Raw genomic sequence first — 70,734 nt, forward strand, 5'->3', positions numbered from 1 at the left:
AACTTACTTCCACAAGTGGGCTCTGGGGACCTACCCTGTGGGCTGCTGTCTTTCCCAATGCCTGGGAAACGATTGTACTAAATGCTTTCTGAATAAGGCCAAGCTTTGTCTCCAAAAACTTAAACTTGCCAGGAGTGGGCACACACCCTTAATCCCAGTGCTGAGGAAAACAGGCAGGCAGGCAGACCTCTGAATTCTAGGCTAGATGCATACAAACATATGTACCTGCAGAAGTCAGAGAACAGCATGTGGGAGAGTCAGTTTTCTCCTTCTACCATGCAGGTATATGGGTCTCAGGGACTACACTCAAGTCATCCAGTTATGTGGCAATCACCTTTATGCTCTGCACCACTGCAGCTTCTGGTTTCATATTTTTGCTGATAGCTCATATTATCCAATTGATAGACCCTGCCTCAAACCAGGTGGAATGAGAGGGTCTGTCTCTAAGGTGGCCCTCTGATTTCCACGTCATTTCCTGTGCTCACAGACACAAACATGAACACACACATACACAACTTAAAAAACAATATTGTTCAGTTTTAGAGCAATCAGCTAGCATGCAGGAGAGCTTAGGTTCTGTAAAAATGTTATGTTAGAATCCAGCCTGACAGGCACCCTACTAGGACATTGTGAGTGCCCAGCTGGCAGACCTGGTGGTGCCCAAGCCTTTCACATGGGAAGTGAATCTACATGACAGGAGTGCGACATCTTGCCCCATGCCCACCTCAAGCTGTTGCTATTGGCTCCCTGTTCATGGTAATAGCTTTTTTTTTAGCCTAGAATTCAGAGGTCTGCCTGCCTGCCTGTTTTCCTCAGCACTGGGATTAAGGGTGTGTGCCCACTCCTGGCAAGTTTTAAGTTTTTGGAGACAAAGCTTGGCCTTATTCAGAAAGGAGTTAGTACAATTGTCTCTCAAACACTGGGAAAAACAGCAGCACTGCCATTTTTTTGCTCAATTCAGCAATAGGATCTTGCCAAGGCCCTCCTGGGGGAACTAGAGCAACACAGCTTCTAATGGAAGGTATCACTAAAGTGCCCACAGAAGCCAGACAGGCAAGTGGGCAAAGGGGGTGTCTGGGAAAAGTGGCCAGTCTTGACTTTTTCCCCCCAGGAAAAGCCACACACCTGCACTGTGTGGCCACTCTTTTTACATGTTGTAAATCCATTTTTTTTTCTCCTAAATGAAGACTGAGCAGACACTTCTGCAGGGCCGACTTGGCCTTGGTTTGCCGCTTTGCTAACACTTCTAAACAGCCACCCCCACCTCTGACTAAAAAATTAGTTTTCTCTATTTGGGGCTCTGGGCCACACAACTCAGGACAAGCCAGGCAACCTTGCATCGCGGAGCGGACGTCTGGTGTTTCTTACATGTCACAGTGTATAGGAATCATCTGAAGGTCTTGTTTGATCGGCAGGTCATGCCTGGGAAGTTTCTTTCCTTTGGGGTTAGTGGAGAAGAAGCTGAGGCTGATGTAAGCTAACTTGTAATCTTGAACCCACGCCCCTTCTTTGCCTTTCTAAGGAATTCCTAAGTGCTGCAGATGCTGCTAGTCCCCTCCCTGGGTTGTTCAGGGGAAGGGTTGAGCTACATCACAGGGGCTGGGAGCAGCTAGTGCCACAGAGGAGGTCGATCCATTGCGCTGTGAAGGTGCATCTGCCTGCCAGGCGTGCTCAGTTTGGGGTTTATTTAGGCTAGCCAGGGATAGGGCGGTCGACCGCGGAGGCGGTGCACTCTCAAGCTATCCCTTGGCCTGGAGTTTCAGTTCTAGAAGGCCGGGTGGAGGAGGTGTTAGATCTTAACAGTTAGGAGAGCCCCTAGAGAAGGCGCAGGTGAACCACATGAGCACGCCCAAACCGAGGAGCAGAAAGCAGGACCGAATCCTGTTCTCCTTGGGAATCTCTACGTAGTTCATTCGTTTCTGGTTTCCCAGGCGATCCCAAGTGCACGCAGTCCTCCAGTCCCTGCCCATTAAATTTTTCGCCCGCAAGATCTGAGTTTAAAGGCGGCTGCGCCGTAGAGCACTCCCATGGTGCCGCGCGCTGGGCGGGTTTGTATTTTAAATCCCCGCGGCCAATCAGCAACGCGCAGGTCCTAGTAACGTTCCCAGCGCCGCGTTTGAATTCGGGGGAGGAGCGGAGCAGAGCAAGACCCTCTGCACCGACCCTGCTAGGTCCGTGGAGCAACTTCGGCGTCATGAATGCAGCGGCCAAAGCTGGAAAGCTGGCTCGAGCACCAGCCGACCTCGGGAAAGGTGGGGTCCCGGGAGATGCAGCTCCCGGTGCCCCAGTGGCCGCCCCACTGGCGAAAGAGATTCCGGAGGTCCTAGTGGACCCACGCAGCCGGCGGCAGTATGTACGGGGGCGCTTTCTGGGTAAAGGAGGCTTCGCCAAATGCTTCGAGATCTCAGACGCAGACACAAAAGAGGTGTTCGCAGGCAAGATCGTGCCTAAGTCTTTGCTGCTCAAGCCCCACCAGAAGGAGAAGATGTCTATGGAGATCTCCATTCACCGCAGCCTCGCACACCAACATGTCGTAGGCTTCCATGGCTTTTTCGAGGACAGCGACTTTGTGTTTGTGGTTTTGGAGCTCTGTCGAAGGAGGGTGAGTGTTTCAGTCGCAGTGCTGGGGCTCCCACATATGGAGCTTGCTGGCAAAGGGGCACCGAGGTTTTGGAGTGGCCTGGAGGAGTGTTTGGGTTTCAAGCTTTTTTATGGAAAGGCTTCTAGCGAGAGTACTTGGCACTCCGAACTGCTGAGGCCGGGGTTCTGGGGAAGCCGAGACCGGGCCCTGTTGCTATTAGGGAAGGAGCTCCTAGACGCAAGGCTGCGAGTGGTACAGTAAAGTGGCTAAGGAAGGCTCCCAGGCTTGGGGTGGCACGGACCTCTAACTTCCGGAGTGGGGCAGGGTCGGGGGAGGGGGCGGCTGTTTGGAGTCAGATATTAGAACGTTCAGAAAAGGGAGAGGATCTCCTGCCAGGAGGAAGCCCTGGGATGGGGAATCGAGAGTGGGGTTGAGAGAAGACTCTGGATAAGGGTCCGGTGAATGATAGTGACCAGTGTATGGCAGAACTATCAGAAACCTGTTAAGACTCCACTCCAAGAGACTAGTCCTAGCCACATTCAGCTGGCCACCCTTCTTGGGCTTCGGTGACCTCTTTCTCCCTCCTCAGTCCCTCCTGGAGCTGCACAAGAGGAGGAAGGCACTGACCGAGCCTGAGGCCCGCTACTACCTTCGGCAGATAGTCCTGGGCTGCCAGTACCTGCACAGCAATCAAGTCATTCACAGGGACCTCAAGCTGGGCAACCTCTTCCTGAACGAAGATCTGGAGGTGAAAATAGGTGAGATGTTGGGCCTGCGGGTGAAGGCCAGGAGGTGGCAAGGAGGGGAAGGCTGGGAAATAGAGGTGCTGCCCTCTGGAAAGCCCTCAAGTTAGGAAATGGAAAATGTGTTTGAGGGGGGCACACTTTGCTTGCCTTTTCTAGATCCATTGATTTTTGTGCTTCAGCTCCATCGTTTTGAACTTGGGGGTCCCTCCCCCAAATGCTTCTTTATCCCCTAGCACTGAGCCAGCCCTTCAGCCAATCTCCTTTTTAAGCAGGAGGTCCGGACATAAGCTATGGAGCATGGCAGGCAGCGTTCCTCAGCTGGCTCTTTACTAAGCTGAGAAACCTGTCTTCTTGAGTCTGATTTGCCAGGCCCTATATCCCTGTCACTTCCTCATACACCTACCCAGCAGGAGTCACAAAGATCGTTTATTTGATAACCCAGTGCATCAAATTCCGCCATCCTGTGCGTTTTAAATTTTACTTAATTTATGTGAGGGATGGAGACAGGGTAGTTAGTTCTCTCCACTCTGTGGGATTGACACAGGTCATCATCAGTCCTGGCGGTAAGCCCCTTTACCTCCTGAGCCATCTTACCACCTTAACCCTGCTATCTAAAGAGGGGTGTAAAGGGCAGTGGGAGGCCAGCTAGGGCCAGTACTGTGGGAGGGCTCAGTGACCGTGGGGTCTGAAGCCACTAATTCTCAGTGCTCAGGCTTGAAACAGCTGTCCGCAACCACATACAGCCCGGGCTTAGCAGCTGAGCACCCTCTCTTCTTCCCTCTGTCCCAGGGGATTTTGGTTTGGCAACCAAAGTGGAATATGAAGGGGAACGAAAGAAGACCTTGTGTGGCACTCCTAACTACATAGCTCCTGAGGTGCTGAGCAAGAAGGGACACAGTTTTGAGGTGGATGTGTGGTCCATCGGGTGCATCATGTAAGTTGGCAATGGACTTGGGCTACTGGGCCTCAGCAGGGCTTTCTGAGGCATCTCACCCAGTTGACCTTACCAAGTGGATCTTTCTACCTTATATATAGAAAGGCTGTTTTAGAGGGCAGGCTGCCCCACATGAAACTCTGTTTTTCATGTCAGTCTGGTGTAGGCTGTGGGATTCCTGTAACTTGGACCTGTTGGTCCAGGGAAGGGACCAAAAAGTCCCTACACCTTTCTTCCTGCCCCTTGCTGCTTACTAAAAGCATGCACAGAGCCAAACCATCAACACCTGAGGTCTTGTTAGGCATTCAGAATCTCAGATCTGAACCTGAGTTTAACACAATCCCTGCCTGACTTTCCATGAAGTTCTGCTGAAAGGAGAATTAGGCCAGCAGAAAGGCTGGAGGTAGGCAGAACCCCCACCTTGGTGGCCTGTGGTAGACAGCAGTGGCCTCTGGGGCCCTCAGAGAGTCCTTGTCACTGCAGGTCAGAGCCAGGCAATCCCTGGCCCCTTGGTGGTATCCAGGTGTTGTCACTTGCATGCTTCTGAGGGCTTGCCCAGCCTTTAGTTGCTGTATCGCTGGGCAGATTTGGGAGAGCATCCCCATCTATTCCCGGTCTGTGAATCCAGCACAGCTCCCCTCTGGTCCAGAGACAACATTTGCATTTGGATTTTCCTTGGAGTTTGAACAAAATTCCTCTTTGTACTCCCAGGTATACCTTGCTAGTGGGCAAGCCGCCCTTTGAGACCTCATGCCTAAAAGAGACCTACCTCCGGATCAAGAAAAATGAATACAGTATTCCCAAGGTGATGACTACACTTAATGTTTTCATTTATGTTCTCTCCAAAAGCTATTCAGTGAGCCCAGCTACATCCTGGGGTCAGAGACAAGTCAGTCCTACCTCTCGTACAGCCACGGTGTAGGTCTGATGCACTGCAGGTTGAGCTTGCACATCAGATTCTCCTGCTCTGCCTCCCAAGAGCTGAGATTACAGGCATGCGCCACTATGCCGGCTTTATGGTGTATTGGCAAGCACTCGACCAGAGCCCCATTCCCAGCCCATGTCTTTAGACTCTTCCTGAAGGGGATATAAAGCACAGGGAGAAAAGGAGGGAGAAGGGCAGACATGCTTACACCTGGAACATGGACCATCTCCATCCAGTTATGCTGTGCCTAAAAAAGGAGGTGGCCTTACTCTCATGAACCAGGCTTCCCATCTGCAAAATGGGGGTTTCCCTGAGGGCTTCCCAATGACAAAATAACATCCCTTTTCATGTTCAATGGCATAAATCCATTTGAAGAGATTGCTCATTTCTGGGGATTAGGTTCGCGTGGGGACACTTGGCCCCTTTCAAGTCAGTGTCCTTGACTTGTACTTAGAGTAGATATGTCACAGAAGGTCAGCTCACTGCAGACAAAGTGGACTGCTATGGTATAGGTCCTGATTTTATTACTGAGGCCATGTGTATTTTCAGACGGGACACTCCTGTTTCCTTCATCTACAAGTGAGGCCTAATAGTGGAGATCCACACACCTGTAGTCCTGGGACTTGGAAGGCTGAAACAGGAGGATTGCAAAGTTCCAGGATAGCCTTAGCTATATAGTATACCCTTTCCGAATTTTATAGGTCTGCCTTGGTAGGTCCCAGAAAGCCCAGGTTATTTGTTATAGCTGGAATCAAGGGGATGGAACTAGGCAGGTCCTGGGACCTGGGCGCCCCTCTTGTAGATAACTAAATGTCCTTTGAAAGGGCAAAGGTGGGGGTTATCCCAGGTTAATCTTGAGTGCCAAGTAGCAAAAAATGATCCTTCTCATCATTATTGCTAAAGCTGGCTGGAGGACTTGGTGGAACTCAGGGCCACTGAGCTATGGTATGTTACAGACAGGAGTAGCTGCATGCTGCCTGGGGTCCCTGTCTCATCTCTCTGGCTCTGCCTCTTCATTCCAGCACATCAACCCAGTGGCCGCCTCCCTCATCCAGAAGATGCTTCAGACAGACCCCACTGCCCGCCCCACCATTCACGAGCTGCTCAATGACGAGTTCTTCACTTCTGGCTACATCCCCGCCCGTCTCCCTGTTACCTGCCTCACCATCCCGCCAAGGTTTTCAATAGCTCCCAGCAGCCTGGACCCCAGCAGCAGGAAGCCTCTCACAGTCCTCAATAAAGGTAAAGTCTGGGCAGAAGAGAGCCCAGGTTTCCAGGGTACATTTCAGGGTGCGTGTGTCTTACTGCCACAACCTCCATAGTTAGGTCCTATCTTTGAGTCTGGTCCCCAGTTTTGCCCTGTGGCCTTGGCAGGAAGAAGTGACTGAATCAACCCATTGGGCCCAAGAAGGAAAAAAATGACCTGAACACTAAGCTCAGGAAATTAAGAGTAAAGATCTCTCTTGCATGGTTTGAGGAGAAAGCTGGAAGTTTTTTGGTGCATACATGGACCAAGCCACGGTACCCGTCCTTGGTCCTCACTTGGAGCACACCCAATGCTGGTCATCTTGTGTACCAGTTGTTCTTTGTGTTTTGTTTTTCAAGAGAAGTCTTTCTGTCACCCAGGCTGCTCCAAAATCAGTCCTCCTGCCTAGGGTCCTGCTGAGTACAGGATTACAGGTTTGTATCAGCACATCTCTCTTTGGAAGAGTCGATACAGCCAACTCCAGGAGTCTGCCATTTTACTCTTGCACTAAAGTAGTCTTTTTTTCAAAGCTTTAGCATCCCTTGCCCCTGCTTAGATAGCTTTTTGTTTCTAGAGCTCTTTAGAGATCAGAGTTTTTCTGATTCATGTTTTCATATTAGTGTATCATTGTCCACACTTATAAAAAGGCAGCGGGATGAATGCTCTCCCAGTCTGCTCACATTCTGTTGATGCATCATCAGCCCTACATGATTCTCTCTCTAACTGCTTGAGAGCAAGCTTTCCTAGCTGGTAATGCACCTGTGCGCTGTGACAGACACCAGCATCAGCTTCAGGACTGTGAGCATTAACTTCATATTGTCTTAACAGTTCCTTTTTCTTTTCTTTTTGTTTTTTGTTTGTTTGGGTTCTTTTTTTTTTTTGAGACAAGATTTCACTATATATCCCAGCTGGCCTCCCAACTCAAGAGATCCACCTGCCTCTGCCTTCCAAGTGCTAAGAACAAAGGTGTGAGCCACCTTGCCTGGCAGCAGTATTTGCCTTCTTTGTGTTTTTACTGTCCCTCCCTCCATCCTTCTTTTTTGAAACAGATTCTCACCAAGCTGACTTAGGTTTAAAATCCCCCTGCCTCGCCCTCCACAGTGCTGGGCTTACAGGACTGTAACACTGCATTTATCATATTCCTCTTCCTCCTCTTTTTCCTCCTCCTCCTCTTCTTCTTCTTTTTCCTTCTCTTCTTCCTCCTTTTCCTTCTCCTCCTCCTCCTCATCATGTAGTCTTATTTGTCCTTAATATATTTCATTAAGAGCTGTGGTCTTTGGGAGGTAGCTTGTACAGCTTTGTTCTCTGTGTGGATTTAGTATAAAATTCTCAGTTCATCTGTTTCAGTTAGATTTCCGTTTTTAGGCAAATGGCTTAGGATGGCTTAGTTTCATTTCTGGTGTTGTTCAGGCACCTTGAACTCCTCCCACAAGTGCTGGGATTTCAGTTGAGTGCTTCACACCTGACTCAATGTCCTGGTTTATTTTTGAATAACTTTAGAGTTATACAAAAGTTTTAAAAACAGAATAAAGCTTAATTCCTGTGTACCCTTCACCCAGCTTCTTCCATGGTCAGCATCTCTCTTAAGAATAGCATAGTTACCAAAACTGAAGTGTTAGCTACAAAGTAATCCTGGCAACAGCCCCCAGAGCCCACACCGATCAACCAGACTCATCATTACACCTCCAGAATGCAAGTCAGTACCTGACGTGGCAGTTAGTGACCTTGGCTCCTAATCTCCTCCAGCCTGTGACAGTCACTGGGTTTTCCTTATGTCTTGTGACCTTGACACTTTTAGACGGTACTGATGAGTTGATTTCCTACTGGGTTTGATGCTTCCTTGGGATTTCGTAGAGGTCCTGCATTCTGAGCAAGAGTGCTACAGAGGGCTTCCTGTTCTCAGTGTGTCAGGGAGACAAGGCTGTCTCTGCTGCAGACATTGTTTCCTTGGTAATTAATAAGAACCTTGAAGGAAGATGTTTGAAACTGTTGGGCCCACCAGTTTTGGTGGTAACAATTATTACTGTAATTTTTATTTTTTTCCTTTTTAAGATAGTGCCTCATGGGGCCCAGACTACTTGGGTCTCAGAGTAGCCAAGGATGACTATGAACTTCTGCTCCTTCTGCCTGTATGTCCTGAGTGCTAGGATTACAGTCAAAGATGGGCCACCATGCCTAGTTTATGAGCAGTTGAGAGTCTAATTCGTGATAGATAAGCCCTCTATTAATCAAGTTTGTACTGAGCCCAGCCCCCTTTTCCTGTAGTGCTGGACCTGTGGATTTCTATGTTACTTGGTGGTGGTTAGAATACTGCTATTTTATTTTATTTTATTTTATTTTATTTTATTTTATTTTATTTTATTTTTTCGAGACAGGGTTTCTCTGTGTAGCCCTGGCTATCCTGGAACTCACTCTGTAGACCAGGCTGGCCTCGAACTCAGAAATCCGCCTGCCTCTGCCTCCCAAGTGCTGGGATTAAAGGCGTGCGCCACCACCGCCCGGCATACTGCTATTTTATAAGTAGTGTTAAAAGAAACTGTTTTATAGATATTTTTCAAGCTCTCCCAAAGGTAGAGAATTGTGTTATCTATCCCTGGGTTATTTATTCCTCCTTTATTTTCAATAACTAAATTTGGACAGGTTTGATTTTACACATTCTATTCTATAAACACTCATTTTTGCTAGGTTTTGTTTTTTAACTGTGTATGGGTGTTTTGCATATATGGATGTCTGTGTTCCACATGCATGTTTGGTTACCCCAGAGGCCAGAAGATGGTATTGGATTCCCAGGAACTGGAGTTACACATGATTGTGAGCCACCATGTGGGTTCTGGGAACCAACCCCGGGGCTTCCTCAAAAGTAGCAAGTGCTTTTAACTGCAGAGCCATCTCTCCAGCCCCTTTTTGGCTAGTTTTAAAATTAGATCTTGAATATTTTATTTCATATTTAAGTTCTTAATGTAGCATGGTGGTTTATTTTTTAATTGAGTTTTTAAGAAAAAAAAATGCTGTTTCACAGGAGAACTAGCACATGCTGGTTTGGGGAAACAAACCAGTCAAGTGTAAACTTGCCCCTGGCCACCATAGCCCAACTTAATGCTTCAGTGTTCATCTTATTAGACTTGGGCCGTGGGTAAGCACACAAAGCAAAGGGCTACAGTGAAAAGCTGCTGAGGCTTTGTTTAAAGGATCCTTCCTGGGATACACCGTTTGACCTGTCCTTCTTCTACCTTCCCAGATGCTCACAGTGCCCTTCACTCTGAATTGGTACAGCTTTGAGTCACTGGTGCCTTCAGGTTGCCTCCCTGAGTGACAGCAGCTGCTGTCCCAGAAAGCCAGGCTGTCGGGTCAGAGACCTGAAGCTTGGCGTCCTCTCAGTATGCACCACATACCTGTCACTCAAACTGGTGCTGACTGTGTCCCCTCATTGGTGATAGAGTGCTCTGGGAAGAGGGCTAGCTGTGGTGGCAGCTCTGAGCTCCTTCCCCTAGTTTTGTGTCGGCCCAGTGACCGTGTTATCTTCTCAGGCATGGAGAACCCCTTACCTGACCGTCCTCGGGAGAAAGAGGAACCAGTGGTTCGGGAGATAAATGAGGCCATCGAGTGCCACCTTGGTGACTTGCTACAGCAGCTAACCAGTGTCAACGCCTCCAAGCCCTCAGAGCGTGGGATGGTGCGGCAAGGTGAATACTACAGGGGTCCACACATGGAGGGGAGGGGGGCAGGACATCTCAGCCAGCAGAGCACTTGTAAGGGCCCAGGCCCACATGACCTTTGCTTTGCCCATTTCTTATAGATCATATTCCAGGTGAGTTAGCCTGACACCCACAGTCCCACTTAGTGTTCTGTCTACCTACTTCTGCACCATCTCATCCTGTAGGTGGCTGGTAGGCCATCTCTGCATAGCTACCCAAACTGCTCAGCGAATTAATCCCTCCAGAGACTCAGATCAGCTTCAGCCTTCGGGCTGTCCTGATACCTGCTGCAGTGACTTCCAAACCTGACTTAATTCTCTATAGCATTTCTTCCCAGACATTCATGTCTTTGCAGCAGGGACTTGTTCTAGCATTGTAGACATGGGTTGTCGGGTCAGCTGTCTCTCCTTGCTTTAATCTGGGGCACTAGGCTTTCTACCATCCCCAGTGCAGATGATAGAGTGGCCTGGAGGCTTTGATCATTCTTCATCCCTGTGATTGGAACAGCGGCTCTTCCAGAAGCCTTCGGTTTTCTTTTCCTGTCCGCACCTACCACAGCTCATTGGACAGAGCAGGCCTAGAGTAAAGAGCCTCGTTCATGTAATGAAGTGGGCCTTGGCATCCTGGGCTGCAGTTTTCCATCTGAGTGTCAGGCTTGTGCTGCCAGGCTCCTCCTCAGGCTTCATGGGGTGCCTAGTGTACTCCCCTGGGGAGGGCTGCATGAGAGGAGAGGGGAAGGGGCTGACCTAACCAGTGTGCTTCTGTTTCTATCCCAGAGGAAGCTGAGGATCCTGCTTGTATCCCTATCTTCTGGGTCAGCAAGTGGGTGGACTATTCAGACAAGTATGGCCTTGGTAGGTGTCCCAGAATGTGGATGGGCATGGGATGGGTGGCTGTGGTAGCCTTTGAGAGAGGGGAGCGGGGGAGGATTTCAGGCCTTCTGCACAATAGGCAAGTATTGCACTCTTGAGTTATTGCAGGGCCTTTGCCTGCCTCCTCCTGCCTTTCTGAGATAGCCCTCCACTTGCCACCAGGGTATCAGTTGTGTGACAACAGTGTAGGGGTGCTCTTTAATGACTCAACACGCCTCATCCTCTACAATGACGGGGACAGCCTGCAGTACATAGAGCGTGATGGCACAGAGTCCTACCTCACCATGAGCTCCCACCCCAACTCCTTGATGAAGAAGGTAAGTCCCAGCTGTCAAGGGGTAGCATGGCAGGGTATGGGGCTGCCTCAGGGTCAGGCCCTCATTTTGGAATCCCTCCCCTCCAACTTTTCAAACTAGATCACTCTCCTCAACTATTTCCGTAACTACATGAGTGAACATCTGCTGAAGGCAGGGGCTAACATCACACCCCGGGAAGGCGACGAGCTGGCCCGCCTGCCCTACCTGCGAACGTGGTTCCGCACACGCAGCGCCATCATCCTGCACCTCAGCAATGGCACTGTGCAGATTAATTTCTTCCAGGTGTGCTGGGGCAGGGTGCTGTACTTGGGGTGGCAGTGCTGTCTCTTTCAGTGGGGCTCCTTCCTTCCCTTTGCCCTCACCTTGGGCACCAGTTGAGCTCTTCACTCATTTTCTCCTTCCCTCCTAGGACCACACCAAACTTATCCTGTGCCCCCTAATGGCAGCGGTGACCTACATCAATGAGAAGAGGGACTTCCGGACATACCGCCTGAGCCTCTTGGAGGAATACGGCTGCTGCAAGGAGCTGGCTAGCCGCCTCCGCTATGCTCGCACCATGGTAGACAAGCTGTTGAGCTCGCGCTCTGCCAGCAACCGCCTCAAGGCCTCTTAGGTCTCTGTCCTTTGGACTGGTGCCCCTTCACTCTGCTAGCTCTGGGCCTGCACTGCTGTGCTCCTGGGGCTGCTGTTCAGTGCCCCTGGCCCTCGGGGCTGGGCAGGGAGCAGTGCCCCTTTTGAAGGGGTTGTTGTGTAAGTTATTTGTACATGTTTGGGTGTGGGTTTATATCCGCTTCTCTGTCCTCAGCCCACCATATGAATTATATAAATATTTCTATTAAATTTGGACTGCTTTTTCCTTAGCTTTATATGTATATTAAATATATGTACATCTTTCTCTCTTTTTGGTCCTATATTTCTTGAGGGTCCCCTGCTCCCAGAAGTTTTCTGTTCTAACAGCCTCAGCCCCTTAAACTGCTGCCCATCTTTTCTGACACTCCTGAGGCCAGGTTGAGCCACAGGCTTAACTTCTTGGTCCGCCTTTGGGGCCTCTGGATGTCTCAACTCTTTGTGGCATCTGGCAGGACCTCCTGCCTTCCAAAGCTGGTGGATAGTAGGGCAGGAAGAGGCTCTCAGAAGCACAGGTCCTCATGGCACGGTGAGTGTGGAGCAACAGCCTCGGGAAGCGGTGTGTGAAGTACTGGATGAAGCCAGCAGGAAGTTGGCCTAGTGTCTGGCGCACCTCAGCTGGGAGCTCCCTGTAGTGGTGCTTCTGGGGATGGGCAGGACAAGGATCCTGACTTAGCTGTGGCAGACCATCCCTGATCTCGCACCTCAGCTGGGAGCTCCCTGTAGTGGTGCTTCTGGGGATGGGCAGGACAAGGATCCCGACTTAGCTGTGGCAGACCATCCCTGATCTATGTCCCACCCAGGCTCTAGAACATACCTTGTTCCTCATGGCCCGGAGCAGGTCTCTCACTGACGTCCCTTTGTATGACCGGAACCTTTTCAGATCTGCGGGCAGAGAGATGAGCTGCAGAGGTGTTCCCACTGGGACCCTGCCCTTCAGACTCACCCAAGTGAGGCCTCTACCTTCCTGCAGAGGTGCTGAGATATGCTTGTACCAGTTTTCCCGGACCACTTTGTAGCTTCCTGCTTCCAGCGCCATCACGAGAGGTCCCTGTTCTGGTTCCTTTTCCAACCAGTCACTGACATCCTAGGACCCCACAGAGTGCCTGAGCCTTGTGGTCATTATCAGAGAGACCTTAAGGCCAGGACTGTGTCAGGTGGCTAATGTTGGAGTAGCAAAATGTCTTGGGATGACAGGGGCTATTGCTTCCTGGATAGTATGGCTTCCCTATGCCCTACCTCAATGCCCCCACCCACCTTGAAGGAAGAGTTGTTGCTTCTGTCCTACAGGTAGCCTGTAGCTCAGGTGTAACCCTTGCCCAGGGTCACATATGAAAGGATTATCTATATTGACGTCACAGCATGAATGACTGCAGATGAGAGTGGACAGTATTTCCATATAGGGACAGTTAGAGCAAATGCACAGATCTCATGGGCCGAGGTGACAAGGCTCTGTTTTCCCTTAGCCACTCTGATTTCCCTTTTTCTTGTTCAGGACCTGTGATGGTTTGAATGAGAGTGGCCTCCACAGGGTTTGGGTGTCTGGTGCCCAGTTAGTGGAAATGTTTGGGAAGAATTAGGTGTGGTCTTATTAGAATACATGTGTCACTAGGTGGGGGCTTAGAGGTTTCAAAAGCCCACACCAGGCCCAATGTTCCTTTTTTGGCCTGCAACTATGGATCAGATGTGAGTTCATAGCTCCTACTGTAGCACCTATCATGCCTGCCTTCCACCACAACACCAAGATAATAATCTGAAACTGTAAGCAAGTCCCCAATGAAATGTTCCCTTTATAAGAGTTGCCTTGGTCATGGTGTCTCCTCACAGCAATAGAACAGTAACTAAGATAGGACTCAAACTTAAAAGTTTTGGGAGGCCCCTTCCCAAGACCATCTGACCTGGAAGAACTGGAGCTCCTTAGCTCTGCTCCAAAAGAGGGGGTGGGCCAGTACCCATCTTGCCGAGGGTCGATCCTGGGGAAGCAGGCTCAGCATGGCTTTCACTAAGTCCAATGCCACAACCTTGTCTGGAGGGCAGAAGAGAGAATGGGTTATTTTATATATGTCCTCAGTCTCATGCCTCCTTGCTCTCTCTCATCTTTGCTGCTCCTGTCTGACTCTCACTCACCATGGGTCTCTTCCTGCAGCTGAGCCAGACAGGGATCCCCTGAGAGGATGTTGGCCTGGCGGTAGAGACTCTCTCCAAAGGGGTGGCTGCCACCCGAAAGCACGTAATAGAACACGCAGCCCGCAGAGAAGATATCCACAGCGCTGGTCTGGGGGCCAGAGAGTGGGCGTGAGAAGGAGGAAGCAGGCCTTGCTAAAATCCCTCTGGACCTGTAGAGCAGTGGGGAGCGGGGGGTCAGGGGTTGTTGATACCAGGACTCAAGAGATGGTTTCTTTGCCCCTACTGAACTTTTGGTCCTGTTTTTCCTTCTTGTGAACAGATACAGGTAGTGAAACTGAGTGAGGTTGACCAGAGTAACCTGACCACCACTGATTGTCACCAGGAGAGCTGAATTTTTTTCCAAGTGCATTTGGTAATTCAAGGTGTGTGTGGGAGGGGGGGGGCTGTATTTCCCCAATGTTAAAAATACTTAGTTTACACTGGTATTGGTCCTACATAAGTGATTAGGTCAGAACAGGTAAGAGCCAGCATCTTTTTTCTATGTAGCTTGAACTCAAGGTCCTCCTGCCTCAGCTTTGCATAAACTAGTTTAAGCTGGGTCACTTTTTTTTTTTTTTTTTCTTTTTTTTGAGACAGGGTTTCTCTGTATAGCCTTGGCTGTCCTGGAACTCACTCTGTAGACCAGGCTGGCCTTGAACTCAGAAATCCGCCTGCTTCTGCCTCCCAAGTGCTAGAATTAAAGGTGTGCACCACCACTGCCCACCTTACCTGGTTTAGAAAATGTTTAACTTGGCCGGGCAGTGGTGGCGCGCGCCTTTAATCCCAGCACTTGGGAGGCAGAGGCAGGCGGATTTCTGAGTTCAAGGCCAGCCTGGTCTACAGAGTGAGTTCCAGGACAGCCAGGGCTACACAGAGAAACCCTGTCTTGAAAAACCAAAGCCAACCAACCAAACAAACAAACAAGCAAACCCCAAAAAACCAGGTATGATATTTGTAATCACAGGAGGCTGAAGTGGGAAAGTTGAGAGTTCAAGGCTGGTCTAGGTTAGGTAGCTAGACCCAGTGTCAACAAGGTCATTTTTTGGTCATGGTTTTTCAACTTGGGTGGTTGTGATGGTTTGAATAGGTTTGGCCCTTTTAGACTCATATGTTTGAATGCTTAGCCCATGGGGAGTGGCACTGTTAGGAAGTGTGGTCTCATTGAAGTAGGTGTGTCACTCAGGGGGTTGGCTTTGAGGTCTCTAAGGCTCAGGCCTTCGCCCAGTGTGGAACCAGACCATCCTCTTGGCTGCCTTTGGATCAATATGTAGAACTCTTGGCTCCTCCAGCGCCATGTCTGTCTGCACTCTACCATGCTTCCCACCATGATGATAATGGACCGAACCTCTGAAACTATAAGCAGTCCCAGTTAAATGTTTCTAAGAGTTACCTTGGTCATGATGCTCTTCACACTAATGGAAACCCTAAGACAGTGGTACTGACATGTAACTGTGAGGAGCGGATGGTCCCCTGTGTACTGTGGCATGTTTAGCAGCATCCCTGGCCTTGCAGAATGTCAGAGGTGATTTCTTCCCAAGGCAAGCCAGCCAAAACGTCTTCAGACATTGCCTAGCTACAGAACAGACCCTAATGGAGACTGCCTTGGGGAAGAGGGAGTAGATTATCCCCTGGGATCTCTTTCAGAGAAGAAGTAGGACACAGAGGAAGCCTTGTGACTAGTGGGCAGACTCACTGGGCTGTTTGGGGGCAGCTGCAGGAGTTCTGGTGCCATCCAGCCTTCTGTGCCAGGAATACCAGAATGGAGACTGAAGCTACAATGGCCGGCAGGTATTTTCTTGCAGAGCCCGAAGTCAGAGATGACCACTCTCCCTTGGCCCTGGCTGTCAGGCCCAGCCATGAGAATGTTGCCTGGCTTGAGGTCACGGTGTACTACACACAGGAAGGGAATAGAGAGAGTGAGTGACGGCCAATGGGGAGGAGGCTAAGCAGGGGGCTAAGGACTGGAAGCAATACAGAGTACCTATGTGTAAGGAATGTAGGTGGGCCAGGCCAGACATCATCTGCTGCAGCACTGTGGTGGGCTCCAGGCCCCAGCGGTCTAGGTCTGGACTCTCCACATACTAAGATAAGGGAGGGACAAAATGTCACTCTCCAGCCCAAGGCCTCCCCCTCCCTACCTCCTTGTGCTCCCATCTCACCTCTTGCAAGGAGGCCTGGCAGAGCTCCAAGGCAATATAGTGGAACTGGGGACCACGCTCAGTGCAGAAGTAGCGGAGCACATTGGGGTGCCGGTCAGACTCCTGCAGCAGCTGCACCTCTCGCCGAACCAAGCTGAAGCACTCTCGGAGAAGCCTCTTCACAGCTACTGCACGTCCCTCAAACTGTCCTCTGAGAGGTGGCCCAGGGGTGGGGGTGGGGGTTTAGAGAGAGCAGATAAGGAAAAGACTTGGCACTTATCCCCACATCTGGGAGTCTGGAAGGATGTTTGTCCTTCCGGATGGTTGTTGTCAAAAGGGCTGCAAATGACAAGAGCTGTGACTTGGGGTCCACCTGCCACTCACCGGAAAACAAAAGTTCCTCCTGCCCCACGGCCCAGCACATCCTTGGGGTTGAAGGAAATCTTCCCCACCACAGTGGGCTCTCCAGCTACAGGGAAAGAAGATATTGTCCTCTTAGTGATCTCTGCCCACAGTCATTTTTCCTGCCTGCCTCTGCCAGCTCTAGTCCAGACCCACCTGCCATCTTGACCATTCTTTAGACTTCCAACCCTTCTGTGCTGGGTGTGCTGCAGTGGCTGGTGCTGCCATTGGTGTGGCTAGGCAAGTGCCTCAGGGATGACAGTAATGGCATCTCTATCAGTGTGAGGGCCAAGTAGATACATGGAGGAAGGAGCAGGTGATAATGGCTGTGTGACTCTGCTTTGAGCACCTTCTGCTCCCTGATGTTTTCCTCTTTTCTCTCTACAGTCTCCTCTAACACTTGTAACACTTCTTTTCATTGACATTGAATTGCTTTAAATAAAAAGATGAATTCAAGTAGACAGAAGTGTGATGAGAGTGAGCACAGGAATAGTGAATAAAGGCGATGTTGGCTTTTTTAGTCCACGCCTACAGTACAGCACAGTCTTGGTGTGCAATTAAGATGGGTAAGGTTGAGACTAGGGAGATGCCTCGGTCAATAAAATGCCTGCTTTGCTATGAGAACTGAGTTAGAGCCTAGTATACATGTAAGAAGCTGGGCATAATAATCCCAGCACTGAGGAGGCTGAGAGAGGTTGATGCATGCATGCATGCATGCATGCGCACGCGCATGTATACACACGCACACGCACACACACACACACACTAGCAAGAACAGCTCTGGAAAAATACAGAGTCTTGTCTGCAGAAAGACAACCAGATGCTACTGGCAGGTGCACACACACACACTAGCAAGAATAGACCTGGGAAAATAGAGTCTTGTCTGCAGAAAGACAAGTGGACTCCACTCCAGAGTCTTGTGGTCCAGGGAAATGGGTTTTGGGATACAATGGAATGATTATTTACTTGGACTTGTAGAGTGAAAAATTATAAAATGGTCTTTATAATTTTATATTTATAAAATATATACAGGCTTTTTCTTTACCCCTAGACCTGAGCAAAAGAATGCAGGTTCCAGAAAGCAGAACTGAATGTAAGATTTCAGGCCTTCACTTCCCCCGGGATACATTCTGGGAGGAGGACATTATCCCTGAGTCAGAGGAACATTCCTCAAGCCTCAGGGAAGAGAACCCACCTGTGGGTGGGGAAGGCCTAAAGCAGGAAGACACATTCTTGACCACAAAAAAAGATGCAAGTCATTTAGGTGGGGCTGGGAAGCTAGTAACCAGGATGACAGGACTAGTGACAAAGCAAGACTACATTTTGAGAATACAGTGTTTTCCACATGACCCTGATTCACCTTGGTTGCGTTCCTCTGTGCAAAGGCAACTCTTTAAAAGCTAGCTGACCACAGTTCTATCTACAACCAGAGACCCTGAAAATAGCAATAAAATTATAACAAAAAGACACTCAAGGAGACTGTCCCTTATTGATTGATCCCACCATCTGTGGTTTCTGACAAGTCAACTTTGAAATTAAATCATATTCACCTTTCCTTTTTCTCTACCTTTGACTCCCCAATTTTGATGACTCAAGTTTACCTTCAGGGTCATGGGCTGGCTGTGTTGGCTCTGAGGGGTTTTGAAATCTCTGGTCCTTCAGGATGTCCCTTGAAGGCTGTGTCTGAGCATCCTGTGAGAGGTCAGGAGGGCCTGAAGGTGCTGAAAGACTCTGTTGCTGCTGTAACATATGGGTTTTAGTGACTACCAGCCTTCCCCTGATGGACCCCACACCTTGCTAGAGCTGGGTTCACAATAGAGCTTGGACTCACAGAGCACAGGAGCAGGGGCTCCTAGGAGGAAGGCAGAGTCTGCTGGAGTCAGGTAAGCGAGAAGCAGAGTTCTCTCTAGGAAGACTCTAAAATGAACAATGTCAGAATGTTGGACTTACCTGCCTCATCAGGTAGAGGACCCAGGCTCCCAGGAGGACGGCAGTGAAGCTAGCTGCTAGCAGGTCTTGAGATCCCAGCCCTGGATAAGAGTCTGAAGCTTTCTCTTCAGGATGTAGTTCTGAATCCTCCCTCCTCAGGTTTAGGAGCTAGGAACAAATCAGGTTTCATTTGTGGTGAAAGCTCCCTCCTGTGTGAACCCCCCATATCTTCATCAGTGGGGCCAGGGCAGGGCTTAGCTGATGGGATAGGGAGGGGTTGTATGATGGGCTACTTGGTGCTGTCTGTGGTTCTGAAACATTATGGCACTCAGGAAAGTTAATCAAACCTAACTGAAGACCAGTATTTTTGAATGTCATTAAAATTCACATGTTTGAGGCTTGAAACTATGAGGTTTATCTCTAGAGATTAGGAATTTGGTGTGACTGGAGCAAACTCCCAGGTAATTTGAAAATTATTGCTTCTTCTAACCTTGAGCTACTTACTAGTGCTTCTCCAATCTCTCCCAGGAGAGCAGGGCTTTATAGTTTTTCTGTTTTCAATTTCTCACTGTGATGAATATTTTACAATGTTTACACTGAAGAGTACGGGAAAAGAATCTGGGAAGTATGCTTTGTGATTTATGAAGCCAATATCATTTTGACATTTTAAACATGCCTAGTAGTAGCAGCAACAAAATGCTTTCTGGTAACTTCCATGAGATTGACTAGGGAAGAGGTACAGGCTGCATGCGTGTCTTCTCAATCCACCCACAGCCCCTGCCATCCCAGTACTGACCTCAAAGAAGAGAGCTGGAGTATGAAGGTCCTCTGAGCCTCTTGTCTCAGCAGAATCTTTACCTGGGGTGGGATGAACCCTCAGCATGGTGGTGTGCAGGACTGGGGGAGTTTCATGGTATCCTAAGTGTCAGAATAAAAGCCAGAGTGTTGAGGGTGTGTATTTAAATCCAGAAATTGGTTTTATGAGTCTTTTATCTTCATCTACTTCAAGTTTAAATCAGGGGACCTCACCAATGAGTAGCCACTGGCTGGGGAGGGCAATGCTGCCTGAGGGGTATCTGACAGCAGTGCTGGGTGAGCCCTCTCGCTCCCCTGAGACTTGAAGTGTCACCTCATCTGTTGTGGGGCCATCCATGGGTGCCAGAGTCAGTCCACGGGGCTATAGCAGAAGATGGAGAGCCACATGTACAAGATGCTCCTTTCCTGCTCTAGCCCTCCTGCAGCCCACTCACAGATCCCCTTCTCACCACGAGGGCCACCCCAGCATGGACCAGTGCTTTAGAGACATAGAAACCAGCTTCTTCTCTCCCCACATACAGTGTCATCCTAGAGGGAGGGGAAAGAGAAGGCTGAGTAATGCTGGTGGGTAGCTTCAGCATTGATTTCCTGTGTCCTTTGTATTTTCTTCCATACTGACTCTAGAGTTGACCATGTTACTTGCTTTAGTCAATGAGACACATATAATACATAGACTAGAATGATTCTTGAGCATTGGGTGTTGCCCTTCAGTACTGTTATGTGAAGCCCTGAGACTACCGGGTAAGGAAGCCTACTCTCCCACAGAAAGACCTTATGGCATATAAATGAAACATTTTATTTGACACCTCCTCAGCCAAATGGCCCACCAACTACTGAATAGGTAAGTGATACTGTCCTGGATCATTGCCTCCACCAAGTCACTGGATGATTTCAGAGAAACAGACAGACAATGACAAAACAACAAAACAAAACAAAACAAAACAAAACAAAACAAAACCATACCTGGATGACCCACAGAATCGTGAAAAATAGCAAGTATCTATTGCTTCTAAGCTACAAGAGTTGTAACAGTTTGTTTTGTAGAAAAACTAACTGGTATAAAATCTATAACAACGTTTTCTCAAAGTATGCCTCACTTTTTTTTTTAAAGATGGGGGGGTTCTTATTATGTAGCCCAGGCTAGCCTCAAATTCATGATGCTCTGCCAGCAACATACCGAGAGTATAGATATGCACCACCACATCTGGTCCAGACCTCAATAAGAACTCAGTTTTCACCAAGTGGTGGTGCACACCTTTAATCTTAGAACTTGAGAGGCAGAAGCAGGCAAATCTCTGAGAGTTTGAGGCCAGCCTGGTCTATCAAGTGAGTTACAGGACACCTAGGGATGTTACACAGAAAAACCATGTCTCAAAATAAAAATCCAGAAAGAAAGAAAGAAAGAAAGAAAGAAAGAAAGAAAGAAAGAAAGAAAGAAAGAAACTCATTTTTCTAAATTGGAACTCATCACCTCTCTCTTCATCTTTTGCTTCTTTCTCTCTTTTAGTGGTTTGAACTACTGAAAATGACAACAGCCATGAACTTCTGGAAGCCTTTGCCTCTTTGCTTACAGACTGAACTGTAACCATCCTGGTCCTCCTGATCTCCAGTCTTCATCCTTCTCCATCCCCCTCTACTTAGTACCCTGAGCTTTGCTGCCTATGGCATCATCTTATTTCAATACGTTTTATTTTCTACATGTAGGGGTGTTTTGCCTGCATGTATGTCCGTATACTCCACACATGCATGGTGCTCACAGAGGTCAGAAAGAGGGCATCGGGTCACTTGGAACTGGAGTTACAGAGGGTTGTGAGGCATATGAGTGCTGGGAATTGAACCTGGGTCCTTTGGAAGAGCAGCCAATACCCTTTAGTACTGTGCTGCCTCTCCAGCACCTCTCTCTCTCTCTCTCTCTCTCTCTCTCTCTCTCTCTCTCTCTCTCTGTGTGTGTGTGTGTGTGTGTGTGTGTGTGTGTGTGTGTGTAGGGATGAAGGGGAGGCAGCTCTAGCTCGTCTCAAACTCACAGATATCTGCCTGCCACTGGCTCCAGGGGGCTGGGATTAAAGGTGTCCAGCACCATGCCCAGCCCCACAGTACCATCTTTTTTCTAAATTCATTCTGAGGTATTCAGGAGGTCTCTTTACCCTTATTTCACTGTGTTGTGGTTGCCTTTTATATGTCTGCTCCCACACTAGACTCCGAGTTTCCAGTTGGCAGGAACACTGACTCTGCTGAACTCTCAGAGCCTAGTAAATGACTGGCATATAATAAATGGCCAGCTAGCTTTTGTGGAGCAAATGGAACACATGGGCAATCCCTGACTTTTCTACTCTGTGTCTTGGAATGGCGTAAGAAAGGGTAGCACTTAAAGTATTGAACAATCAGTTCGGTATAGCATCTTTAGACCAAAACAGGATGGGACCCAGAGGACCCTCCCAGAACTGAATCACTGCTAAATGTTGACTATCCAGGAGTCCTAGGAACACTTTCTTGACACCTAATTCAGCTGTATTGGTGGGTCATTATGATTGGCTATTCCACTGGGGCTGTGACACCTCCAGAAACTCCTTCCCTGGGTTCTATAGATGGACACTTACAAAAGCTGGGTGTCTAAGGAAGAGAACTGGGTGGCTCTGTCCTGGGAGCTGGAGGCAGGAAGACGGATGTGGCCCCAGCGGAGGACAAGGAAATGTAGGGTGTCCCGAGCCAGTGTAAGATGAGGCAGCTGGCGCAGACCATCTTGATGCCATGTGTAGATCCCTGTCACAGGCACTCCCAGGTCCTGTGTCCACAGCACAATTCCACTTCCTGGATCCACAGTGAGAAGCAGGCCCATCCCACAGGATGTCAGGTGGCTCATGTCTACCGAGAAAGACAGCTGGGGAGATGTCAGAGAGATCTCATGGGACACATCAGAAAGCAGCTGGGTTGGGAGCTTATTCATGTGTGCAAAGGTCATGGAGGGTACTGGGACACAGGAAGATCAACTGGAGTTTGTTTCAAACAGAAAGGGATTGGTTGGGGCCCTCCAAAGTTAACTCATATGTTTGTCTAGGTCATTTAAGATGGGAGGTCATTTGAGAGAGGGATTTTAGGATACAGGTTGTCAATCACAGACATGGTCAGATTGATGTTCATTAAGGTGGGTCAAGTAGGCTGGTGGGTCCTTTGGGAAGCACTTGGAATATGAAGGGGTCAGTTAGGAGCCTTGGCGGGGTCAGTCATGTATCAGAGTTACCTGCATAGTGCCCCATGAGGAATGACAAAGTCAAGATTTGAGGGGTCAGTTAGGAGCCCCTGTGAGGTTCCTCAGGAAGTTGAGTAGGATAGGTATAATAATGATACTGGGGAGTCATACAAGGCCATTTGCAAGAGTTGACCGCCATGCTGAGATCAGTTAGGACTTGATGGGATTGTGCAAGATATTGGGGAGGTTGTTTGGGGGATCCCTTAAGATGCAAGGAGTCACCTCGGGCTACCTGGCTGGGGTCATTTGGGGCATGGAGAAGTTCAGATGTATTGCTCAGGCTATGTGATCATCAGAGTCATCCCAGGTCATCTGTCAGGCTGTGTCATTTAGCAAGTGAGGGGACAGCATATCAGTGGGTCAATATGTGGTAGTACTTGGTCCTGATGTCACTCAGGGCTTCCCAGGTTGGGGACTTTGCTCCAAATTAAGGCTGAGAAAGGTGGTACTCACATTTCCCAGGTGAGCCATCCATGGGGGGTGCTGAATAGCGTCGGTAGGTTGTGTTCCAGCGCAGGGCTGGTGTCCGTGGGTCATGCATGGAGACCGTGTACTCTGTGTGTCACAAGCAAGGCTACCAGAAGGATGGTCATATGGTGCTTCTCAAACCCGATTTCAGAGCCTGTCCCTCTTGGTGTAGGACTGGAGACTTCTCAAGCATTTGAATTGTAGGCCTGATGACCAAGCTCACCACTACACCTCTAGCTCCATGGTCAGTGCTCAGTAAAAATGTTTATTAATGATTGTCAGATTGACTGGCAAGCCTGGATTCAACTTAGATAGCAACTGTCAAGCCTGGACAAAGAAAAAGAGGGGGCTTCTTCCCAGGTATAGGGAACATCTGACTTACGTGTTTGGCCAATGTACAGTTGAGGAGTAGAGAGGCCCTCTGTGGTCAGTGTCATCTGAGTCTCCCCTGTCTCAGGGTCCACCACAAACCAGGCATCCTGCTTCCGTCCTGTGGAGGAGGAAAGTGTGCCAACTCTCAAGATGGTGTAGGAAGAGGTGTGTGTGCCCTTTTGTTCCTGGCCCAAGTTGGTCTGACAGGACCTAGGTCTCCCTTCTTACTAGCTGGATTTAGCCCCCATGGGCTGCAGAGATACTCACCTGTGTAGAAGACACCATCAGAGCTGCGACAGGGAGAGGCATGAACCAGCTCTGGGATGGTGAATGGCAGTTTCTGAGAGGGAAAAGGTCCAAGAATGTGTAAGAGAAGAAGCATACACAGCACATAGTGTGCCACACTCTCCCAAGGTCAGCCTAGAGAGACCTATTTACTAGGTATCAGGGGTGGCTTTGCTTATACACTGAAGGCCTAAAATCAGCCATAGGTCTAAGTCAGCCTGCTAACACAAAGTCTAGGGTTTCTGTGGAAAAACACGGAAACAGATAGCTGTAAGATATTGTAAACAAGCAGCTTTGGTGGAAATTTGCCAGACTGGGTTGTCATAGACCTTGTAGATAGGTAGCCTTGGTGGATAGTACCAACTTAGATAAGGACAAGTGAATCATAGGCGGAGTCATAGTGAACTGTCCCCTGAACCTTCACCCAGCTGACACTCTGTTCTGGAAGATACCTGTACTCCCCCTGAACACCTACTCTCCTGTGTCATCCCCTTCCCCACATCCTGCCTTTTTGTGTATATAACCCCTGTGTGAAAAAGTAAAAATTACGGTTTGATCAGCCTATTGACAAGCCGTGGTTCTTTTTGTTCACTTGTTTTTTCCCCCCATTCTCTCTTGGGTGATCTCCCTGGACCCTGTTTAATGCCCTGCTGGACAAAACAACCAGGCACCTGTCTTTCCATTTCCTAGGAAAGGAAGTTGGAGTTCAGAAGGGATGCGTAAGTCAGCTCATGGCACTCAGGTAGACCAACCCCAGAGCCAGCACCCTCAGTCACTCTTCCTATGAGCCTCTTAAAGAACTGCAGAAGACCCCACACTGTGTGCCAAGACTCCACACGATTCACTGATTCCACCTGATGAACTACTTCAAACAAATAGATACACACATATACATGTAAGAACACACAAAGGCACATAAACACAGACACACATAAATGTATACACACATGCACATGAACACACAGACGCACCCATACAGACCACTCACACCCACACTCACACAAGCTTTAAAATTCAGTGGTCACAAAAGACTCAGCGAGATTGATGCTCTGTTTGGACTCAGTGTTGGTGGTGAGTGTGGCTCTGCCCTTTGCTCGCTGCCCTCCTTTGCCCATTCTCTCTTTTTTCTCTGTCTCTGTCTGTCTGTCTGTCTCTCTTTCTCTCTCTGTCTGTCTCTGTCTCTCTGGTTTCTCTCTCTCTCTCTCTCTCTCTCTCTCTCTCTCTCTCTCTCTCTCTCTTTCTGTCAGACTCGAGTCTGTATTATGTAAGTGAGTCTCCTCTATTCGGGTTTCCTATGGGTTTTAACAGGGGGCACAGGGTGAGATGTTTATAAACCACCAACTTTCAGAACCAGAGCCATCCAGCTGACTCGCCCATGAATGAGCAAACTCAGAGTAGCAGAACTACCCAGATGCACCCAGACTAATTATTTTTCTTTCTTTCTTTCTTTCTTTCTTTCTTTCTTTCTTTCTTTCTTTCTTTTTTTTTTTTTTGGTTTTATGTCTTTGAATTTATGAGTGATACGTTATTTGGCAAAAGCTAACCAATACAGTTTTCACCTTAATGTCCCTAGAGTTCTGGAGATGCCCTATGATATACCCAGAGCTCTGACATTCTGCTTTGTGGACACAGCCAGACTTGCCACTACAGACAACCCTTTACAGTGTTTAGAGCCTTGCCTTACAGCTTCAAAAGACACCACTCTGACACACTGTCCTTTCACCAATTGGCTCTCTGCTGATGGATTCCTGCCCCAACCCATCCCAGGCAATGAGAAGAAACATACCATCAGCCCCTGTTGTTTCTGGGTTCCCAAGATGTACAGGCTGCCATCAGCTGGGTCAGAGAGAAAGGCCATTCTGTGGAGCAGAGAGGGACATAGGGAAGGCTAGGTGCACAGCCATGGTCTCCAGACGGTTCTTCTCCCTACGCCTTCTTACCTGGCAAAGCCCATCCTTGTGGGAGGCACCTTGGAGCAGCAGGAGTCCTTTCCACATCAGTTGAGATCTTCCTAACTTCTAACACACTCCCATATGCCCCGCCCCAAACCCTCACACAACTACGGCTCCCCAGTCACTCTTTTCATAGAAGCCCCAGTTCACTTACTCTGTAACATACATTGGTCCCTGGATGATGGGGTCTGCAGGGAAAGACATGGAATCAGAGAATCTCTTTTCGACTCTGTTGTAAAGCATAGCTCAAACTCACCAAGTGTTTACCCTGTGCCGGATGCAGAGCCTGGCAAATGACAAAGGCTCTGCATGCAGTCTCTGTCATTCTGCTTTGCCCAAGTTTGGGTCTTAGAAGAGAAGCCATTGGGCCTCAGAGAGCTGAAGTGATTTTCCCAAGTCCACACAGTTGGCAAGTGGTGAAGCTGCCTATGGATACTGGCTTACTGGATCCTTGTGTGTGTGTGTGTGTGTGTGTGTGTGTGTGTGTGTGTGTGTGTGTAAAGGTCAGAGACATCTTCCTCACTTGGTTTCCATCCTTTTCTTTGAGACAGAGTCTCCTACTGAACTAATTTGGCTAGGCTGGATGGCTAGGAAGTCCCAAGAATCTTCCTGTCTCTGGGCCGTGAAACACACTGTTGTGGTTGTTTTGCTTTTGTTGTATGTGGGTGCTGGCAATCCAAACTCGGGTCCTTGTGCCTGTGTGGCAAGCACTTTACCAACTGAGCCAGCTCTCCAGCCCATTAGGGCTCTTGTTCCTATCTTTGATGCCAAGGTGAATGCCTACTGCATGCCACTGAGCGACCTAAGGAGAGATAGATGTTTCTTGTTTACCGTCCTTCACTGTCCACTTCAAGTCCCCTGTCTGCTTGTTCAGTGCATGGAGACTTCCATCCAAGGTAGACACAAACAGAAGGCTCTCCGGCCTGACGGATTGGACCTAGAATGGGAAACAAAACCATTTCATCTGAGGGTTCCAGGATCTCCTTGCCTTTGTCCCAGGCAACCAGATTTTTCTGTTGGAAGAGACAGAGAGGGGAAGAAAAATGAACTTTATCTTATTGGGGATTGGAGGGGTACAGAGTGAGCTGGGGGAGCCAAGGGGACATTGACTCTTACTTCCTCCCTTTCCCCCACATCTTTCTGTCTTCCAAAGTAGACCAAAGGTGGGGATGTGTTATATGCATCAGTGTGCATGTTTGTATGCACACACACACACACACACACACACACACACACACACACACACACGAGTGGAAGGCAGAAGCCAGTGTTGGGTGTCTTCCTTCATTACTTTCCACCTTATCTTTTGAGACAGGCTCTGTAGCTGAACATTCATTCAACCAGACTAGCCAGAGAGCTCCAGGAGTCTGCCCATCACCCCACTCCAACCCCAACCCCTGCCACCCAGCACCGTGGCTACATTCATGCCCACAGTCATAGGCTTTTACATGGGTGCTGGTGGTTCAAACTTGGGTTGTCATGGCTGAGTGGCAAACAAAAAGCTTTCCCTGATTCATGCAGCCTTCCTCTGGGATGGGAACAATTGAGTATCCCCATTGCACAGGTCAGGAAGACTGAGACACAGGGCGGTCAGGAATGGCACAAATGGGACGTAGAGTTTCCTCCAAAGTGTGGTTTCCTTCTCCTTAGTCAAATGTGGGTCTGTTCTTGGAGGACTCTTTCTGCTTCCCCAGACTGGCTCAGCTGCTTTTGGTGGCAAGCTCTGTATTCCCCCTGATGGCTGCAGGAAGGAGGCCTGGAGCTACCTTACATCTGGCCCCTACTGGGCATGCTTACCAGCTCTGGGCCCTCCTTGAGCAAACAGGGTGAGGCTGAGCTCAGAGCAGGAACCCTAAGATCCGGGTGGCCTAGCCGCACCCCTGCAAGGGCCACATCCTGCTTCAGGACCCTCAGGTCTTGGGTGTAGCCAGTGGTATTTGCTGGAGAGTCAGGAGCCCATCATCTATCGCCTCTCTTTTGGGCCTCAGTCTTCCCATCTGCAGCTTGACAGAGATATGGGCCACAGAAAAGGCTGCTTTCTGATTAGCTGTTCCAAAAAAAGAATTTTGTTTGGTCTTTACAGTGCTTAAAGCATTGCTTTTAATTATCTTTGTGTTGTTTTGTGAGACAAGGTCTGATGTAGCTCTGCTGCCGGCCATGTAGAGCAGACTGGCTTTGAACTGTTGGCAATTCTCCTTCTGCCTCCAGAGTTTTGGGATTAGAGAAATTTAATACCATGTCCAGCACCTACAGATCCTTTATTTTTAAAAACACTATTTTTAAATTTATTTTTATTTATTTTTTATTTTTTTGAGACAGAGGTTCTCTATGTAATCCTGGATATCTTGGAACTTGTTACATAGACCAGGCTGGCCTCCAACTCATAGCTATCCACCTGCCTCTGCCTCCCAAGGAATGGTATTAAAGGCTAAAATTTTTATTTTTAAAATTCAGATTTTTATTATTATTCTCATTTCTAGGTTTTCTAGAAATGTCAGATCTGGCTACATCATGCTCCCATTATTCATTGACAGCTATGATTATTTAGGCAACTAGCCTGGGCTAGAGAGGGGCCCCCAGGGTCTAATTCTATGCTGTCCCTTTAGCTGGAGGTGAGGGGCAGAGAAGGTGAAAAGACTCCAGGTGGAGTGAACGCTTAGAGCCCAGGGTGGGCAGAGAGAAGGTATTCACTCCCCGCAGATTTCTAAGCGTAGGGAATAGTGGTCCAGATACACACGAGGGGAAGGGGCGTCACCAAGGGCCAGAGACTGAACCATGGTTTCAGACAGTTTCTCAGCAGAAGTCTCAGAAGTGGATCATCCTTTTCAAGAAAACTGAATCCTCAAACGGCTTTAGAGGCCTTAGTTCATGTCTACTGTCTCCTCCCCACGTGCCCCTCCCCCTCTTTCCCTGTTGCAGAAGAGGCTGAGCAGGTACATCTCCCCAGTCAGGTTGTAAGAGGCATCTCCCTCCCCAAGTGTATGAGGGGTTCACTCACTAGGGGTCCTTTTAGGTGACCTGAGCCGGAGGGAAAGAGAGAAGGTGTCCCTACTGACCACTGACCGGCTACACCCCCAGTTCCCTGGCCCTGCACTCACCTGTGGACCGAGTATCCCCAGCAACGCCACAAGCTGCAGCAGGAATCCGAGGGGAGACCACAGTTGGAACCTCTGGACTGGTTTCGCCATAGCCTGTGGGCAACCACAAAGTCTCCAGCTCCTTCTCCTCCCTCAGTGCCTCAGGCAACAGCAGACTTTTCTCCACGGGAGACTCCGCCCCTGCTACAGAGCCAGCTGGCAGAGCAGTCTTAGGTGAAACCTCACCCTGTGGTGGCCCCCGCCCTTTCCATCACACCCACATTTCACCCAGTCCCCTCAACCTTGCACCAAATGTGGGCAGTTTGAGCTTTCCTGGCAGGGATTTTTACCAACTGAGGCTGACGCTAGAGAACATGCCTAGGTCTGTGCTGACTCCTTTTTTAATTTTTTTTTTTTTTTTAAGATTTATCTATCTTATTTTATGGTGTGTTTTGCTTTCATGTATCTCTGTGCATCATGTGTGTGCCTGGTGCCCAGGGAGGTCAGAAAACTGTTGGATCCCCTGGAACTGGAGTTGGGATTGACTGTGAAGCGCTGCTGTGTAGGTACTGAGAATAGAACCCCTGTACCAGGCAAGAGCAAATGCCCATAAGGCCGAGCCATCTCTCCTGCCCCATGGCAAGGTTCAGGCTCAGAACTGAGACTAAAATTCAAACATCTTACCTCAATGCTTGCGCTCTTTATTATTTTATTAATTCTTCACATGTGTGATCTCCACTAAATTGTTATAAACTATGAGTTAACTGATAGACCCACTCATTTGTCTAACAGATATTTCATGATCTACTAAGCTAGACAGCTGAGCAGAACAGACAAGGTCTTTGTCTTTGTCAAGCTTATAGATCCTCATGGTTAAGACACCAAAGCTGGGCAAGGTCAGGAGTTCAAGGTACTCCCTGGCTGCATAAAGAGTTTGAAGCCATCTTAGATGTCACAAGAGACCCTAACTGAAAAATAAACAAGGACACAGAAGCAAGGACAACAGACATTACAGAATGGAAGGGTGTTCTGTACGACCGTGATCACTTTAGAAATAAAGTATTTTTATTTTGCCTACATATGTATCAGTGGCAGAAGGATCAGGAGTTCCATGTTGCATAGTGAGTTCAAGGCTAGCCTGGGCTCCGAGAGCTTCTGTTTTGAAAACAAAACAAACAAAAGATACCACTGGTCACCTTCTCTGCTCTTATTCCAGGGTGTGGAAATGTCAGCCCTGTTACCTCTTAAACTCAAAACACTGTTGCCCTAGTCCTGCTCCAGACTACTGTCCACCATAGCCATCAAAGTCCTTTTCCTCCTGCCTGCAGCTACAATCCCATGCATCTTCACCTTCCTTCCCCAAGTTTCAGGGAACAGGTCTTTTCCCTTACAGCCCCTTTGGCCTCCCCTGAGATAATAACTTCATGTATATACATATACTATAAATAAAATGAAAGCTATAGATGTACCCATCCACACACACACACACACACACACACACACACACACACATATATATGAATAGCTTGTTATATATTCTGCCATGCAAGCACTATGATCTGAGTTCAGATCCCCAGCACCTATGTAGAAAAGCCAGATGTAGTCCAATACTGGGGATGCAAAGACAGTGGATCCCTGTTAACCCATCTGGTGATCTGTGAGACACCTTGTGGAGAAGTGATCAGGGGACACACCTTGACACTGACTTCTAGACTCTACATGCATTCACAAACATGCACACACACACACACACACACACACATACACACACACACACACACACACACACACACACGGACACATACACAAACACATTTACACATATTGCACAGTGCAGACACATCAATGAAATCCATCTTAGATGTTACACAACCTGGAAGCTTGTGAGCTAGCTAACCTGGTATACATAGTGGGGAAAACAACAGAAAAATCTTATCTCAAATGAAGTAAAAGGCAAGGTCCCAGCCAATGACCCCTGCAATGACTGTGATCGCCTTTCCCTTCCTTATCTCTGTCTTTCTCCTTCTCTGTCAATCAACGTCTCTCTCTTGGTCTCTCTAGTTATCTACCTATCTACCTACCTATCTATTGTTTATCTATCATCTACCCATCTCTTAATCTGTTGAATGTTGCTCTAACAGAATGTCAGAAACTAGGTATCTTAGTTGCTCTAACAGAATGTCAGAAACTAGGTATCTTAGTTACTGTTCTATGGCTGTGAAAAGATACAATGATGGTCTTACTTAGGGTTTCTGTTGTTCTGATGAAACACCATGACCAAAAAGCAAGGTGGGAGGAAAAGGTTTATTTGGCTTACACTTCCATATTGCTGTTCATCAAGGAAAGTCAGAGAGGAACTTAGGCAGGGCAGGCTCCTGGAGGCAGGAGTGGATGCAGAGGCCAGGGAGGGGTGCTGCTGACTGGCTTGCTCCCATGGTTTTGCTCGGCTGCTTTCTTATAGAACCCAGGACCACCAGCCCAGGGATGGCCCCACCCTTTCCTATCAATCACTAATTAAGAAAATGCTCTTCAGGCTTTCCTGCAGCCTGATCTCTGTCTATTTATTTGTTTATTTATTTAATGCATGCAAGTACACTGTAGCTGTCTTCAGACACACCAGAAAAGGACATTGGATCCCATTACAGATGGTTGTGAGCCACCATGTAGTTGCTGGGAATTGAACTCGGGACCTCTGGAAGAGTCTCCTGTGCTCTTAACCACTGAGCCATCTCTCCAGCCTGGAGCCATTTTTCTTAATTTGAGGTTCCCTCCTCTCAGATGATTTTAGCTTGTCTCAAGTTGACATAAAACTATCCAGCATGATGACCGAAGCAAGTCTTATAAAAGAAAGGATTTAATTGTAATTACTTACAGTTTTAGAGGGTGGGCCCAGAATCATCATGGCAGGAAGCAGATAGGCATGGTGCTGAGGCAGTAGCAGAGAGCTTTGTATCCTGATCCACAGGCAGCTGGAGGGACGGGCCTAGCATGGTTTTTAAAACCTCAAAGCCTACCTCCAGCAACATATCTCCTTCAATAAGACCCATACACATTAACTCGTCCCAAAGAATTCCATGAACTGGGAACCAAACCTTCAAATATACGAGCCTATAGGGGCCGTTTTCATTCAAACCACCACACTAGGTTACAAAACCAATAGGAGTCTATTTGGAGGCTGGGCGTGAAGTTCAGTGGTAGGGCACCTGCCTGGCATGCTCAAAGAGGTCATGAGCTAAATATCCATGACCATAAGATGGGGGGGGGGGGTGCAGAGTTAACATACTCAGCAAATTCTTGTCTTGTTGGTCATTCTTTCAAACCTAGATTTATACCTGGAGTTCTTTGATAACACAAAAGCAGATATTTCCACTTCTATTACTTTTTTCCATCTCTTCCCTGTAAGCAGCCTCTCTTGAATTTGAGGAAAGCTTTTCCTCTACAGGAGCAAAGGAACTCCAGAGGATGAAAATGTGTTCATCTTTTAACTTTGGTCTCTCAAAGATTACAGACTCAGGGGAAGAACAGCGAGGGGAAAGTGGGACGGTAATGCGGGAGCTCAGATTACAGGACATGAACCCCGGAGTGCAGTTTGGGTCTTTTTTTCTCTAAATTTTATGACAATTTTAGAATACATATGACTTTATCATCACACACGTGCAAATCATTTACTCCAGTTCACTTGTAGTTCCCATTCTATACAAGTCAAACCCACTACGTGAGAAATATTTGTTTGTTTGAGACAGGGTGTCACTGTGTAGACCAGGCTGGCCTCAAACTCCCTGAGATACACCTGCCTCTGCCTCACAAGTGCTTGGATTAAAGGCGTGCACCACCGCACCTGGAGAGAAATACTTCTAATGTCAGCACATTTAACACAACACAAACGCTCAGTGTAGAGACTATAAAGCTGGAGTCTGACCATATGTAGCTTGGCTTAGTTTCTAAGGTGACAAATTGCTTTTGCGATGAAGTTGCAACCCCTGGGAATATATTTTTTTTTAAGGTTTTCCCCACTTAATGTGGTTGAGTGTTGCTTGCACCATTAGCATGCAGTACCAGCAGGGGCCAGGAGAGGGTGCAGGATCTGAGTTACAGTAAAGCCATGTAGGCCTGAGTTACAGCCACCATGTTGGCGCTAAGAATGGAGCCTAGGGAGTCTGTAAGGGCAGTTTAAACTCTTAACCTCTGAGCCCTCTCTCCAGCCCCACAGCAAGTGTTCCAATGCACATATGTGATATATGTCTAAACCAACATAGTGTCTGTTTCCTCATTTCTTCATATTCAGCAGTTTGGGTTCCTTTCTTCCTCATGCTTCTTCATCAAATATACGGCCGTGGTCACCTTATCAGGCTCTGGAACCTCAGTGTGCACATTTTCTCCAGAGGTCTTACGCTGTAAGACAGTCAGCTTATCTCTGGTCACATAGAGCCTTGGTTCAATCTGAAAACGCAGAGCCTGAGGCATAGATTCAAGTTCTAGTGACACACGGAGAAACACTCTCTAGAAGGGAGTAGGGAAAAACTCTCTAGAAAGCCACGAGCAAGGCTAGTGATGTCACCCCAGCTGAGGACCTCTGAAGCACAAAAGTTGGTTGCACTTTGTGACCCGGGATGTGCCTTCTGTGCTTTTAAGTTATTTATTTATTCCTATGCAGGGCTGAGCAACATGGCCCCAACTGACCCGAGGCAACTAATTCTCTGAAGAAGTGACTCCCATCAGCCCTTAGCCCACCTAGGAGGAGCTGGGGCCAGATACCAGCCAGAAAGAGTCATTCAGGGCTATGATAAGCCTGGGCAATATAAGCTGATTACAGCAAGGATTCAGGCCAAGCAGATGCCAATGAAGTGATATGCTGGTTGCTTTATATCACGTTGATACAGCTAGAGTCATCTGAGAAAAGAAAACTTAGTTGAAAAAATGCCTCCATAAGATCCAACTGTAAGGCATTTTTAAAATTGTGATTGATGGGGGAGGGCAAGCCATAATGAGCAAGCAAGTTAGCAGCACCCCTCCATGGCCTCCAAATTAGCTCCTGCCTCCAGGTTCCTGCCCTGCTTGAGTTCCTGTCCTGACTTCCTTCAGTGATGGACTGTTTCCTGGAAGGGTAACCGGGATAAGGCCTTTCCTCCCCAAGTTGCTTCTGGTCATGGAGTTTGACCACAGCAATATAAACCTTAAAATGAGTGGCATGGAAGAGTAGGATAAGGTGAACTCGAGGGTTAAAACCAAGTGAACGAAGAAGAACGGCAGGGTCACAGGTGATCTGACATCCACTTGACCTTGGTGTCTTCTTTTCACCATCTCAGGCCTCTGACGCTGTGGTGCTGCTGTTTTCTCACACAGAACAAAAGATACACCTACATTAGCCACAACGAACTAAAAGTAGCTACATTAGAAGAAATACATGGTTTCGTCTTTCTTTAACACCATCCATGGTGCTTTGAGTGAGACTGACTCCATCCATCCACCAACTCAGAGCTGGACACGGAGCTAGGCAACCAATAAGAATACTCCTGCCCACTGAGCTCAGTGGCTGGTTCAGAGACAGTAACTCATTACCCTACCCCAGGCCATCAGGAATAGTTGCCAGTTTTGCTGGATAATCTAGTAGAAGAACACTGCCCCTTTCGGTGTGAACCGGTTCTGGTGCTGTGGCCTGTAAGGCCCCTGAGGCCTCTGAGCTTCCATGCCTGCCGCACCCCACCATAAAGAGCCCCCGGGTGAACTGGGCTCAGCTGCAGTGCTAAGCAGTAAGACACTTGGTTATAATCCTGTTAACTTTGAATTTTATTTCTATCAGCCATTTGCCCCCTTAAGGAAGACTGTTTATTCTTTCTGAGCTCCAGTTTCCTCCTCAGTGAAGCAAGGGTAACTCTATTCAGAGGTTTGGAGAATTATATAAGACAACCTGAAATGACAGTCTCTATATTTCTCTCTCTGTCACCCATCTCCCTGTACTAGCGCTGGAATTACTAGTGCTTTATGCTGTACACCGGCTTTTAAACCTGGGGATTTGAACTCAGATCCTCACTCTTACATGGCTGTTACTCACTGAGCCATCATCTCCTTGCAACTATGTGAGCCCAGAGAAAGACTGGGGCAAGCCAGTTGGGACTGAATTCCTCCCACTCGACACAAAGGTAGCTTAAAATAAAAGTTAAACTTGTATCCAGTCTATGTATTTGTATGAAGTGATAAAGGCATGAGTTTAAGGGCTGGGGTGGCGCTCAGTGGTACTTGTAGAGCATGTATGAGGTGCTGGCCTGGGCACCACCCCAGCACTGCAACAAACAAACCATAACAAATGTCATGCCCCTCTCTGCACCAGAGTATGTGTCCTAAAGTGTTCCTAATACATATCTAGTCAAATGTCTGCAGCCATAGATTCAACAGCTGTGGAAAAGAGGGTGGTAACGTCCCCAGGAGCTGAAGACACAGGAGGTTGTGAGCCACCTAATATGGTGTTGAACTCAAGTCCTCCAGAAGAGTAGCAAGTGCTCTTAACCACTGGCCATCTCTCCAGATTCCTGAAAATACGCCTTTGCTGAGCATGCTCAGACATTTTTCTTGTCATTCCTTAAACAACACAGTAAAATAGATGTTCATATATCACTTACACTGTATTTTGTATTTGATATCATAGACAAACTAGAGGTGATTTAAGGTGTGTATGTATAGGCTTTATGAAGTACTAAGCCATTTTTATTATTAACTTGAGCTTCTGTAGATGTTATTATCCCTGTCTTGGAGTCAGTGTGTGGACACTAAGGGATGACCATACATGTCAGTGGCTTTTATTTATTTATTTATTTATTTATTTATTTTTGAAACAGGGTTTCTCTGTGTAGCCCTGGCTGTCCTGGAACTCACTCTGTAGACCAGACTGGCCTCGAACTCACAAATCTGCCTGCCTCTGCCTCCCAAGTGCTGGGATCAAAGGCGTGCGCACCACTGCCCAGCTCATCAGTGGCTTTTAAAATGGAAATAATATTAGAATCATAAGTGCAATAAAGAGAACATGCTTAGGAATAAGTTTAATTAGAAAGGCACAGGATTTATAGGAAGAAGATTGTGAACATTTATGAAGGACTTAAGCTACGAACAAATAAAAAGATAATTTCCCAGCGTAGGGAGTCAGCATAACTAAAGCTTCAATTCTCACCAAGATAAAATAGCAGCATAATCAAATTCTTAGGAAATTACATTTTTTAAGGGCTAAAAATCCCCGGAAACAGTAAACAATCCCTGTGTGTGGTGGTATATGCCTTTAGTCCCAGCACTTGTGAGGCAAAGTGAATTCCAGGCAAGACTGGTCTACATAGTGAGTTCCAGACCAGAGGGCCTTGTCTCATTAGATATCACAGCATAGGGTGAAGCCACATATCGCTATAATTTTAGCATACATACTGTGCTTGGACAACTAGATAAATACTTATGCTTGCATAGGAAGTATCCTTAAATGAAGCTTATATGTGTTGAAGAATTGTTCCCCACCTTCAGAGATTGGGTTCTGAGGGTTTTGCTCTAGTGAAGATATTAACCCATTGATGGTTTATATTGTATGGTGTGTCTGGGAAATAGTGGAGACTAGGAGGTGGAAGTAGTTGGAGGAAGTTGGTCACTGGAGGTGTGTTCTTGTCCCTCCCCATCTCTTTCTGCTTCCTGGTTGCTCACCACGAGGTGAGCAGCCTTCCTTGACCATGCCCTTCTGACATGACATTCTACCCTGCCACAGGCCTTAAAGTTGTAAAGCCAGCTAAGTGTGAATGGAAGCTTCTGATGATGAACCTACTTCCTTCCTCCCTATCCTAGTATCTTTACCTGTCATTGTGATAAAGCACCCTGACAAAAGGGACTTGGGGCGGGGGAAAGAAAGGGTTTACTCTGGCTCACAGTTCCAAGTTACAGTCAATATTGTGGGGAAATTATAGTGACAGGAGCTTGAGACAGATATTATGAGACACATAATACTTATAGTCAAAAAAAAAAAAAAGAAAGAAAGAAAGAAAGAAAAAGTAAAAGAAAAAAGAAAAAAAGAAAAAAAAAACGAAAACAAAGAATGCATGCATCCTTGTGCTCAACTTGCTTTTGTCACTTGTGAATGAGTTATGTGCTCATTCACCTACACAGGGAATGATGCCACTCACAGTGGGCAAGCCCTCCAACCTCAGTTAATGCAATTGAGGTGATTCCCCATACACACATTTATTTGCTATCCATTGCTACATAGCAAATTGCTGGCTGAATGATGAGATTGATGATGGGGTGACTCCAGGACTCCAGCAATTTTCACAGTAGTTCATCACCTAGAAATTGAATTCATGAGAGAGAGAGAGAGAGAGAGAGAGAGAGAGAGAGAGAGAGAGAGAGAGGTGTATAGTAGGGTGGCAGGGGGTGGTGTTTAGTTCAGTTGGTAGAGTGCTTGCTTAGCATGCATGCATGAATCCCTGGGGTTCAACCCCAGTACCTCATAAAACGGGGCATGGTGGTGCATGTTTGTAGATCCCAGTAAGTACTAGGGAAGTAACCAAAAGGACCAGGAGTTACGTTTGGCTGGGCTACATGAAAGCTGGCATCAAAAAGAAAACCAGAATAGAACATATAGGAGGGATAGAGGGAGGAGAGACAGAGAGGAAGGGGGAGGAGGAAGAGGAGAGAGAAGAAGAAGAAGAAGAAGAAGAAGAAGAAGAAGAAGAAGAAGAAGAAGAAGAAGAAGAGGAGGAGGAGGAGGAGGAGGAGGAGGAGGAGGAGGAGGAGGAGGAGGAGGAGGAAGAGGAGGAGGAGGAGGAGGAGGAAAGAAAGTGTATGAGGGAAGGGATTGAGGAACATATGAAATGGAGTGTGTTGGCTTGCCATTTGAGTGCTTGTAGTCGGCTATGGGGTGTTTACTGTGGGAATGAAGAGCAGAACCAACAGAAAAGAAAGCCACTGTGATACAAAAATAGAACAGAAAACTGGGTGTAGTAGGACATGCAGGTCATCACAGCACTTGAGAGGCTCAGGCAGGAGGATTGTAAGTTAAAGCCCTGCCTAGAGAGACAGTGAGACCTTTCTTGTAAAAGTAACTTTTATTTGCCCGAAGCAATTGTCATCTTGGAAACTTACTGCCTCTGTCTGCTAACCTAGGCCTAGTCCTAGAAGCTTCTAGCCTCTGTACAATCTAATCTAGGCCTAGAATGTTTCCAACCTCTGAGACTTGCTTCTGAATAAGCTCACCCTTTCTAGTTATTTCTGAACTCTTGCTGGCTGGTTCAACTCAACTGTTCTGGTTCAAACTCCTTTCCAAGCTGACTAATTCAATCTGGCTTCTCTGGGCTAACCTGAATTGATCTGCTTGGCTTCAAACTAACTCTGGCAATCTGTTCTAATCTTCTGGCTCTTTCTTATTCTCTGGCTCATTCTGTCTTCATCTATGTCTAGCTTGGTCTCTCTTCAACCTGTCTCTGTAAAACTCTCCCAGTAAAACTGTCTCTCTCTCCTTCCTCCCCTCTCTCTGCACTGCTCTTTTCCCCCTTTCCTCTCGTGAGAGGCATATCCTAGTCTGTCAAATCTTTCTCTGATTTGTCACTTTGTCTGCCGCTCAAGTAGATGTCACTTTCAAACACTGCTGCTTCCCTCTACAAACTAACTTTACCTTCATTGTTTGGGATTAACAGTGTGTTCTAAGGGCATGCCTATATTCCAGTCAGAGGGATTAAAGGTGTGTGTTAAGGCTGAGCCACACCAGAACACAATCCTGGGGTTTACAGTATGACCAAATATTCTGCAACACTGTCTCAAAAAAACCAACCTGACCAATCAAGTAAACAAATAGAAAATACTTTCCTTATGCATCTTTCTAATATACATAAAATTTTGTACTTATGCGTATAACTGTGCATTGATGTGTGGCTGTGCTCCTGACAAATGAAGGAGCTGTTTGCTGAGACTGTTAATGTCCAGTATTATAATTTGGAGGTCTGTTAACTCAGAGCTTCATGTTTTGGACTTAGTGCTCAGGCTGATGATGTTGGGAGTGATGAGCCTTTAAGAGGTGGGGCCAAGTGGAAAGTTTTTAGGTCACTTGGGAGAGTAAACTAGGAAGGGATTGTGGGAGCCCAGTATCTGGCTTTGTGTTTTGAGGCGTGATCCTTTCTCTTGGCCACATTCCTCCATTTATTGTAGATTCCCGATAGAGCCTCATAGTGTGTGACCTCCAATACCGTGAGTTATTTAAAAAAAACCTTTCTTTAAAAAATTTATAATCACATTTATTTGTTTACTTGTATGTGTGTGGTCCTATGCGCCACGGCACACGTGTGGAGGTCAGAGGACAATTTGTGGGAGTCGCTTCTCTCCTTTCACCGTGTAGGTCCTGAGGATTGAACTTAGGTCTTCCGCCATGTTACTGGCCCTACACCTGTTTTTCTTTTTTGTTTGCTGTTGTTGCTGTTTTTGTTTTGTTTTTTGTTTGTTTTTGTTCCAGCCAGCCTTAGATATTTTAGACAGTAACACCACCACCACCACCACTAAAGAAATACATTGTCCGGGTTTGGTTTCTGTTGCTGTGGTATTTAGCATGGCCAAAAGCAGCTTGGGGAAGAAAGAGCGTATTTGGCCTTACTGGTTATAGTTCATCAAGGGCCGCTTGGGCAGGAAGCTGGAGGCAGGACCGGAAGCTGAAGCCACGGAGAAATGCTGCTCACCAGTTTGCTTTCTAACACAATCCAGAACCATCAACCCAGAGGTGGCACTACCCACAATGTGCTGGGCCCTCTCATAACAATCATTAATCAAGAAAAAACCCAGCTCCCATACACTTGCCTACAGGCCAGTCGGAGAGAGGCAGTTCCTCAGGTGAAGCTCCCGCTTCCCAGGCGGTTCTAGTTGTGTCAAGTTGATAAAAACGAACCCGCACATTCACTCAGGTTTCCACACCCGGCCAGTTCTGTCCGAACACCCTCCAGGACGCCTTTGGTCACAGAGCAGGAGTCTTCTTTTTTACCTTCTGCATACAAAAACAGTCATTGTTGAAAAGTATCCTAGGCCTTCCTCTGCACAGACCTATGTACTAAGTTAAATAACTTACAGGGGAAGTTTTATTGTCCTCAATCTACAGATGAACAAACCGTGTTTCAGAGGCATTAAGTAATTTATCCGCCTCGCTCAGTGATCTTGCCTCATGGGAGGCCTCTAGTGGTGACATGTCGAACTGCAGGCTTATCATTCATTTCAGGACTCTGCTGCGGTGGTTAAGATTGGTTATCCTGGGCATGGAGTGGGTAGGAAGGGAGGGACAGGGCTCAGGGGATAGCAACCCTAAGGTTTTATGCGGATGCCTGGGAGCCTTTTCTGTTTATATTTCAGAGGTGCAGTGGACCCTGTGCCTAGAGTCAACTGCCACATTTTCAGACATTTTATAAGTGATTGGTAGTTGTGACTATCAGGGCATGGTGGCACATGCCTACAGCCCCAGCCTTTGGGCTCAGGTTCTGGCATTGGAGTTGGAGGCCTGGGTTCCTTAACAAGACCTCAGGGGGAAAAAAGCAAAGCAAACAAACAAAATTTAAAAAATTGATAACTAGCAGAATGTAGTGGCACAGGCCTTTAATCCCAGCACTCAGGAGGCAGAGGCAGGCAGATCTCTGAGTTCAAGGCCAGCCAAGTCTACAGAGCAAGTTCTAAGATGGCCAGGTCTGCACAGAGAAACTCTGTCTAATAACAACAATAACAATGCTGATGACAATAATAAAAAATAATAATATAATAATTAATAATAATTATTACTAATATAATAATAATAATAATAATAATAATAATAATAATAATAATAATAAAAACCAAGTACCTGACCTGTGCCAAAACTGAGTTCCAGAGATAGAGTCTGCACATTATTTGGAAGCAAAACTATAGAGCCAAGGCTAGAAACTTATCGTACTCCATTCCAAACCCCTTCCCACATCTTTTTTTGGAACAAGGTCTCACTATGTAGGTCAGGCTGCCTCAGCCCCCTAAGTGCTAGGTTAACTGTGAGCTGTTATGTTTTTGAGTTTTTCTCAGAAGACCCCTGGTCATGTTTTATCTCCCCCTACACACTTTTTTTTTTTTGGTTTCTCTGTAGGACTGAATAGCATTGCTACGAGTTTTATATATGGAAACAGGAAACAGATGATGGTAGGGTAGTGTTTATAAGAAGTCGGCTTATTTGTGGCTTAATTATGGACTTGTTCTTGCTTAGGCTCTGGGTTTGTCCTGGGCTTGTTGTAGGCTGGATCCCTGTTTTTGACAGGCGCCATCATAAGCAGTATTTGACACAGGTGAACTCTTAACCATGTGTCATGGTGTATCTTAAACAGAACGAATGAGCTGACCCTTCAGTGTGTGGACACAGCAGCCAAGAGTCAGGGTCTGAAAGTCTGAATCGTGGACCCGGTGATTCAGGACTCTCTGGACTTCAGTAAGAGCACTTCTTACAGCAAGCTTTCCTTGCTGAGCTGGCTGACGAGAGGCTGCACTTTAAGTTCTGGGTTACTAGGAGGAAGGGTAGTGGTGTGTCATGTTCCAGGAAACCTCTTTCTATCAGTGCACTCATGGGTGAGGCCTCTGGCGTTCCTAGGATTCAAGTTCACAGTTTGGTCTACAGGTTCACTATTTTTACGTGTATGAAAAGTTTGCCTGTACAGAGGGCATCAGATACCTTGGCACTGGAGAAGTTATAGATGATTGTGAGCCAACAAGTGCCCTAAACAGCTGAGCCATCTTGCTGGGCCCTCACATTTTTTGTTTGTTTGTTTTATTTTTGAGGCAGGAATTCTTTGTGTAAATACCTGGCTTTCCTGGACTTGCTTTGTACAGCAGACTGGCCTTGAACTCACAGAGATCCATCTGCCTCTGCCTCCTGAGAGCTGGGATTAAAAGCGCCTGCTTCCACACTACTTTACAGCTCTGAATGGTTCCTATTTTTTCTCCCTTGAATCTGGTGTGCTAGAAAGATCTAGGGCTACCCTTGGATCATGTGCTCTCTTCTTCTCTTTCTTTCACGCCCCCACCCCCACCCCTCTGCAGAGAGATTCTAAGTAGTTCCTTAGGAAAAGAATCCTTTACCCTGGGGTTCATCTTATCTGACCTTTACAACTGTGTGTGTGTGTGTGTGTGTGCTCTGGAGTCAAGGGTGTAACATCATTTATGTACAGCAGGGGGCAGTAGAGCATAGCAGATAAATGGCAGTGGCTGTAACTGGGTTTGAAATTTGATTTCAGTCCTAGATGCCTATGTGAATGCAGGCCTTTTTCAGAGACAAAATTTTAAACTATGTATCTTCCAATGGATGTATAACTATTTTTAAATTTATACATTAATCCTGTCCTAATATTATAAATGTATATAGTATATCATGTACTAGAATAAAATTAAAATGAAAAATAGATGAACTTCACTTTAACATATTTTATTGACAATCAGTTGCACATGTTATAAATACACAACCTAGATTGGAGATATGGCTCAGTGGTTAAGAACATGTACCTAGGTTTGGTTCCTAGCTCCTGTACCAGTGGCTTGCAACCTCTTGTAACCCCAGTGACTGGGGATCCAGCATCCTTTTCTGGTCTCTGAGAAAGGCTCCTGAACAGGATGATGTATATTTATGCAGGCTCACAGAGATACACACTAAAAATTTAATCTTAAAACAAAGTTTATTTATTTTAATTTTATTTATTGCCTTAGTTATTTTTCTGTTGCTATGACCGAACTCCATGACCAGGGCAACTCGTGAAGGAAAACATTTGGTTGGGCTTATGGTTTCAGAGGGTTAGAGTCCACAGCAGCAGAGGAAGGGCATGGTGGCTGGAACAGGTGAAAGCTCTCATTGTGATCCGTGTGTGGGGAGAACACACCTCCACCAACAAGGACACACTTCCCATTTTTCTCAAACAGTTCCACCAACTGAAGACCAAGTATTCAAACACAGAAGTCTATGGGGTGGGGGCATTCTCATTTAAACGTATATGTGCCTAAATGAGTTTTATATATTTGCAGGTACCCACAGAGGGCAGAGGGCATCAGATTCCCTGGAACTGACTACAGGTTGTGGGTGCTGGGAACTGAGCCCATGTTCTCTGTTAGAGCAGTGGACACACTCAACCACTGAGCCAGCTCTCCACCCCCCCTAAAATCAAATCTAAAACAAACAACTCCCCAAAACAACACACACACACACACACACACACACACACACACACACACACAGAGAGAGAGAGAGAGAGAGAGAGAGAGAGAGAGAGAGAAATTGAGAGAGAGATATGAGAGATAGAAAGAGAGACAGAGACAGAGACAGAGACACAGAGACGGAGAGCCGAACCTGTTACGTTTTGGCATCATGAACACACTTTACCATTAAGATCCATCAGATACAAAGGTTTTTCACACCCCTGCAATTTGCTTGCTCACATGCCCCTAAATAGTCACTCACTGGTTAGAGAGTCTGCTTCCTGTCCCTATGGGTTAATTTGCATTTCTTAGAGGTGGATTTTTGTGTACATGTTTTTTTTTTTTTTTTTTTTTTTTTTTACATTTATTTATTTGGGGTGTGTGTGTGTGTGTGTGTGTGTGTGTGTGTGTGTGTCTGCTACCTTGCACATTGTTGGTCAAGGGACAGCTCTCAGGGGCTGTCTCTCTCCTTCCACCTTGTGGCTTATGGTAGTAGTGCACATTCTAGATTCTCAGTGGCAGTGATCATCCTTACCTGCGGAGCTGTCTTACTGATCCCGCATTTTGTCAATTTTATGTAGCATAATTATTTAAAATGTTTCATTGTACGTATGCATTTACTTTCATGTGTTTGGGAGTATGTGGATGTGGGTGGGTAAACGTGCACATGACACAGCATGCATGTGGAGGTCAGAGGGCATCTGGAGTTGATTCCCTCCACTCTGTGAATTTGGGTGACTGTACTCATGCCATCAGGCTTGGCAGCAAGCTCCCTTTTTACCTGCTCAGCCATCTCACCAGCCCCATAACAGGTTCTTTTTGTTCTTAGAATTTCTTCTTTTTACTCAGCACAACTAATTTCAGTTTCAATATATTTACAGATGAAACTGAAGGTGAAACAGTGCTGAGATTACTTTTAAATAACATTTTGTGTGTAATAGTATGAAACGATCTTCATTTTTAAAATTTTGTTTTTGATTGAATTTAAATAAAAAATTATTTACTTTTTTTATATGTGGGTGCGTGTGTGCATGTTTTTTATGTGGAAGGTGAATCTCTGTGAATTTGAGGCTAGTCTGGCTTGTATAGCAAATTCCAGGTTAGACAGGCCTACATAGTGAGACCCTGTCTCAATAATATAAATAAATAAATAAATAAATAAATAAATAATAAAATGAGAGAGAGACAAAGAAACAGAAAGACAGAGATGGAGAGAGAGGAGCCAGAACTTCACTAACTAGACTAGACTAGCTGGCTGGTAAGCTCCCAGGGACCTGCCTGTCTCTGCCTTCCGTGTCACTTGGAGACATAGGCACATACTGCTGCACCCAGTTTTTCTTTTTGTTTGTTTGTTTTATTTGGATCCAGGAGCTCGCACGTGCTTTGCTGACTCAGTTCTCTCCTCTGCTGCTCTTCATCTTTTTTAAAGACAGGGGCCTGGGTGTGATGCAGGCCAGCCATGAATTCTCAGTGTTCTCTTCCTGGGCCTCCTGAGTGCTGGGATTCCAGGCACGCGCCACCATGCCCAGCTTAGAGTTTGCAATGTGTTCTGACTCAGCCACATGGAAAAGTGTGAAGTGGAAAGACTCCTGATAAAGGATACCCGGAATCTGAGTTGTCCACGTCCCTACTTTATCAGAAGTATCTTTCATATTCAGTCCGGCATGTATGGAAACATAGGTATTTTTGTGTGCTCTCCCAGTGTTTAAGGAAAACATTGACCCCCAAGAATACACACGGGCCTATAGCTAGCTTTTCTTACTTGGTATATCTTAGAGGTGTTTCCATAAAAATCTGTAGAAAGCGCTCCCCACCACCCCTTGGCGTCATCATATTTCATCAACCTAATGAATATTTGGGAGGTTTCCAAGATTTTGCTGGAAAGGACAATTCTGCATCAGATGACCTCACACAGTGATGTCTTACAAGTGGGTTAAGGGCTTCCTTGGGGCAAATTCTTAGAATTCACAGTGCAGGATCCATGAGAGTACACATCTGTCATTTTGTGCTCCCCCCACCCCCTCAGTGACTCGACCAAACTGAGACAGAGTTATCCACCCACACTGGATGGATGAGACTGCCTGTTTCTCCAGGGTCTCACCAACACTGTTTATCCAATACTTGGAGTTCTCCTATTTTTGAAAATGAAAAAAAAAATCATCTTGGTGTAGCTTTAGTTTGCATTTCCCTTAATACGATGGATGTTGAACCTTTGTTTTTAAATGTTTTCCAGGGCTTGTGAGATAGATGGCTTAGTGAGTAAAGGAGCTTCCAGGGCACTAACAACCTAATTTAATCTCTGGGCTTTACATGGTGGAAGAAGAAAGCCAACCCAAACTGACCAACACATACACAGTGTACTACCCGAGCCCATGTGCATGCACACATGACTGTAAAAAAAAAAAGTATTCTTAAAAAAGACTTGCTAAGCCAGGTGGTAATGGCACATGCCTTTTAGCACTTGGGAGGCAGAGGCAGGTGGATCTCTATGAGTTCGAGGCCAACCTGGTCCACAGAGTCAAGGGGACACAGAGAAAATCATGTCTTGAAAAAAGTCTTGCTAATAGTGATAACTTCATAAATTATCTAAATTCTCAAGGTGTGAAACCTGCCAAGGGTTACAGATGACATTTCCTTCCTTCCTTCCTTCCTTCCTTCCTTCCTTCCTTCCTTCCTTCCTTCTCCTTCCTTCTTTCCTTCCTTCCTTCCCTCCTTTCTTCCCTCTCTCCCTCCCTTCCATCTCCCCCTCCTTTCACCCTCCCTCCCTCCCTCCCTCCCTCCCTCCCTCCCTCCCTCCCTCCCTCCCTTCCTCCCTCCCTTTCTTTCTTTTTGAGACAGGGTTTTTCCGTGTAACCCTGGCTATCCTGGAACTCACTCTGTAGATCAGGCTGGCCTTGAACTCAGAAATCTGCCTGCCTCTGCCTCCTGAGTGCTGGGATTAAAGGCCCGTGCTTCCATTGCCTAGCTGCAGATGGAGTTTTCTAGACCTTTCCACCTGGGGGACTCCAAGTGTTGGATAAACACAGTTGGTGAGACCCTGGAGAAACAGGCAGTCTTGTCTGTCCACTGTGGGTAGGTGACAGGCAGACTTGTCTGTCCACTGTGAGTGGGTGGACTGATGACTTTGTCTCACTTTTGTGGAATCACAGGGGTACAAAGTGACAGATGTGTGCTATGAATGGAGATGTCGTCACTGTGTCACTGTCTAACTTCTGTCTTTTGGAGTCACACATATAGGCTACCACCCACAATCATGGATCCAAATTAGTATGTGCATACGGGACTCTCTAGTCTGCTCAGGTGTGTTGTGTGGCTCTGGGTGGCTTTGATTACACTTATCTGTTTTAATTGTTCTGTGAGTTAGGAACCTGATTTCCCATGTGACTGCAGCCCATTGTCCTGGAAAGAGGGCCACTTCCTTTGGAAAATTTAAGATTTGTTGGAATACTCATTTTATTACCTATTGTCTATGGCTTCTGTACTGCAAGGGCAGAGCTGGGTAAACACAGAATGTGAGTGTTGTAAAGCTGGGGTGTTTACAGAGAAAGCATGCCAACTCCTGTCTTACAAGCAGAGAGGTCCTTGCTGACAAAGAACTTTCCTTTCTTCCCCCTTTTCTCCCCTCCCCTTCCTTTTCTTCTTTTCTTTTTCCTTCCCCTTTCTTTCCTTTCTCTTTTCCCTCTTTCTCCCATCTCCCCTCCCCTGCTTCCTCTCCCTCCCTTCCTCCCCTCCTTCCCCTCCTCCCCTCTTTTTACCTCCTCTTCCATCCTCTCCTCACCCTTCCCTTCCTTCTTTTTCTCTTCTCTCCTTTCTTTTTGACAGATTCTCATTATATAGTTCAGGTAGGTTTGTGAAAAAAATTGTTTCATTTGTATACACACACACACACACACACACACACACACACACACACACTGAAATAACTAACATCAGTTTGTGTTAGAGGTAGAAACACTAACTATTTTTTGGGATGGGTTCCTGAGTGGACCCTTTGCCCCTGCAGACAGAGCAAACGCCCACCCATGATCTCCAGGCACATGACTAGGCTGCCTTGTCTCCTAATGCACACTAGTACTTTTCATCAGGACTCAGAAAAACAGAGAAAAGTCTTCTTAAAATTTTGTTCTAGGCTAAGTACTGTGGTTGGACAAATGCCCCTTGAGTGATTTGCTGTGGCTTGGGACTGGCTTCTCTGGAGGCTCTGTGGCTGGGATCAGTCTTGGAGTGTGTGGGTTACCTACAGGGATCACTTCTAGGTTATGATAAGAACACCTGTAATCTCGGGGCCAAGGTGGTGGAAGAAAGGTGACAGGGCACTTGTTGGAGGCGGGCCAGGCCCTGGGCACTGGTGTCACAGGCTTCACAGGAACCTCCTTGGAGCACAGAGAAGACACACTTGGTGCTCCTCCTCTGGACCTATCATGCAGAGCCATGTTCAATACCCATCTGGCTTTCAGATGCCTAAGGGAGAAGGCTATCCATGCTTCCTTTGAACAGGTTTCTCTGTGTATCCCTGGCTGTCCTGGAACTCACTCTGTAGATCAGGCTGACCTCAAACTCACTACCTACTTCCGTCTCCTGGGTGCCAGGCTTTAAAGGTATACACTAATACTGCCAGGCTGGTTCTTCAGTTTTTGAGATAGGATCTCACTGTGTGGCTCAGGCTGGCCTCCAGCTTCCCAGTGGTTGGATCATCAGGTATGTGCCACAATACCTGTCTTGGAAGCGTGTTTCTGGCCCCTCCTCTATGGATACCCCTTCCTTAGATACTCTTTCATCCCCATGGCAGGCCAAATCTGCCACATTCACTCTCTCCCAGAATTCTCTTCTCATTTGTGTTGTAACTATGTAATTGACAGGTGCTCTAGTCCCTGCAATGTGAAGCTATGGTACCTCACATGGCCAAAGGGATGCTGCAGGTGTCAAGGAAGTAAAGTTTACAGAACCTGGATATTAGCATTATCTTTGTGAGTCCAACAGAACCAGTGGATCCTTGTGGGGAGAGGTGGGTCCATTCTAGCTGGGCATGTGATGGAGGAATGGGTTGGGACAATGTAGGTGCTGGCTCTGAAGGTGGAAATAGGGGCAATGGGCTAAGAGATGTGGGCAACCTCTAGAAGCTGAAGGAAATGTGGAAATAGGTTCTCCTCCAGAGCCAGAAGGAGCCTAGGCTTCCCAGCTCCTTGACTCCAGCCCTGTTAGCCCCAGCACAAGGTGATGAATTTGTAATGTGAAGAACAGCCACTAATTCTGTAGTGATTGATTTTTTAATAAAGGGTTTTATTTTTATTTATGTATGTGATTTATGTATGTGCATGCATGCCTTGTGAGTGATTGACTCATGTGTGCAGGTACCTCTGGAGGTCGGATGAGGGCACGGATCTCCTGTAGCTGGATGTGAGCCACCTAATGTAGGCTCTGGAAACCAGACTCAGGCCTCTACAAGAGCAGCATGTACTCTTAACCTCTGAGCCACCTCCCAAACCCCGAGTCTGTGATGACTTGTTAAGGAGAGCATGGGAGACGAATGCCCTCTGCAAAGTGATTACTTGTGTATTTCATTTCTCCTTTTCCTCAAAGCATCTGTGACTTCCTGTTTCACTCTGACTGAAAATGGAAGCCCTCAGAGGGGTTTCCAAGCTCGTTTCCTCTCAGGGGCTCTCTGATCTGATCTCATCCCAGAGACTTCCTTATCCATTCCTTCCATTATACATTCCATCCTATCTCCTGAATTTCTAATATTCCTTATAGACAGCCCAGGAGGTCTTTGCACTCACACGTCAGAGCCTTTGCACACAGAGTATTTGTTTTCTGCCTAAAATGTTTTTGATAATTGCATGTCTAGATTTCTCAATCTGGGTCTTTGCTCATGTATTACTTAGCTGAAGCCTGTCCCAACTTCTCTGTGAAAACTGTGCATCTTTCCCAGCCTTTCTATTTGCTTTATTGTTCCTCTTTCATACTGCTACAGACTCTATCATTCTGTCTAAGTGTGTGTGGTATATGTGTGTGTGTGCGTATGTGTGTGTGCGTATACCCCCATCAGAATATAAGCATCATAGACGGAAGATGGCTATGTGTTTGTTAATTGCTGTACTCCCAGCTTCTAACATAGGGTCTGGTATATGGTAGATGCTCAGGAAATCTTTGTCATGAATGAATGGATAAATGAATGAATGAACAAATCTAAGGTCTAGCTCTTCCTCATGACTCTGGGCTCTGAAGCTGTGTATACTTTGCTTTTTTCTTTAATTGCACTGTCCATAGATGTCTGCTCAAAGTTTGGCTCTCAAGCAAATCAGTGTGAGGAATTGAGTTTGGGGCACTGACATTTGAGTACACCCGAGGACAGCATGTAAGCCCCCAAGTCCTCCCCTATGTGTGTGTGTGTGTGTGTGTGTGTGTGTCCCCATTTAGTTCTTCCTTTCCCTGCCTTTCCTTCTTTAACTATAGCAGGTGACCCTATGTTGAATTTTAGACTTTCTGTCAATTGTCACTGTATCTGGACCCTTTTTAATTAATCCCCAGCCTCTAATATTTTTTTTAACTTTTTTCCCATGGGATGCTTACATGTATGTATATGTGTGTTGCATGTGTTCATATGCACGTGGTATGACTGTGCATGTGAGAGCCTAGAGGCTGTCTTACTCAATTGCTTTCTCTTATTGTTTGATCCAGGCTTTCTCCCTGAACCTGGAGCTTACCAGTCACCTTGGCTGGCCTACCAGCTAGTGCTAGGGACCTGCTTGTCTTTATCTCCCTTGTGCTGGCACTGCTGATGTGAGCTGCCTCTTGTGACTTTTACAAAGGTCCTCAGGTCCCCAGGCCTGTACAGCAAGCATTTTAATAGGCCAGCCTTCTCCCCAGCACCTTGGAGTTTGTAAGTGCTAAGGGGGCTCTAATGTGCATTTCCTTACTCCTGATTTTTTTTTTTTTTTTTTTTTTTTTTTTTTTTTTTTTTTTTTTTTTGCAGGAGTGCATGAGGCAGTTTCTGCACTTGATATTATCTAAGAGGCCAAGAAGCATTGGCAGTCTATGCAAATGAGCTGTCAAAGGAGGTCTGTTGGGAGAAGCTTCTAGAAAAGACCCATTTTGCTATGAGGGTAACCCTATTATTTTCTCCTGTTGTCAGGAACAATTCTGTAAGAACCACAAGGAGGAGGGTAAAGCGGCTGCTCTTGGAATGAAGATTTAAAAATAGGACTGAGGGGAGCTTTTAACCACAGACTTTTTACTATTTGCACTAATTTCAACTACGTATATGTGTCGTTCCTTCAACACACACACACACACACACACACACACACACACACACACACACACACAGGAGATCATGCCTGACTAGTTACATGAGTGCTGGCATCTAAACACAGGTCCTTCCTTCCGGTTGCTCAGCAAGCATTCACTGAACCATCTCCTCAGCCCCCATTACCTTCCTTTAATAATCTTCCATAGAGCCCCCCCCCCCCCCGTCTCACCCTAACCCTCCCTGCAGCTTACTGACGCTCTATACATGTGACTTTGAGGACTTTAGAACCACGGCAAGAGGCACCTTTGAGGCCAATTGGGCTCTTCCAAAACTGCCTCTGTTATGTCTTGCATAACCCTAAGAATCACAGTTCCTGCCTGGTCTCGTGCTCCCCTGCTGGAAAACTAAGGAGCAGTGAGTGTAAACATTGTTTTATAACTGGGTCACTCTGTTGACATCTGTTGTTTAGTCTGCTCAGCATCCTTTCCTCTTCTGAAAAAAAAAAAAAAAAAAAAAAAAAAAAAAAAAAGCCACTGTTGCATTCAGGAACTGCCGCTCCCTGTCATGGTGGCTCGTGGGTCACAAGATCTGTCACCTCCACTGCAAGGTGACGGAGGCCACAGCTCTGCCTCAGTGATTCACGCTGATGAAGTTGAAGGGGGTTCTATTTCAGAGTGTGTTTGGATGTTAGGGACTGTGATTTGAATGTTCTCTCAGAGACTGTATGTTTAACCTCTCCAGGGCAACGGTGTTGTGATGGGGCCTAAAGAGAGGTGATTACCTCAAGAGGCTTCTGTCCTCATGAATGGTTTAGCTGTTGTTGGGAGTTGGTTTGAGGGTATGCTTATTGTAAAAACAGTGTTCTCTCTCTCTCTCTCTCTCTCTCTCTCTCTCTCTCTCTCTCTCTCTCCTCTCCTCTCTCCCCCTCTCCCTCCCTCCCTCTTTCTCTCTCTCTCCCTCCTGCTCCACCTTCTTTCTTTCTCCCTTTCCCTCTCCTTCTTACTAATGTATCCCCTACCCTCCAGCTTGTCACTTTGTCCTTCTGCCATGAGATAGCACAGCAAGCAAGCAAGAGAACTCTTACCACAGGCTAGCACGGCACTCCAGGGCACTCCCAACCTCTAGAACTGCATGTTAAATCTATTTCTATTATTTATAAACTACCCAACTTGTGGTATCCTGCTATAGCAACACAGAGAGAACCTCCCACGCAGCATAATTGGGGTTGTGGAGGGGTGTGGGCTTAGTAATTTCTGGTCCCACTACAAAACCTCACATTTGATTAGAATAGAGTACATCTCAAATCTTCTCTATACAAACCAACCAGCCAAGCCAAAAAGAAAAAACAAAACCAAAAACAAAACCCAGAAGAAAAGAAAAACTCATTCACATCACTCCCTTCAAAACCTATATACATGTTGTTTTCTGTGGTTTTTCTTCCATTTTTTCTTTTTTGATTTTTTAAAAATGATTTTTATTATTATTTTTTAAAAATAAATTCAGTGTTCACATTTCTATAAAGAATTAATGCAGTTTCAGGAGATCTGCCCTTCTGCAGCAGGAGAACAGTGCTTTTCTGGGCCTGCCTCTAGTCTGACTGCCCACCCTGATGCTTCAAGCTGCCTGGAAAAGCCGTAAGCCTGTGGAAGAGGTCTGTTCCTGGTCTGGCCTCCGAGCCTCAGGCTCAGTAAGCTTTGGAGAAAGCAGAGGGGAAGACAAGCTTACTGTGAAACTATTGCTAAAAACTATTCATACACAGTCGTGAGTACGGCTGTCCAGGCCCTAAGGGCTTGGAAACATCAGCACCCCCACACCGGCCTGTCCCTGGACGTGCACGCCTCACATCATCCTCATGGCCTTCCGCGATATTGCAGCTGGGAGAAGCTCCTGCACGGCTATGGTGCCGGAAGCAAGGCCTCCATCGAAGCTTACCCTTGGCTGAAGCGCTAACCATGTGGCCTCCCTGCATCCCTGCCTCCCTGCCACCCTGCCTCCTTCAAAGGACAAAGTGCCCTCAAAGAGAAATGAATTTGTTCTCTCTCTCTCTCTCTCTCTCTCTCTCTCTCTCTCTCTCTCCTCTCTCTCTCTCTCTCTTAGCTAATTACTTCCAATGATTTTAAAAAGTATATTAAAGATGCCTTTTCATGTAGTATTTAAATTTCTGTTATAGGTTTCCAAGGTGGACTTGAACAGATGGCCTTATGTTACGAGGACTTTTATATTCTAGTTCTTTTCGTACCTTTTGCATACAAGCCGAACGTTTGTGCTTCCCGCGCAGTGTAAGGCTCGGCACAGGTTTTAGAGAATGGAGTTGAACATGAACTAGGGAGCCGGGCTCTGACCAAGATAAAAGCCAGGACTCCCCTGTACCCCACATCCAAGGACAGGGTTTTGAAGTTTCAATAGTCGAGTTTAATAATATTTTCTGACTTCTGTTTCACATTTAGTAAGTCCCTTTCCTGTTCAAAACTAACAAAATAGAGCCGATTTCTTCTGTCTTTACATAGTTTCATTTTGCATTTAAACCTCTGTTTATTTTGTTTAAGACGTTAGGGGCACAGCTTTATTCTTCCCTATGAAGACAGATGTCCTAAAATGGGAGTTAAAAATAACTCCCATTTTTTTCCCACTGCTTTAAAAATATTTATTTATTTTACATGTGTGAGTATTTAGCCTGTACGTACACGTGTGCCTGCTGCTCATGGGAAGAAGCCACTGGATCCTCTGGAACTGGAGTTATAGATGGTTGTAAACCATCATATATGTGCTGGGTATCAAACTCAGGTCCTCTGGAAGAGCAGCCAGTGCTCTTAACCGCTGAGCCAGCTCTTCAGCCACTTGCCTGTCTTAAAGCGTTACTTTAAATCACTCGACAAACTCTCATGTATATTTGGATCTGGCTTTTTTTTTTGTCCATTTCTTTTTAAAAGATTTATTATTATTTTATGTGTATGGGGATGTGTGTGTGCATGCACAGCTTGTATGTCTGTGTATCTCATGTGTGCCTGGTACCTGAGGAGGCCAGAAGAGGGAGTTTCATCTCTTAGAACTGGAATTTTAGAGGGTTGTGAGCCACCATGTGGATGCTGGGAAACAAACCAGGGTCTTCTGTAAGAGCAGTTGGCATTCTTAACTTCTGACCCTTCTTGTCTGTTTTTCCTGTCTGTCCCGACACCATTACAACATAGGTGACTCTAACTTTTTCTAGCATGACTGGATTGAACCAGATTGAACTGGATTGGACTGGATTGAACTGGAATGAACCGGAATGAACTGAATTGAACCAGATTAGACCAGATTGGACTGGATCTCACCACAGGACTTTGTGAGCGGGAATGGGGAGGGTTCCAAGACTCTAACTTTATTATGATTATTTTATTTTATTAGAGGTCAGAGAAATGAAAGCTTTATTTAAATTTTAGAAGAGATTAAAAAAAAAAACCCAAACCTGATGTTTTCCAGGGAGCCTTGAGTGCTATGGTGGGCACTGAACCTTCCTCCTCCTTGCCATTCCCTGTGGGCATGGGACCCACCAGCTGTGGCCTCCGACTGCTGACTATGCACAAAAACCAAAAAAAAAAAAAAAAAAAAAAAGAAAGAAAGAAAGAAAAAAAAAAAAACCGTAGCAGGAGGGAACTAGTTGGGTGGAAGAGATTCAGTGTGACAGAGAAGGGGATGAGAGGTGGCCCTGGGTGCTATAAGAAAGCTGAGGAAGAGGTGGAGGGGAATGAGAGGCGTAGAGTGGCATTGGGGATGGCCAAAATTTAGGTATTCATGTATGAACTCATCAAAGAATACTTTTAAAAAGATCATCTGGGAAATAAACTCTTGAAATGAAAAACATTGAAGACCCATGGGTTGAGACAAGTCTCCACGATTATCTTAGGGTTTTGATTGCTGTGATAAAGAACATGGCCAACAGCAACTCGAGGAGGAAAGGGATTGTTTCATCTTATGCTTCTAGGTTCCAGTCCATTACTGAAGAAAGTTGGGCAGGAACTCAAGGCAGGAACTGAAGAAGAGCCCACGGAGGAGTGCTGCTTACTGGCTTGATCCTCATGGCTTGATTTAAGTCATCATCCAATCTTCATGTACATACAATGGCCCCAACTAAACAAGCAAACAGTAAATGTAAAGGAACATGCAGTGCTTGCCTGTCTGAGCTTGGTTTGTCTTACTAAATACAATGATTTCCAATTTCACCCATTTTCCTGCAAATATAATGATATATCATTTTTCTCATGGCTGAGTAAAATTTCTTTGTATATAGATACACCACATTTTCTTCATCCTTATGTGTTGATGAACACACAAGCTGGCTTCCATATTGGCTTTCTGAACAGTCAATATAGACATGCAAGCATCTCCGTGATGAGCTGATTCAAGAATCCTTCAGGCAAAAATACCCAGGAGAAGGTAGAGTTGGGTCACATGGTACTTCTACTTGTTGATGTTGTTGTTGTTGTTGTTGAAGAATCTGACACTGACTAATGAACTTATATTCTTCAGTTCTTCTGTGTATATACTTAGGAGAGGATTATTAGATCATGTGATAGTTTTCACTTACTGAGAAATCTCAGAGTTGTTGTGCATGGTGGCTGCACCATTTTGCCTTCTATGAGCAATAAATGAGGTCTCTGATTTTTCTATTTCTTCACTGAGACTTGTGGTTTTCTTGTTTGGGGATGAAAATCTTTTGTTTTTGTTGGAATGACATCTTCCTCCTGGCTGTGTGCAGAAGACGGTCTCCTTCTGGCTGACTTTGGATCAAGACTTAGAACACTCAGCTCCTTATAGAGCTGTCATGCTTCTCATCATGATGATAGTGGACTGAACCTCTGAAACTGTAAGCCAGCCTCAATTAGATGTTGTCCTATATAAAAGTTACCTTTGTCCTAGCATCTCTCCACAGAAATAAAGCCCTAACTAAGAGAGCTGGCAACTTAAAAAAAATTAAAATTGAGGGCTGAAGAGATGGCTCAGCAGTTAAGGGCATTAGTTGCTCTTCCAGAAGACCCAGGTTCAATACCCAGCACCCAGATGGCAGCTCACAGCTGTCTGTCCAGTTCCAGGGACCTGGCACCCTCACATAGGTAAAACACTAATGCACATAAAATAAATCTTAAACCAAAAATTAAAATTGTATGATTGTGTGTGTCAGGGCACTGTATACATACAGAGAAATACTTCCAGGAGTTTGTTTTCTTCTTTTACCATGTGCCTCTTGGTATTCAAACACAGGGCTTCAGGCTTGGCAGCCAGTGCCTTTAACTGGTTGTTGAGCCATCTTGCCTGCTGAAGTTATCAAACTTCAAAGTAAAAAAACAAACAAACAAAAACTTCAGCTGAGGATATAGCTCAGTGGCAGAGCATTTGCCCATATATAAGGCTCTGGTTTCCATCCCCAGTAACACACACACACACACACACACACACACACACACACACACACACCTAATAGGTTCTTCAGAAATATTCCCTAAACAACTGGACAGATGGCATGCACAGTGTGGAGTTGGTGTAAACCCCACTTGAATGCATGAAGCAGGAACAAATCCTGACACAGGGTCCCCCTGAGGCTTGGGGATGGTTGTGCATATGGGCTTGTCACTATACTAGAATGACTTACTTGAGCATAGTGTTGACTCAGAGAGCAAGGCTGGAAACCCCCTTCTTACCCTGCTGGAGGTAACGACTGCACAGGATCAGGGACTCATTCCTTCTTGGGCTCAGCCTAACTCCCAGCTCTGGCCTGGAGTGTTGCTGGGTTTTGTGGGGGAGGAGGGTAGCTTCCCATATTCTTTAGTCCTTGGGGGACATCTGAAAGGGAATCCAGCACCCTTTCTGTCAGTTATTTAGTCTGAAAGTGAAGCAAGCACTTTTTAGATCAATATTTTCAAGTCTCTTTGGAGTGAGCCTCTGTCTCAGGCTGGAGACTAATAGACTGTCTTTCTCTCTCAAATGGTAATGAACCCTTGTAACACAATTCCTGCACACCATCCCTATGAATATGTGTCTATATGCAGATAGGATAATGCTAGGGTAGTTTCAAAACTAGATACGTGTTTGTGGCAGTGGCCATGCTCAACATCTTTGGGGGATGTTAGAGGGTCAAACTCATTCCTTCACTTTTACACAGCAAGTACTCTTACCCACTGAGACATCTCTCCAGTCTCCTGCTTTTAAATGTCAGAACAGTGCCTAAGTTGTCCAGTGTGGCCCATTTTGTAGCACTGGAAGACCTTGAACTTGTAATCTTCCCGTCCCAGCCTCCTTAGTTGCTAGAATTAGAGGCCTGCCACACCCGTCTAGGTTGGGTCTGTGGCTTTATTAGAACATGGGAGAACCGAGCTGGAATACTCTGTTGGACTGGTCATGTAATGCCTGAGCTATGTAGGACTTTGCAGAGCCACACAAAGCCTCCTGATCCTTATCTTCCCAGTCCAGAGCTGAATGACCCTTTGTCTTGTCTTTTCTTTTTTCTTTCTTCCTTTTATATTTTGTAAGTTAGGAGGTCATTGTTACCCAGGCTGGCCCAGAACTCCCTATGTAGCTCAGGATAGCCCTTAACTCTGGATAGTCTTCTCTTGCCTCAGCTTTTCATGTGTTAGGACTATGGGTATGCGCCACTTCACATTAATGAATTGATTTATCTTTGTGACAGGTTCTCACTGTGTATATACATGGTTGGTTTGGAACTGGATGTATAAAATAGGCTGACTTTGAACTCACAGAGACTACCTGTCTCTGCCTCTGTCTGCTAGAAGTAAAGGTGTGGGATACCACACTCCACCTAAATTTTTGTCCTTTATTCTTTTAAAATTTATTTTTATGTGTATAGGTGTTTTGCCTGCATGTATGTCTGTGTACCACAAGGATGCCTGGGTCTCCCAAGGCCAGAAGAAGGCATTGGGTCCCTGATGCCTAAAGCTACAAACAGTTGTGAACCATCAAGTGGGTTCTGGGAACTGAACATGGGTCCTCTGAAAGAGAAGGTGTTCTAAACTGCTGAGCCATCTCTTCAGCCCTAAACTTTTTTTCCTTTATTAATGACTCAGAGTGTGGTGTTCCCATATAGCTCTAGGAAATAGGGCAGCATGTTTCTCAGCAGTTCACAAAACACATGAAAGTTTGAAGTGCAGCAAGGACTCACAGAGTGCATAGCAAAGCCCTGGGTGCTCCTGAACAGGCCTTGGTATTATCTTTGTTTTTTTTTAAATATAATTTTAATTAGAATGGATGTCCATTGAAACTTGTATTGATTTTGAACATTGTAATACATGATGACTGACAAGTTGTTGTTATTTTAGAAAATTCCAGAAGACAAAAAAGGAAGTGGAAGAAAGAAGTGCCTGGACCATCATGTGTGATAAAGAAACATTGTAAAATTATTTGTTTGTACTCTGCCGTTATTTTAGCTACAGTAAGGACCCAGTTAATTATTATCTATGTTTACCACACTAGAGATCAAGAAGTACTAGTAAGTAAAATGCTTCAAAACATGTTTTAACTCGATGTATGAACACTGTTACCATTTGCACCTCGAATCCTGCAAGTATGCAAAGAAGTAAAAACAACTCTGGCTCTGTTGCTATATTACATGAGACACTACCTTTGTATTTGTGTGCCTTTACTATGTGCAACATTCTGCATTGAGCTGGCCTCGCATTCCTTGCACTAATCTCAGAAATGGAGGAGGGGGGTTTATTATTAATATCATCTTAGTAGATAAATAAATGTATCCAGGTAGGGTAAATGTTAAATGGCACCCTGCTTGTGTGTCATGTGGGATATTGAAATGTTAGCAGGAGGCTTTCTAAGTATCAGCCGTGCTCCATCTGTGGCTGTGTGTATCCTACCACATCCTATGGCTGTGTGTATCCTACCACAACCTATGCCTGTGTGTATCCTATCATATATGTTGTTCAAAAACAAACTAGAGGAGAGTCAATCTGGAATTTGCCTCGTTCTTTTAAAATACTTATTGAATGTCACTAAGCTCTGCCCACAGTCAGGCTGTGTTAAGTTTGTTCTGATAAGGCTTCTAAAACTGCAAATTCTCTATGTTGAGTTCTGGCATATTGGTTCTGGGGTGTTATACTGGACTACTTGATCTAGACATAGGTTCTTCATGACTTGTTTGTGCTGCTTTACTTTATGTCAGCGGATCCCCTTCAGATGCTACTTTCTGATAGAATGCTGTGTGGATGTGCCACTATGAGTAGGTGACTGTCTAGTATTTTAAGCCAGGTCACAGGCTTCAGCTTGTCAGTGCTGGGCACTGGTCAGAAGCCTAAGTGGTTACACATCTGTTCTATCCGGCCATAGGGAACACTGGGAGAGTGAACATGGGGTGTATGGGCACCGTGGCAAGTAGCCTCTTGTCCAGATATCAAAATGTCTAGGAATTTCCCAGCCCACAGCGATGGTCAAACCTAGGGCCTTGGGCTTGTATGGCAGGCAATGCCATCCCACTCAGCTGCAAAGTTAGCCCCAGAACTTTTGATTTCTGAGAGAATCCAGGAGTCTGGATTTTGGATAAATTTTACACATGTGTCTGAGACAAGGTCAGACAGGAGGCCCAGGTTGGCTTAGGTTCTCATGTAACTCAGGGTAGACTCTCATAGCTAATTTCTGGTCAGCCTCCTCAGTGCTGTGTCATGAGGCTTCGCGGATCTTAAGAACTTGTTCAGCCACAAGATACTCCACATAGACAGAACATCGTGGTTGTGTAGAATAAGGAGTAGTTAGATCCGTCTGTGCTGTCCCACTTAGTAGAGCCGGACTTCCATCGCCATCCCTCCTGCCCAGGGGCCGTCTCTCTCCCTGCCCCCTCTTCGTCCCAAAAAGGAACCAAAAAAAAATCTTCATCCCGCCAAGCAGAACTTAAACTGAGTGAGCAGCACTGGCTGAAGTTCCTGTGGAGGAGGTGGGTTTGTGTTTAGGGAGTGTTAGGAGAAAACTGGCTCGCACAGGCGTGAGGAAGGCGGGGCCCTGGCATCGCCCAGCCTCTGACGATCTCAATCTCCGGCCGAAACAACCAGTTGTTCTCAGCCTTCCCCTCTGACCTGTTACCCCGGGCATTGTTTTCTGTTCTCCAGGTTGTAGGTGGCAGGCGAAAAACGCCTGGATTCTGGCTGCTCTCCAGGCCTGTGACCTTCGGCTCTGGGGGCCACTGGGCAGCCGCGCCTTTTGGGACGGGAGGAGAGAAAGGAGAGGACGCCTGGTTCCCCTGGCTGCTCTTCTCCTCCTGTGACTCTGCCATGGGTTCACGGAGCTCTCATGTCGCGCTCATTCCCGACGTGGACCACATTTCGCAGAGAGTACGGGCTGTGAGTATGTGGGTAGGGGTGTAGTGTGGCGCTCGGAGCTGATCAGTAGTAAGTGGGCAGGCACAGGAGGAGGTTCAGTGTAATGTAGGGGATCACCAGAATGTAGCTTGAGCATTCCAGATCCCAGATACCGAGAGGGCTTGGAGTCTGAGTCGGAATTTTCGCCTCTGGAACTGGGAAACTGAGACTCCAGTGTCCAGGATAGCAAGGCAACTTAAGAGCCAAGTTTGAGGTGGCCGGGATGATGGACCAGATTCATTCAGGTTTCCTTGAGCTCCGATACTGAAGGCTGAGCTGAGGACAGACGCAGTGGGCTACTTTGATGCCTGGTTTCTGGGAACCTCCTGGGTTCTCTAACCTAGTGTTTCCTTGAGTCAAACTCCCTCCAGCGGAGGCGACTCCACACCTGTTCATGCAAGGGTAACTCAATCTCTCTCTCTCTCTCTCTCTCTCTCTCTCTCTCTCTCTCTCTCTCTGTCTCTGTCTCTGTCTCTGTCTCTCTCTCCCTCCCTCCCTCCCTCCCTCCTTCCTTCCCTCCCTGTATCCCCACCCTGTCAGCCTCTTCTTTATGGTTGAAGTCGCGCTGAGGGTGGAGAGATAGATGACCCTGTTATACTGAAGGGTAGAGAGGGAGGTTACAGATGAAAATAAGCCTCTTGTTCCCCGCCCACATCCCCTGGGCCGGGGGTTTTTGCAGCGCACCCAAGGCACACGAGATCTAGCAATAAAGATCTGGAGTCCTCTGCGGGCTCATCTCCACCTCCTTCTCTCCGCAGTCTCGCAAGCCAGCCTGCTCCGTCTCTATCATCGGCCAAGCCTGGACAGGGAGGAAAAGGGCTTCCTGAGGTGAGCAGAAACAGATCTAAGTTCTTTGCCGTCTTTTTTTCCTGCCCCGCTCCCTCCCTGTCACCTCCATCTGCCTCTTTTGCTTGTCTTCTCAGCCGCCTAGACCTCCAGCAGATCGGAGCGCTGGCTGTGAACCCCCTGGGTGACCGCATTATAGACAGCTTCTTCCCCAACGGGTGAGTGTCTATGGCTGACCGGAGGGGGAGATGGACGTGGGTGGGAGGCGAAGCTACAGATGGTGCAGCCTGGGTGATCATTGACTTTCTTCATCCTTGTCCCTATAGGAGTCAGAGAGTGTATTTCGCAGGCTTTGCCAGGGTCCTGGCTTATTTTTCGACCTATAGATGAAGAAGATGCCACACTCCGAGACCCCAAGCAACCTGAACCCTAAACAGCAGAATGAAACAAACTGCGATGTGAGTGTGTGATGACTTGCCCAAGTGAGACAGGTCCCTCCTTCCCGAGTTTTATCATGCCAGGAGAGACCCAGGGACCTCTCACTCACTCCCTGAGCCTATGAGGACGTAATGTCAGCTCAGGGAGCCTCATTCTCTCCTCCTCTCTCCTTCCCAGTTGCATTTCAGCTCTATGATCTGGATCGGGATGGGAAAATCTCCAGAATGAAATGCTACAGGTCAGAAGACTGTGGGGGGCATCAGATGTGATATGGCAGGGCAGGGTGCTTAAATGGAAGTGTGTGTGTGTGGGTGTGTGTGTGTGTTGTGCGACCTTGTCGTGGCTGCGCGCGTGCGTGCGTGCGTCGGTGTGACTGGGGTTACAGATGATATGAGGAAGACCTGGGATGGGATGGAGTTGGTTAGTTAGGGTGAGGAAGTGGGGAGTAAATAGTAGGAGATTGGGAATAGAGCTCCGATTCCCAACTTGGGTGTAATTCAGCCTTTTGCCAGTATCTGGGATACTTGGTTGTCATTACCAGGAAGAGATCACACAATTGATGTTTATGGAGAACGGGCCAGCAATACTGCTATACACACACCCAAACACCTAGGACAGCCTTCCACATCAAGGAGTTATCCGAGTCCAAATGTCAGTAGTGCCAAGACTCTGGGATAGAAGTTAGGGTGGAGGGTAAAGTATTGTGGAGTGAAGGATGGAGGCGACTGGGTTATAAGACTAGACAGTAACGCAGCGGCAGGTGTTTGCTACAGGCTGTGGGGGAAATTGAGTTTGATGGTGAAAAATGAATGAGAAAAAAAATTGGTTCTAACTTAAGTGGGCAAGGGCTGGAAGCTGGAGGCGCAGCCTCGCGGCACTTCTCTATGACTGCCTCGTCTTTTGCCTCCCAGGTTCTCCGCCTCATGGTTGGGGTCCAGGTGGACCGATGAGCAGTTGGAGAGCATCACAGACCGCACAGTGCAGGAAGCTGATGAAGATGGGGATGGGGCCGTGTCCTTCCTGGAGTTCACCAAGGTGAGGAACAGTTGAGATCAGGAAGTCCCTAGGACAGAAGGGCATGGGAAATGCAATTCACTGGAGATTGGGAGAGACCTGGGGCATTCTGGGAGATACTAGGACTCCAGGGGAGGAGGTGAGATGTACTCCTGACTTGACCGTGGCCCATCTCTCTCCAGTCCTTAGAGAAGATGAACATCGAACAAAAGATGAGCATCCGGATCCTGAAGTGACCCCTGTGTCTTTGACTCATGCAAGTGTTTATGCGGCTTGGGATTTACCCTTAGGCCCCCTGGAGGCGGGGATCCCACAAGACATATTCTACCTTGAAACCTTGTTTAGGGCTGGGAAAGGGAGTATGGGGGGAATGTGTGCTGAAGTCTTATTTGCTCTCAGATTTGTGAATCAGCCAGTGATTTGGTTGCAAGTGGCTGAAAGGCCAACCCAAAGTGACATGATAAAAAAATGAAAAGAGTGACATGTGCCCGTGTCTAGACAGACTGGAAGTAGTTGCCTTTAGGCATAGCCGGACCAAGGACAAGCATGATGTCATCGGGATTGAGTTTTGTCACCTGGGGTTCTGAGCTTGGCTGCCTTCTTGCACTGGGACCATTCCTTGGGGTACAAAGGGTGGGACAGCTATCTGGATTACATCCTCTTAGTCTACTGACCCAGAAGAAGCCGTGTCTTACTCCAGAACACCCAACCAAGCAGCATCATGACCCAGCTGGGTCTTTTCTCTATCTCCAGGTGAATGGAACATTCAAAAAAAAAAAAAAAAATCTATGCCTGTGTCGTAGAATAATTCCAAACTCTGAAATAAGGCCTGAAGGATTTAACATGGAGTGAGAGGTGGTCGCCTTAAGGAAGATGAAGTAATGTTATCAGAAAAGTGTGTGCATGAATGTTCTGGGGGGGGGGCATGTGGGGACTGTGTGTGTGTGTTGTTTATGTTGGTTTTGTTTAGGCAACACAAATGATACATCTCCTTACTACTTCGTTGAGCAAATTAAAGGATTAAGGAAATATGGCCTCTTGAATGGGTTTCTCTGATCCCCTGGATGAAAGATATTGTGATGGGGTTGGTGGCTAGGCGAGGATGGGGTACAGTAATAAACCATACTTGCTTTCCCAAAGTGTATAGTTACTCAAGCTTTGTAGAATAACTTGTTGTGTTCATGGTAAGAAGTTCAAAACTTGTCAAACGGTAGAAAAGAGTATAAAAAGTCACATTGAGGCAGAGTAGAAGCACACACACAGATACAAGATTATATATATATATATATATATATATATATATATATAATCTCAAGCTGTGGAATTTTCCTACTCAAAGACTATTGCTTTTATTTAGAAATATTTCAAATAATAGTGTTAAAATAGGACTAGAGAGATGAGCTGACCTTAAGAGCTCTCCCTGCTCTTTTAGAGGACCCAGGGTCAGTTTTTAGTACTACATGGACGGCTCAAAACAGCTTGTACTCAAGTTGGGGACTCTGATGTCCTTTTCTGGCCTTCACAGGTACTGCATACATGTTGTAAATATAGACAAGCAGTCACAAACATACAAGTAAAAACTTTTAAAAAGTTAAAATAGCAACAAAACATGCTTGTGGTGATTTGAATTGCTTGGCTCAGCGTGTGACACCATTAGGAGGTGCGGCCTGTTGCAGTGGGTGTGCCATTGTAGGGGGGGCTTGAGACCCTCCTCCTGGCCCCATGGGAACACAGTTTTCTGCTTGCCATTGGAATAAGATGTAGAACTCTCAGTTCTTTCTGCACCATGCTGCCTGGTTGCTGCCATGCTCCCACCTTGATGATAATGAACTGAACTTCTGAACCTGTAAGCCAGCCTCAATAAATGTTGTCTCTTGAAAGAGTTGCCTTGGTCATGGTGTCTGTTCACAGCAATGGAAACCTAAGACAAATGCTTAAAGCTGAACCTGTGTAACCTTTCATTATTGTTTTATTCTTCCCCGGATGCTCATGGGAGACTGTAAAACTGTTGCTTATAGGTTTACATGAGTATGGTAAATAGGTGTCAACTTCGGTGTACGCTTGGGACTTAAGGTATTACGTGATCGGCTGTAACCCTATCTGTGTACCTCAGGAACCACCCTATGATCTCATTTAAATGCTTTATAACACCTTCTAAGTGTACGTTCATACCACCAAAGGCTATGTAAAGACGCTTACTCATGACTTTCTTGAGACATGCACACCCACTCATTGGGTGTTTCTTATCTTTACCTTGAAGGATTCCCCAGAATTCTGATACACCCTCCTACCTGCTGTTAAAATCTAATGGTTGTTTGTCTTGTTAACAATCGCTCAGTGGTTAAGAGTTACTTGCTTCTCTTGCAGAGAATCTGAGTTCAGTTCTCAACAAACACCTAGTGGCTCACAACAACCTGTAACTTCAGTTGCAGAGGATCCCACAGTCTGGCAGCCTCCACAGGCAACAAGGCATGCATGTGATGCATATATAAGCAGGGAGGAACCCAAATATACAGACAAAGTAAGTGAACCTTAAAAAAAAATCTCTTCCCAATATACTCTAATTATGCTTATATTAGCTCATTCTAAATTCTTTTCTGTGGCAAAAGCCACTCAAAATGTATATACTTAAATTTTAAAAGAAATAGCTTGTCCTATAAATGGAAATCAAAAAATAAAATAAAATAAAAAACAAGACAAAACAAAACAAAAAACCCCCAGCATCAGTTGAGAGGGGGTGCCAGAGAATAAGTGGAAGGGTGCTAGAGAAGCCAGGGCAGCTCTAGAATTGTCTAGAAGAACCTATCTCCTTATCCTGAAGAGGAGATCCTCAATCCCCTGCCTCAACTGTTGGATCATAGGCCTGCATTGATCTTAAGAGGCATCAGTCTTGCCCACAGTAGAGGCTGTAAACTTAGCATGATTCAGTTAAAGTACCTTGAGTTTTACACCCTGCAAGCTGCTTATGGAAAGAGTTTACTGTGCCACAGCTTGAGGGCACAGGTCCATCATGTGGGGCCCGAGGCAGGCTGCCTCGCACTGCCCTGTGACCAGGGAGCAGGGAGAGAGGAATTCTGTGTCGAGCTTGTTCTCTATTATTTTATTCAATCTAGAAACCCTGCCCATGGAACAATGTCAGCATTCAGGATGGGCCTTCCCACTTCAGTTACCCTAATCTAGATAATCACTGACAGGCATGCCCAGAGATTTGTTTCCACACTTTTTCTAAGTCTCACCAGTCAAGATTAGCCATTTAAGCCTATGAAGCCTATTTGAACCTAAGTCCCTCTATTCACCTGCTGGACCATGTGTACCTGAGCATGCTTTTGCCTCTGCTATGTGGGAGAGGGCCAGTGCCCTGCAGGAATGCTGTGTTGTCTTCCCCAAGTCCTGCTTTATCTGAGCCGAGGCCCTCTCTCCCATCTGGAAGGTTGGACTCTGGCCTGGATCAATTAGAATTCCTTCAGCTCTTAACTGGCCCATGAAAATAGAAATTTATTGGTTTGGAAAACTGAAAGGTAAGTCCAAAGGTGACCCAGGTAAAGGAGTGTCTCAAAGCCTTGGAGGCATTGTCAGAGATGAGCCTTCTCATTTCTCAGCTCTGATGAGAACTTGTGCTGGCCTCCTTTCTGAAGCAGCAGTCTCAGTGAATGGAACACCGCCATTCCCCACTGGTTCTGTCCCAAATCCCAGAACTGAACCTCACTGGACTGCCTGCCCACTATGGTATGGTAAGAGAAGCACTCTGATTGGCTAAACCTGGTCTCATGCTACCTGCAGACTTGAGGACTGCAGTCAATCCTATTTGAACTTTTAAATGCAATCTCTGTGTTAGCTCTTCAAGGCTATGTCACAGCATTGTTACTAGAAGAGGAAGGTTGCACACTGCACAGGTAAACTCAGTAGAGAACCATGCAAGGGTTTTTTTGTTTGTTTGTTTGTTTGTTTGTTTGCGTTGTTCTCCCCCACAAATACAAGACTTACTGTAGTACTTTAAAAACATTAAGACTCTTATCCTGTAAGCTGTCTCTGATGATAGGCAGACCAAAAGTTGTTGAGTGACTCAAAAAAATATTTTTAGGGTCCAGAGAAACTCTAATCTCCCATATTCCAACATGTCAACTTTTTGATTCCCAGGTTTGCTGCATCCCTGGTTCCTGAAAGCATTTGTTACTCTCAACACCACACACACCCACAGAGCATGAGAACATATGTAGATTGGTCAGTTTTCGTTGCCATGATAAAACACTCAAGAATATCAGTTAAAAGGAGGAAAGACAGACTTTGGCTGACAGCCTTGGAAGTTTCTATCCATAGCCACCTGGCCCTGTTGCTTTGGGCCTGTGATAGGCAGAGCATCATGGCAGGCAGAGTGGTGGAACAAGCCTCCTTACTACATGGAGGCTGGGAAACAGGGAGAGCAAGAAATGGGAGTGAGATGCACCCTTCTAGGGCATTACCACAGTGATCTACTTCCTTTGAACAGGTTCCATTAAGTTTTGAGTTTATCAATGGATCAGTCCATTGACTAGGCCAGAGTTCTGATGATCTAATATTGATTCAGTGCCTATCAGCTGCAGCCTGATGTTTCAGGCCTATGTGATCCAAACCCTAACAGTGCGTGGCCAGGGCAACTGAAGACCCTTTGTGTCCCTCCCACTATATTGATCATTGAGGAAAACTCTTGTCCTGGAAGGGCATCCTCTTTAACTGTCATTGATGATGCAGAACTAGAACTCTGTAGCTACAAGAGAAGCTTAGATGTGTGAATCTCGGTTTTTTTTGAGACTGTATCACAAGGCTTTACCAAAAATGGCAAAAGGGGAGGGGAATAATAGCTATGTTGTATGTTGTCTTAGTTCTAGGACAAATCCCACGATTAAAAACAATTTGAGGAGGAAAGAGTTTTCTTTCATCTAGGAATTCCCAGGTCACACTCCATCACTGAGGGAAGTCAGGGCAGAAAACTGAAGCAGGCATCAGGGAGGAACACTGATTTTTGTAGCTGTCCAGCATGGACGGGAACTGGGTTCACCTGAAAGGAGGGTTGGAAATGAAAAAGAGATGGAGAGGCAAGAGAAACATGGAGCCAAGACAAAGTTCTCTGATCAAGGCTCAAAGTTTAACATTCAGCTCTTGTATATATAGGGAAAGCCCCACTTAACCCATCCTTTGTTTCAGCCAGATTATGGGATTATGTCGCAAGTCAAGGTCAGTGGTCTTCTAAATTCATGTAGGAATTTGCACGTGCAGCCAGGGCGGATAACTCCACCTAGGTCTTATTGTAGCATGGTCAAATTCTTCCCAGTCTGCTCAAGGCTGGGGAAGAGCACAGCTTTTAGTCTTTCTCTAGGCTAAAAGTTTCATTTAACTTTCTTATACCTCCCAAGAACACCTGTCCAGGGGTACCACCACTCTCAGTGGAAAGTGCCCTTCCATATCAATCACTAAAATAGTCCATAGACTTGCCTATAGGCCAGTATGAGTCATTTTCTTGATTGAACTTCCCTTTTCCCAGATGACTCTAATTCATGTCAAATTAACAACAAAAAAAAAAACTAATCAGCAAATATATTATTTTAGTTTCTTATAAACTATTTATTTTGCTTTTATTAATGCATGTCTCTGTGTGGGTATGCTTGTGTGTATGTATGTCTATGTGTGTGTGTGTGTGTGTGGTGTGTGTGGTGTGTGTCTGTGTGGTGTGTGTCTGTGTGATGTGTATGCATGTGTGCACCTGAGGAGGCCAGAAGAGGGTGTCAGATTTCCTGGCACTGAAGTTACAGACCCTTGATATGATAGTTACGTGACATGGGTTTTGGGAACTGAACTCAGGTTCTCAGCAAGAGCAGCAAGTGCTCTTCATTGATGAGCCATCTCTCTAGACTTTGCTAAGTGTGGCAACAGCAACACCCCCTGTGATGGTTTGTATATGCTAGGCCCAGGAAGTGGCATTATTTGGAGGTGTGGCCTTGTTGAAGTAGGTGTGGCCTTGTTGGAGTAGGTGTGTCACAGTGGGTGTAGGCTTTAATACTCTAGTCCTAGCTGCCTGGAAGTCAGTATTCTGCTAGCAGCCTTCAGATGAAGATGTAGAACTCTCAGCTCCTCCTGTACCATACCAGCTGGGATGCTGCCATATTCCCGCCTTGATGATACTGGGCTGAACCTCTGAACCTGTAAGCCAGCCCCAACTAAATATTGTTCTTATAAGAGTTGCCTTGGTCATGGTATCTGATCACAGCAGTAAAACCCTAACTAAGACACCCTCAAAAATTCTCAGCTCTCAGTGATTCATGCTGTAAATTTATTTCTTGTGGAAGTTTTGTGCTGTTATTATTCGTGAATAGCTGTAACTCTGCTCCCTGTATTTCTGTCTTTGGAGCAGACTCAGCAAGCCATCTCATGGCAAAGGTTAAGAGCAAAAGAGCCTCAGGCAACACAGACTTTTTATGTTGTGTTTCATCAGGCAGGACCCCTACCTACATTGGTGAAAATTTAGATTAAAGCAGCCACAATTTTGTTATTTCTTAAGGAACTGTGAATTTGACAAGCATCTTAGCTTTTGTTTTGTTGCTGTAAGGAGACACCATGACCAAGGCAGTTTATTAGAGAAAGCATGTAATTGAGGGCTTGCTTACAGATTCAGAGGGTGAGTCCATGACTATCATGGCGGGAATGGCGACAGGTAGACAGGGACAGCTCTGGAGCAGTAGCTGAAAGTTTGCATCTGATTCACAGATAGGAGACAGAGAGAGTGAGAGACCACTCCTGGCATGGACTTTGGACACCTCAAAGTCCACCCTCAGTGACATTCTCCTCCAACAAAGCCACACCCTCTAATTCTTCCTATAGAGTTCCCAAATTGGGAACCAAACATTCAAATATATGAGCCTTTGGGAGCCATTCTCATTCAAACCATCACAGAAGGGCTCAGTTGAGCTCCTGCTCCATGGGGCATTGACTGTGTTTGATGTACTATTCAACTGGCAGATAGGCTACTCTGGAGAGTCTAGAGCAGAGGTTTTCTTTTTTTTTTATTTTTATTTTTATTTTATATTTTATTTACATTTAAGATGCCATCCCCTTTCCACATTTCCCCTCCCTAGAACACCCCTGTCCCATGCCCCCCCTTTCCTTTTTGCTTTTATACGATTTTTTAAAAAATGTTAATCAAAGGATTTATAAGTTTGGTAATGCTCAATCAGAATCGTAACCCAATACCCAACCTAGATATAAAAACTATCTTTGACTGGTGGAGACATGTGAACATCTGCCTCCATGCCCCCTCTCTTTCTCTCTCTCATCACCTAGCTTCTCCTCTTCTTCATCTTCTCTCCATGTTCCATCTCTTCCTCTCAGTACTCCTTCCCACTTAGCTCCTCCTACATATTACTCTTCCTGTTAAAGTAAAACTTTTCTCTCAAAATACAATCAGAGCATACTTATTCCTAATTGTACTAGTGAGGTACAAGATAGTCCTAATACCCAGTCCACCATTTTGTTGACTAACCAGAACCTCTGTCATCTCTTCTAACTAAAACACTTACTTTTGATCCTGCCTTTTTTGGCTTTAGAAAGAATGTCAGCTGAAAACCATCTACTCAGATCTTTTCTCTCAAAGTAAATAGCAAGGATTGGCTATGAGACTATAGGTCTTCAACCCCATCAGAAATCCAGAATGACTGAGTTAACTGAAATTATGGGAAGCACTAAACATAACTTCTAAAACTTAGCCAATTTATAGAGACCGCTGAACACCTGAAAAGCCCCTATACTACCGAACATTGGAGCATCAAATCTTCAGCCTTCTGGCCCAGAATCATCTGACAGACCTTAGGGATGCAGGATTATTAAGGGCTGATTACTCTGTCTAGGCAGATATAATCAGGTGACTATTCTGCATGTGTGTCCTTTTCTGGACAGTAATTTGTCTGTAGATGGAGAGAGGCAATTCTTGCCTAGTGGCTGTCACCACACAACTGGAGTAACTCCAAGGATGCTCAATTTCTTCTTAGAATCCACGACAGGAAGCTGTCAGGAGCAGACAGGTCTCTAATCAAAATGAACATTAATATATAAATATTTGTAGCGTCAGTTCTATGGACTTCTGATGTTTTGAAAACCAACTATCCATGTAAGGTAACCTGGACTGTTGTCTGTTCACTCTTCTCAGCTATTTCTAAATAAAATATGGAAAACACCCTAACAATAAACTCAAAACCATGAATTTGCTATAGTCCCTTAACTCATAGGTTAACCATCCCAAATCAGTTAAAAAAGTTAAAAAAGGGCTGGGTCTAGGCCTTGTATTCCTAAATGTGTTATACAGGCACAATGCCCATGAGAGTATCAATATTCATCTCATTTTTATATTAATAAGAGGCTCGTACCAATGAAAACCTTAAATTTGAAATCAAAGTAAATTTTGTACCATTTAAGAAATTATAACTTCATCTTGTTAATAATTATATAGATTTCTACCAATAGGTCATGGCTATGCAATAAGTCCTAGCTAATCCCCCCTGTTCCAACAAAACCACTACTTTTCCCTTGAAAGACAGACCATTATTAACCACATTAGTCCCCAAGCTCAGGGAATAGGGGCACTGACTCTTCTTTAACTTCTTCAAGCTGATTAAGGGCGTTGAGATTTTAGAAGAGGGGTGGGGGGAAGAGTAAGTTGATAAGCCTCTGATGCTGTGTCTTCACTGAATCCAGATGGAATTCCAGAACATCGGAGGTTTGGGCAGGTCTGCTCAGTCTGCTTGATGAGTAGATACACCAAGGCTGTGTATTCTGCAATATACAATTCTCAGAACAAGTTTTAGTATCAAGAAAAAAAAAAAATTCCCCCCCCCAGGGGGATTACTTTTTTTAAAAAAAGATGTTGGTTCTGACAACTTTTTTTTCCGCTT

The 70,734-nt window shown here is 46.2% G+C and overlaps 3 protein-coding genes across 3 annotated transcripts; 2 read left to right on the forward strand and 1 right to left on the reverse strand.

The window, feature by feature from the left end:
* The first annotated feature begins 884 nt into the window (after positions 1–884).
* Positions 885–12,215, forward strand: Plk1 (polo like kinase 1). The gene is made up of 10 exons (XM_034508375.2): positions 885–2,602; positions 3,171–3,339; positions 4,117–4,261; positions 4,973–5,066; positions 6,209–6,428; positions 9,960–10,115; positions 10,904–10,981; positions 11,162–11,316; positions 11,416–11,598; positions 11,726–12,215. The coding sequence occupies exons 1-10, from the start codon at positions 2,195–2,197 to the stop codon at positions 11,927–11,929; spliced, it is 1,812 nt and encodes a 603-aa protein (XP_034364266.1). The 5' UTR covers positions 885–2,194; the 3' UTR covers positions 11,930–12,215.
* A 114-nt stretch (positions 12,216–12,329) lies between these two features.
* Positions 12,330–28,985, reverse strand: Ern2 (endoplasmic reticulum to nucleus signaling 2). Its single transcript, XM_034508360.2, is given in 23 exon segments — positions 12,330–12,395; positions 12,398–12,586; positions 12,761–12,828; positions 12,907–13,030; positions 13,842–13,969; positions 14,071–14,218; positions 15,803–15,999; positions 16,091–16,190; positions 16,269–16,458; positions 16,632–16,716; positions 18,251–18,389; positions 18,600–18,746; positions 19,375–19,496; positions 19,608–19,755; positions 19,844–19,922; positions 21,992–22,256; positions 23,095–23,196; positions 23,492–23,599; positions 23,749–23,821; positions 25,553–25,625; positions 25,873–25,906; positions 26,550–26,655; positions 28,817–28,985. Coding segments are annotated over 23 exon segments (2,736 nt in total). The 5' UTR covers positions 28,907–28,985; the 3' UTR covers positions 12,330–12,374.
* A 30,356-nt stretch (positions 28,986–59,341) lies between these two features.
* Positions 59,342–62,205, forward strand: Chp2 (calcineurin like EF-hand protein 2). Its single transcript, XM_076928304.1, is given in 10 exon segments — positions 59,342–59,571; positions 60,185–60,409; positions 60,505–60,585; positions 60,694–60,739; positions 60,741–60,825; positions 60,983–61,024; positions 61,027–61,043; positions 61,717–61,746; positions 61,748–61,840; positions 62,002–62,205. Coding segments are annotated over 10 exon segments (750 nt in total). The 5' UTR covers positions 59,342–59,494; the 3' UTR covers positions 62,056–62,205.
* Positions 62,206–70,734: the final 8,529 nt, after the last annotated feature.

This window comes from Arvicanthis niloticus, chromosome 1, assembly GCF_011762505.2.
Source record: "Arvicanthis niloticus isolate mArvNil1 chromosome 1, mArvNil1.pat.X, whole genome shotgun sequence".
In the NCBI taxonomy this organism is placed as follows: domain Eukaryota; kingdom Metazoa; phylum Chordata; class Mammalia; order Rodentia; family Muridae; genus Arvicanthis; species Arvicanthis niloticus.

What these genes read in the sequence shown, in the direction of transcription:
- Plk1 (XM_034508375.2), top strand. Translation starts at nt 2,195, where the DNA reads ATGAATGCAGCGGCCAAAGCTGGAAAGCTGGCTCGAGCACCAGCCGAC. An exon ending in TGGAGCTCTGTCGAAGGAGG is followed by an intron (nt 2,603 to 3,170) that starts GTGAGTGTTTCA and finishes CTCCCTCCTCAG; the next exon opens with TCCCTCCTGGAGCTGCACAA. An exon ending in CCAACTCCTTGATGAAGAAG is followed by an intron (nt 11,317 to 11,415) that starts GTAAGTCCCAGC and finishes TTTTCAAACTAG; the next exon opens with ATCACTCTCCTCAACTATTT.